General features: G+C 45.8%; 1 protein-coding gene across 1 annotated transcript; it reads left to right on the forward strand.

Moving 5' to 3' along the window:
* Positions 1-30,629: 30,629 nt before the first annotated feature.
* LOC119372171 (zinc finger protein 808-like) lies at positions 30,630-59,546 on the forward strand. The gene is made up of 3 exons (XM_049420129.1): positions 30,630-30,675; positions 31,762-31,961; positions 59,338-59,546. Exons 1-3 carry the CDS (start codon positions 30,630-30,632, stop codon positions 59,473-59,475), a joined length of 384 nt encoding a protein of 127 aa, XP_049276086.1. The 3' UTR covers positions 59,476-59,546.
* Positions 59,547-72,089: the final 12,543 nt, after the last annotated feature.

Here is a 72,089-nt window from a genome sequence, read left to right on the forward strand (position 1 = left end):
TCATGTTACTATATATCATTTATGTTCGTCGCACAATCACGTCACGCTATATCAATTTAGGTGTATGTCAAGCTAGCGAACCGGCCGCGAGCGCACCATGAGCGTGGCGTGTGTACATGACATGCATGTCATTATTTTCATGTTGCCAGCTGTCATTTATGTTGGACGTACAGTCACACTGCACAATACCAATTTTGGTGTATATGAAGCAGGCGAAGCGGTCACTAGCGCCCCCGAGACCATGTTGTCAAAATAACGCCATACATGACAAGCGTGTCATGATTTGCACGTTAGAAACTGTCGTTTATGTGCGTCATACACTCTTGTGACGCCATACCTATTTTGGTAAATATCAAGTTAACGAAACAGTCACAAGAGAACCAAGGGAGTGACGTGTAAATCATGTGGTTAATGAAATGCATAGCATGATTTTCAAGTTAAGACCCATCATTCATGTTCTTCATGCAGTCGTGTCATGCCACACGAATTTTGGCATACATCCCATTAACGAAACAACCACACGAGCTATGAGTCGTAGGCGGCTATATATATATATAGGTAGATAGATCCGTTCAAAGTCGTAGAAGTGTTTAACAAATGCTTCGCATTTAAGTCGTTAAACTCAGATAGCAATGATGTGTGATGCATGTTTTGGAACTTCTGTGAGTATCACTCATACGACCAGTCAATCGACCCAGGAGTGCGCCCTGATAAAGTTGTTTGCACGATATAATTTTCTTGCCTGCGATAAAGCATGAATGAGGCATGATGCTTTCAGGGAATATACATTAGAGCAAAAGGCCACGGTTACCACATTGTCACATGAAGGAATATGCATAAAGGACAACTTTGTTTTCGATTTATTCTTTTCTCCAACTTCATTTGTTTGTTTTAATCCTTCACCATCGTGTCAATTTGTGCACATTGACATGTGACAAGACCGTGCGCTCTCATTTTGCAGCATCTACCTTGGATGCAGTCAACTACCCTGGACATCTTTCTCCCGCCATGCAACTGTGAGAACCCACCGAAGCACAGATTGTCAGGAAGTGAAAAGACTTTTCGGCAACAATTTTGCATTGCGCACTCTGCCCGTCTCCTGAAATAGCATATTAAGGTACATAAGCACTGTACCTTCATACATATGCATCAAGGAACAGTGAAATAGCATATCAAGGTACATTAACATCATTAGCTTGGATTCATTTAGCTAGAACGAATAAATCATGTTAAAGCTATACAATGACGGCCATATCATGTGACAGACATCTGCTAATTGCAGTGTGTATTGTGAAGCACATGCGTTTTATGGTATTGAATGAATGGATAAATGTTTATTCCAGCAAAATACAGAAAATGGGCCTCAAGTGAAAAGCGACAATGGTAGCTTGAGAAGTGCACAAGGCCCAGTAGAGCAAAAACAGAGACAGAGCAGCAGAAACGTGTGCACGTTCAAAGGCAAAACATATACGCATACAAAAAGAAGCAGGAAAGACAAAGCAGAAGAAACGTGCACATTCAAAGGCAAACACCTACGCCATCTGCAAAGTGACAAAATCAAAAAGGGTAAACATTTACGCTAGTGAAAACAATGAAAATCAGAGTGAAAACAGAAAAGAAGGAACGGCCATTTAACGGCATGGAAGGAATGCAACTTCATTGGTCAGGTATCAACATTGGAATTTGCCAAGGTTACATGTGCATATTCTTAGCCATTAGGAGATGTGCAAGGCTAATTTAATCGCATTGACATAAGTCAGCTGTTGAGTCTGTTGAACCATATTGTTGAATCATCTTGTTTATTCCCTCTCATTAATTTGCTGTTTTGCATTATGTTGCCATAGTTTTCAAGGTCAATACATAGTATCATGACTGTTGACACAATTTGACAAGGTGAAAGCGCTGTTATTGTGCCCAGGCCTTAGTTTATCCTCATTAGAAGTGCGCTGTTTATTTTTGCCATGGTTCAGGGCCAAGTTGCCCAATATTCACTCCTAAACAGAGTAGGTGCAGTTAATCAAGACCTTGCTAACATTCACAACCCTTTTAAAGTGTACTTATAATGATAACTTTACTGACATCAAAAACTACCCACATAATGGTAAACATGGCAAGAGTTCACTTCTGGTGGTGTTTCGCATTTTTTTTACATCCGTTTGTTTTTCGCCCTGTGCACACGAAGTGAAACGCTCACAAGGAAATACTTAGCAGCATCTCAATTTTGTATTTATTTCATGTTTTGACAAAATGTCTGCAATAAGGATAGTCAAGTGTGAATCTTCGGTAAGACATTCATTTTTATGTATACAGAAATCTTAGTGTACTTCTTTTTTGTGTAATTTTCAGGAATACACTTCTGGCAAAGCAGCAAGTGTTGCTTGCCCACCAGTCTGTGTTCAAGACAAGTGTATTGTGGGCATGAGTGTCGGCAGGATTTTGTCTTGGGGTGCAAGGCGGCGTAACGTGTCGGCCTGGTGAGCAGGAGAGCATTGGTGTAGCTTGGGTGGGGTCAAGTGCTGATGTGTCTTGATGGCGGCAGGTGCCCTTTGTGCAAACCCCTGTCGACACCCATGATTGTGGGAACACCCTGATGTGCCTCACTTTACACTATGTCGAACAGCTCGTACATCTTACCACATTTAGGCCAACACTGGTATTGATACAGAGTGTTATGCGCAATACTGCGTGCAACCTTTCTGATATCGTGTGCATTTGAAAATTTTGCATTGTTTAAAAAGACGCTGAGTGGACCCAGTGTTATTCAGCAAACATAAGTCTTAACAGGGGCAGTTGGGCGAGTTGGTGTATATTCATAGTTAAAGAGGGTGCAAAAAAAATCACAGCACAGAGAAATGAAGGGGACAGGATGACGCGCTACTAGCAACTGAAGTTTAATCGAAACCACAGAAAGATACAAACACACAGTACGAAAAAATTACAAGACTAAACAATCACACATCCATAGAGGAATGAAGGGGGCAGACAGGACAATGCGCTACCAGTAACTGAAGTGTAATCAAAACCAGAGAAAGATATACGCACATGACTAAAAAAGCCAAGCACATGTTCAACTTCAGTTGTTAGTAGTGCGTCGTTCCGTCCCCTTTGTTGCTATGTGTTCTGATTTCGTTTTCACGTTTTCCTTACCTATGAACTGAACTCCTGACTGTTTCACAGACTGTATATATGTGTGGTCAATTTTTATTCATCCTCATGGCATATCAAGTCCTAGGATCCAATGTGCAAAACGACCAGTCACTATTTACAGGAATTTTTTAATTTAGTGCCTGTGATTGCCTAATTGCAAGTTGACGTTGCAGCCATGGTGCTTGGATTATTTTCAATGTGGTAATTATGCGTAAGCCATCAAGTGAGGAATTAAGGATGAACTTTTGAGTTACAGATGGCACTAGCTGGCATAAAAACATTGAAGCATGGCTGTACTTGTTATGCATATGAGAAGTATTGGTACGTTGCAGTCATGTGATTATGCCGACAAGTTCCCAAGCACACTTCCAGAAATTTACGATGGCTTCAAGGTGTCTGTGGGTAAATATGTACAGCAACATATGAAGGCAACCTTGTAATTTTGTGGGCATTGCTGAATGCTTTTATGCACCTTGGAAAGTGGACCTACAGTCAACACCACAGGTCTATTTTGGGCTTTTTTGTAGGAAACTCAACTCCAAAATCATGTGCGACATGTTTTGATGCCATAGGGCAAACTAATGCAATAAAAAACTGCACAACTGCCTGTCTACACGGTTTCATATTTCCCAAAAGTGATGCTAGCCTTATTGTACTAATTAGTTGCCTTCGTGTGTAGGCTGACACCAAGTTCCTTGGGTAGCTTATTTTTTTTGGATTATTCTACATACTGGCACGGTGAAGTGCACACGTTAGTGCGCATCATGATGAGATTTTACACCCTACTTTCGTGGGGTGTAAAACACATAACATAACTATACATAATTCACTGCTGTGAATTATGTATAGTGCTTAGGCTGTACTGTATATGTTGTTCCACGTGTTCAGTTTTGGGAGTAGGTTCTGTGCACGACGATGGAAATATATACCTATATCCTTACACTGACACGAGAACTGCTGCTGTTTTGATTCCAATAAAATGTTACAACCACTGGTTCTTGTATCAATTGAAGTATGACTACTTGTCGTGCATGCAAATTGAAGAAATGAATTTGTGCTTGCAAAACAAATTGCTGAAACACTGCCTGCTCAATGGAACTGCTTGTGTTTTATTACCAAACACATTGAACAGATGATTCACAGATTATGACACATTGTAGAAGATAGGCAACAGAAAGACAGAAAGTCATCACTGTGTTTTAACGTAGATTGGGTGATCTTTTATCAATAGTAGCATAATTGAAGGTTGCTGTTGTATAAATAAAGTTTAACGTAGTGTGCAGGTGGACGAGGGAGTACACATATGATAGTTTTTCCAGTTTTCTGCATATTTACTACACTCCTCGTGTTTCTGTGTTACGCTTGTGAAATTCTGAATTGCAAACAAGCCAACCTCTCTGCTGCTGTGGTGAAGTAATTCAACAGAACCATATTTTCTCAAGAACAGCTGTTCCATTGAGGAAGAGGGTAATGCTTTTTTTTTAATGGGTACTGCATCATCTGTCTGAGGGGAGGGCCAAGTACACATGGACGTTCACAAGAGTGAAGTGCAAGTACATTAACTTTATGTTTTGTGGGAGACCTGTCACTGGTAAATTGGGGAAATTGTCCTTGACCTTGGGGCACGCGTTAGGCATTCGCTTTAACGCGGTGGCGTGATGCTTACCAATAAAAGCTAATTAGTAAGAAATGTAGGTAGTATCCGAGTATGAAAGCAAATAAATACTGAATATGCGTTATAGAGAATCACTGAATGCCGTGCTAAAGCGTGCATTGCGAATAAGCGCTAATTGCGGAAATAGATAAGCGTTCAGCTGCTCAGAAGGCGCTGCTCGCGGCTGTACGGGCGCATTCAACGCACTTTATGTAGGCGCGTTACATAGTCCTTGTAACTCTGGAATTTTCTGCGTGTGTAATTTTCATATGCGAACGCAGGCGGTCCGCGCTAAAGGGTGCATTGAGAATAAGCGCTAATTGCGGAAACAGATTTTTGTTCAGCTGCTCAGAGCGCGCTGCTGCCCCTGCGTGCAGCTCGCGGCAGTACGCGCGCATTAAATGTATTAAATGCACGGCGCGTTACATTGTTCTTCTAAGTCGGGCATCTGCGTGTGTAACTTTCATATGAGAACGCAGGCGGTCTTCGAACCGCTCAGAACACGCTGCCGCATCTGGACGCGCGCAGTTCGCGGCTGCGGAAATAACGAAAATTGCTCCACAGCATACGCTAATGGAATGCACATACGTTCGCTCATCTGAAGATACCTTTGTCACGCTGGTATTCACGAATTTAGCGCGAGCGAAGAGGGCACACGTTTATAATTTTTCTAGCGGTACGACACGGTGAACCGGAGAATTCGCAGCCGAGGGTGTTTACGTCGATCGGCTCGGCCTGCATGACGCCCCACAAATTATGCATTGACCTTCCGCAAAAGCAAACACACGCCGATGGTACAAGAACGGAAGTTCGAAGTTGTGCGGACGAGTTACCAGCCGCTTTGTACATGCATTGGTGCATATATAAGCCCACGAAAAAAGCAAGCTTGCAAGTGGTGGCGCTGTGGTGTAATGGTTATAGTGCTTGCTTTGAGTGCGTGTGGTCGCGAGTTCGATTCCTGTGTCGTGCGTACTTGTATGTAAATGTCATGTTTGTGCATGAATACTTTGATGTCCATTTTCTACTATGTCCTAGCAATGAATAGTAGCGGAAATTGGCCGGTAAACGTAATATACTGCCTAAAATATACTTTTTTTTTTCATTTCGCGACCGCTCTAGGGCCTCGTATAAAAGGAGGCTTTAACAGCTCTCAAAAGAAGCAGAAAAACTCTCAATGCGCTCTGTTCAAGCCCCCAAAATGGCTTACATAAAAACAACATAAAAACACCAACATTACCTCCAAAAGGAGGCTTTAAAGCTCTCAAAAGAACCAGAAAAACTTCCAATGCGCTCCGTTCAAGCCCTCAAAATGAGTTCAATAAAAACACAAATTTACCTCCTTAGTTCCGTCTAATCACTCCCTTAAAGGATGTAAATAAAACCTCCTTTTGAACCTCTTTTTGAAGGGGGTTTTGCGTAGTACCTTTTGGATGCACGTTATGCGTCGAGCCCGAAACTCCCTAAAAGGCTCAAACCCGTTTGCAGTGTATGGCACTTAATCTACCTTTCACGATGCCTAGCGTATCAAACTTATGATGCCGAGTGGAAGGACCTAATTGGTTCAAAGTGAAATTCTTTTTGGCTAGGGTGGACAGATGTGCTTTAGTTCAAGCAGCCTATGCAATCCTAATAACTATGATAGCGTTGGTATATACATGTACATGCTTACCTTGAATCCGTGCGATAGGTGTGTAGAGGCACTTGAAACATGAAGCAGAAACGAAACAAAGCCCATTCGTGCCGTGTGAAAGGAGCGGAATGTTATTTCCGTAGAGTATGAACCGTCACGGGCGTACGAGAGCCTTTCCGACAGAACGCCAACCATTCGCGCTTAGATGTTGCTAAAACATGGTGCTTAGCAGTTTGCATATTTTCATAGTATCTTATGCTAAAACGGTGTGTTCAGTGGAGAATAAAGTGGAATATACGCGACCTCATTAAAACTTCCTTTAGGAGTAAATACTCGAAGATTGGCTTAGTACTTTGCTTGGGTACGGATTTCAAGCAAATGTAAAGAACCTGCGACTTGCTCTTAGCGGCAGCCAACAACGTGCACTTGATCTTCTCTTTCAATTGTGTATTTGCCTTGTTTTGAATTTTGTTTAACACTCAATTTTACACCTACAGAACATAAGCGGCGCTTGTGTTTTGTGAATGCGATATGAAATAAGCGGAGCTGGGAGAGGAGGCCACGATGAAATGTGTTAATCACATTAACCAACGTGTGTGTGATTACTATTGAGTAAGGAGGTGATCACTTACCTATGTGCCGGTCTCCCTGATCTCTGGGACTGTCTTGACAGGCAGAAAAGGAAAAAATGCGACGAGGATGTGGACGAGTTACTCGGTGCCAGTGAAAGATCCCCGAGATTACATTATCAGTGGGTTTGCTTTTCGTAACCTTTTCGTAGCAATCGCTCGCAGACATTGAATGTCAGACATCTTTTTTTCACTTTGCAGGAGCACCAGGGTGCATTCGGGTATGTATATTTCGCAAATAAAACGTTCCATCATGCCCCACATGAGTGGTCGCATTAGGAATCACACGACGTTTTGTTCTAAAGGGAAGGAGTTAAAGGCTGGTTCCTTTTTTAGACACGATCTAGTGAAATCAGCACGCAGTGAAGCCAATGGGGGCATAGGGAACATTACTGGCAGCTTTTACCTAGAACCTGCGAATAATATTCCCTATGCGTTCCTCTTATTCATTGTCAGTCGGTTTAACCAGGTGGTGTTTTGTTCTGTAGCTTAGCGCAGTTGCGTAGTCTTTGTCGGATTACGTGTCCTGTATTTATTTTCTAAACATCTGGCATATATCGCTTACTGTGTTAGCACTTAATCCGAATATGCCGTCGCCTCTCATTCGTCTGCAGCCCCATACATATCCCATCCCACACGGCCATAGTCAGATTTGAAAACGATGTTTCCTACAAAAAAAAATGAGACAAATTACGCAAAGGTTCCTGTATGACCCGGGCTTATTATCATCTTATTAGGTTGCGTGTTATTCTAGGTTGCACAAAACATGCGCCGTTAGATGTCGTGCAGTGTGTGTGTGAAAGGCGATCTCTTCGCATCGCGGGCGGGCTACTGATATTCTTCGTTGTCTGTGCGAGGCCTTTTTTCAAGTGTGCGAAGTATGTGATGTATTAATAAGTCGCTACCCCCTATTCGCGACCTCTCTCTCGCTGAAGCTGCTACTATGTTTTTTGCACTCTCCATAACACGCACGGAAGACCGCATTGATACCGCTTCAGGTTTCTCCGGAAACTTCTTTTATAGTGACGGTTGGTCGTTTGTGGGAGAAAAACGTCCAATGATCTGAAATTATTGTCTTGTAGAAACCTATTCTCATCATTGCAGGGAGTAAAAATGCATCAAGGAAGAGTCCTTTGGCATTCAGTATGAACTTTAATCAAGAAGCGATATTTAAACGCGCGTTTGTGCCAGACATAAAATGGTTTACATAGTAAAAAAATCACGCCTTATCCACGAAGTGAATGATGATTGAGGAGCTGGCTCGGTGATAATCGGGTAAACCGTGAATGCTCCGTACAATTGCTCTACTGTCATATAAAGACGTCACACGTTGTTATAGTAGCGATTGTGGTCAGGTTGCTGTCGAACCACAAGCGGTCGCAGACCTTGCAGCTGTGGCCGAACATGTGGTCGGGGAAATCGCGCTTGAAGCGCGCGTCGGCGCCACCAACTTCAGGTAGGGACCGCTTTCGGCGTTTGGCCACTGCATCCCGCGCCCGTACATCTTCTAGGTTCTCCTGCCGCAGCTTCCGCGCCGCTTCGGTTTCGCCGGCTTGTATCTCGGGGTCCGCACGACGCTGACGTCTCTCTGCGGCCTCGCGAGCTCTCACTGCAGGGTCTTGGCGGCGAGCCCGCGCTACTGCTGCCTTGCGAGCCCTCAGCTCCGCCGCCTTGTCTTCTTCTTTCATGTCCTCAGTATCGAAGCGCACTGCCGGAGTAAAGCGAGCGCCGCATGCTACAGTTGCCTATGCTATTCGCCGCGAGACCGACCTATAGGAGGCAGCACCGTCGCCGCGTTAGTGTGGAGAGGTGGTCGGCGGCGCCTATACAAATCCACACAGCGGCGTTTCGTTGTGAGCTGTTTGAGCCGATTGTCGGCGAATAAAATGCGTTGACTGCAGCTTACTGGTAATATATACGTTCTTCATTGTTGAATCGATGCACGAAGATCATCCAACGTTACTATTACTAGTGAGAGAAGCGCAATCTGCCGATGAAAGGGATGCTCGCCCTGGATGACAGTCTGCGCTTACGCACTGTACGACGTTTTTTGTTGTTTTCTCTGTACGTGTTTACCTTGTGTTCTGTGTACTACGCACTGCTGTAGCACGCCTGAACTACTTAAGTGCTTACTTCTTCATTTGTATACCAGCCCATATTCCTGTGCAATGAGTTCAATAGCGCTGTTCGCGCGAATACGCATACGCATGTAAGAGTGTTTAGCACAGAGTTTCATGGATTGATTACGTGCACGACAGTGATGCAACAAAGGTCCGGTTATTTTATGGAATAAGGCTTTTTTTTTCTCGAAATAATCATGTCCGCTGCCTTCCATCAATTTATAACAACTCCACACAAACGCTCAAGATAATGTAAAAAAAAGGATGAGGTTTTGCGTGACATTATACGACAAAAATGTAAAGCACGCCGTCGGAAGGAAGGAAGGAAAACGGGAGAGAAGAAAGACAGGGATGTTAACCAGTTTGGCATAACCGGTATTCTACCCTGTACAGGGGGAAGGGATGGGGGAGATTGAAAGAAGAGTAAAGAAAGAGAGAAAGAGAGGGGAACACACACGCACACACATAACGTCACAGCGCAGAGCGGCAGTCTTGTGCGGTATGCGGCATCATTAAAAACTCTACAGCCGCAACCAAGGCATTGCTCAAATTCCTAAGGACAACAGACTTACACAGGCCGTCGGGATTAATTTTAAACATCTGGGTTCTTCAAAGCGTACCTAAATCTAAGCACACGGGTGTTTCTGCATAAATTTCGCCCAAAGTTAAAATTGCGCGCGGAAACTCCGTTTTATCACTGCCGTGTCATTCCATTGTCTTTATTTTAGGGGGCAGTTTGAGTACCGAAGTGCAAGACTTCACTTGACAGAAATATTTCGCTGTAGATGGGACCACGACCGTACAATAAAAGGACATCTTAAGCACAACTACAACTCATCATGAACTGAGCCGCAGTTATACACCTAACAACAACGCGAAAGTGCATGAGCTTCGCTTTCGTTTACCACCGAGTCGCTAAAACGCGGCATTCAAACACTATTTAATGTTCCCTATGTTTGGGACTATGCCAAGCGCACTTTACGACGTGCTTGAACCAGAAAGCGGCACCAACACTGAAATGATTCTGGCGAACGAAGGGTACGACACCAATACACAGCCCCCTCGAAGGTCGCACTCCCTGATCTTATTACAATGCGCATGCAGCCGAGCAAGCCTATTTGCTTCTGTACACCATGTTAGGTATACGTACGAGCAGTTAAGCTCGTGCTAACATAACAGAACAAACCGCCCTTTGAGAACGTGCAGGACGTACGCGCACATGCAAACACGACGTGGCTAGCAGACGACGCAGGGAGCAATCCACACCAGGCGCGCTTCAGCCGGTAGCCGCCAGGTGGCGACTGTGCTCGATCTCGCGGCCAATATGTGGTTTTGCCTGCGTTATTATCATCATCAAGGATCTCGAAGAACAAGAGGAAGAAGACTTCTCTTTCGCGCGAGCTGCGCCTGTAGCGGTCGCCGCTGTAACTAAGGTTACTCTTACGGCGCGGGACTTTGCCCCAGCTTAAGAACCTGGCGAGCCAGCTCCTAAAGCGAAAGACAACGGATGTTAAAGACGATAGTGTTTCTTGGGGAACTTAAACGCAGAAATTTTGGTCTGTCTGTCTTTCTGTTTGTCGGCACGTCCCTCGATTCAGCCACTCGGCCAAAGTTGAACCACTTGCCCAAGAGCCAGCCGTCTTGAACTGGTACGGCTGTTCATACTTGTGAACGTTGTCGATCAAAAAGTAACTATCATGCATATCTGAGGTGCAACATCACTAGGTAAGTATTAGGTGGCGTGTTCCTTTAATAGAAAATGCATACATACGTAATTTTAAGGACCCTAGTTTCTTAAGCTGCGCTGAAAATGCATAAGAATGGAAGCTTGAGCGAGTTGGTATGCGTTCATCTTTGTTGAAACAGCGCTCACTAGACGACGACGAAGTAAAAGAAGGCAAAGGACAGGCAGCGCCTGTCCTGTGCCTTCTTTTACTTCGTCGTCGTCTAGTGAGCGCTGTTTCAACAAAGCTGAAAATGCGACTGCGCTGAAATTTGCCTTCCTCCGTGCCCTTCGCACGAGCTCATTGTTGTGTTTCGGTTTCGGTTCTGTTGCACTGTACGAATGCCATGGGTTGGTGTTGAAAAACTTTAGTTTTGAGAAGGCCAAGAAGGTGAAAAAAAATATTTAAAAATGAAAAAGCAGCGTTGTGGGCGGCCTTCAGGCTGCCGGTTGTGGGCGCCGCTCTGGCGTTCCTGTTTTACCCAGGCGACGTGTAAATAAAAGAGTGTGTGGAAAGTACTCGTTGAGTGCGGACGTTTCTCTGCTTCAGCGCTTCGCGCCAAACCGCGTTTTCGGGCTGGCTGGCGTCCCCGCCGGTCGCGTTGGTCACCGCCGGTCTTCGCCTGCTGCTGCGCCGGGACTACCAGCACGCAACACAGCACTCATGTTTCCCGACGTATTGCCAGATGGCGTCCATATCTCACACAGCGCCTCTTCTATCGTCTTTACACGACATTTGCAGCGAAGCACGCAGATACGCGGCCAATTTTTTTTTCTGTTTTCCTACAAGTGATTTCCTATTTCTGCAGTTCCGTATAATTTCAGAACTCTGTAACATGCACGCGTGAATGGAAATGAAACACCTCCTTCTTTGTTTTTATATGAAGTGCTTGTTAGAATTTCTTTGCCCTAAAATATATACGCATACTACTGAACACTTCTACTGAATACACGAAACATTGGTGAAATTATCTGAAACTTAACAGGCAGTGGCTTCCCGAATTTCTACAATTCAACCGCGCGTGCATATTCAACTTAGTTCACGTTAGTTTCAGGAGTACAAGATACATGTGTTGGCAAAGTGATGTCGCACAAAAGGAGTCAATGGGAGACTTATGCGTTAATGGCAGCAGCGTTAACACAGATATGTGACTACTTGCGACCAAGCTATGTGTACTTACATGCAATGTGATGGGCACTTTATTTAGAGGATGGCCCGCAACTACAGAGTCTGCCTCGAAGAAGCGACGAAACACTGCCCTTCAAAGTTTGACAACGGCCGGGAAACACTCAAGCCGATAACCGACGCAGCAGTCGATACCCTTTGTTCATCCTGGAGAAATTACCAGCCCGTACATCCGAAGTGTCGCCTTCTGCTACTGATAGGAACGAAGCACCCTCATATCTCAGGCTCCTTTGAACTACTGGGCTTACCTCAACTTCAGCTTTTCGACATTCTGAAGGGAAAAAACAGCGCTACAAATGGACGAGGACTAAGGAAGAAAACACGACACAGGCGCTGAACTCGCAACTGAACTTTATTGGAAAACACACGCACACATATATACAGCAGCTGACTCGGTCACATGACCCTCCATATCGTCTGCGCAGCAGAGCAAACCAGATCTACACAACTAACAACTCATGGCGAATCTATACATATGTAAGAACATCCGATAAAAAGAACAACAACCCATCTATATAAAAACCTACATAGGATTCCACAAAAAGTAAACGCTATTAACGCGGCAGCAGTGAATCCAGGTATCTAACTTCTTTCTCACCAAGGGCAACCGACGGTTTCCTCACGCACCCTTCCCCTTCCCTTTCAATGTAAAATGCTTCCATCACCTCCCTAGTGCACTTTTCCCGATGGCCAAACAAACACGTGGTTTCCTGCGCCATGGGTTGGCAGCCACACTCTCTACAGTGAGCCGGCAAATGTAAACCTCCGGAAGCCGTTAACGATGATAGGTGTTCCTTTAGTCTAATATTAACGCACCGCCCGGATTGTCCTATATACACCCTCCCGCATGATAATGGCAACATATAAACAACACAAGACCTACAATGAACATATCTATTCTTCTTCCTGTCCGGACAGAAAGTACATATTTTGCGCACCCTCGAAGTTCTTGCATGCAAGCGGGGACTAATGTTAGACTAAAGGAACACCTATCATCGTTAACGGCTTCCGGAGGTTTACATTTGCCGGCTCACTGTAGAGAGTGTGGCTACCAGCCCATGGCGCAGGAAACCACGTGTTTGTTTGGCCATCGGGACAAGTGCACTAGGGAGGTGATGGAAGCATTTTACATTGAAAGGGAAGGGGAAGGGTGCGTGAGGAAACCGTTGGTTGCCCTTGGTGAGAAAGAAGTTAGATACCTGGATTCAATGCTGCCGCGTTAATAGCATTTATTTTTTTACAGCGAAAGCTGTTATGAGATCTTTTCACCGGCCGTTTTTGGCGCCGTAGTTGTCCGCCGCCGCCGCCGCCGCCGCCGTCGGTGTCCGTAACCAGTATCGCTCGAAATAAGAAAAAAAAACGAAATAAGAAAAAAATTCCAGGAAGGAACGAGGATCGAACCTGGGCCCTCTGGCGTGGGAGCCCAGTATTCCACCTCTGAGCCATGCCGGTGCTTGGAACTGCTTTGCAAAAAGGTCCTATACAGGCTTCATGTCGGGAAGGAACCACATTAGCATATGCAATATAGCGTGGCAGAAGAGTAAAATAAGCACCAAGCGTCGCACAACGCGAATTCTGTAACCAGGCGTCACACAACGCGAATTGCGCAACGAGTAGGTTGTTGAATGCTTCCAACCCATTACAAAGGGCTCTGCCATAATTCTTCGTCGTCATCAGGCCCAGCATCAACAAAGTGCCCATAATTCCTTACATGCGTTTAGCAGGTACCACGGCTCTCCGTAGAATGACGGAAAATGGCACAGTGCCTGCTGCCCTACTTCACAAAAATTACAATGAATTATAGCGTAGTGGGTTCCTCGCAAGCGCACTTGTATTGGTTGCCAAGGAAGCCCATAAGCGCATGATCCATTTCCTCGGGGTCTCAGTAAAGTTCTTCGCCCCCCCCCCTCTCTCTCTCCCACGTCAACGTATGTTATACAGCATGACGGGAGAGGGAAATAGCGACCGGGTGTCACCCAATGCAAATTACATAACTGGTGGGCCGTTTAAAGCTTCCAACTCATTACAAAGGGATGAGACAAAGTCTTCATCGTCATCAGTCGTCGCGTGAACAAAGTGCACATAATGCCTTACAGACGTGTAGCTGATGCCTCACTTCTCCACAGAATGACGAATAATGGCTTAGTAGGTGCTTCCCAACTTCACAAAAATTGTGATTTATGGTGTAGATGGTACCTTTCTAGTGTACTTGTATTGTCGCCCCAAGAGAGCCTACAACGGGCTCTAGAAACGCCGCTCATCCAGCTTTCGCTGTGACTGTGCTGCGGTTTCAGCGCAGGCCTGGCGTTTTTTTTTTTTTTGTGGAATGCTATGCAGGTTTTTATATAGATGGGTTGTTCTTCTTCATATCGGATGTTCTTACAAATGTATGGATTCGCCATGAGTTGTTAGTTGTGTCGATCTGGTTTGCTCTGCTGCGCAGACGATATGAAGGGTCATGTGACCGAGTCAGCTGCTGTATATATGTGTGCGTGTGTTTTCCAATAAAGTTCTGCAATGTTAAGTGATCGTGACAAATCATGTCCATTTGTCTCTCAAACAATGCTCTCTCATCGCGGTACGCGGAGCAGTCCAGTAATATGTGCTCTACTGTCTCTATGCTGCCACGGCCCTTTTAAACAGCGACGGGTTTTACAGTCCCTGTTTAATTACTTATCAAACATTGGCCTAGTAGGAAAGCTTTAATGATTGCATGATTATTTCATACAGCAAAGGCTTCACTTACCTGACACACTCGTTGTAAATATTTCTATCATGTTCACTTGCGCATTTCATTTTCTTATATCCTTTCTTTTTATTATTATTTCCTTCCCTCTCTTCTTCAGTCTGTCAATCCCGTTCCCCATCCCTACACAGAGTAGCATGCCAGCGGTATACAGACGCCGGCAAAAATTTCTCTTTTTCTAATAAAGAGTCTCTCTCTCTCTCTCTCCCATTAAAGTTCAGTTGCGAGTTCAACGCCTGTGTCATGTTTTCTTCCTTATTCCTCGTCCATTTGTAGCGCTGTTTTTCCTTCACAATGATGAATCACCAACTAGCCCGAGTTTCTCTTCTAGTTCAGCTTTTCGAGCTGTCAACACCACGCCAACAATGTCTTTAAAACTGGAGGAAAGCACGACAGCACTTACGTACTAGTCAAACACGAACATACATCTCTAAGGCATCACGACAATGCAACACCGGTGCCTTCAAAGTTCAAAGAAGCAACGACGACTTCAAGCTCGTGCAATACGGGCACATCGAATATACCAACCACCAGTGTCTGCATAGCTCAGTGGAACTGTCCATAGCTTCTGATCTTATGAATCAACGCCTTTAATGCGGTATGCCGGTGCAGATTTTCAACACACCTATTCCATCGCGAAATTCTGAAATCTGTGTTACAGTGAGAAATACACATGCAATCAAGACGACTGATCGGTAGATAAAAGAGAATACGCAGTCTTCCTTTTTATTTTCGATTCAGTAACTTGTGCTGCCGAAATGGCACTCAGCATAGGGGTGCGCAGGGTTCCCCTTCCGCGGGGGGTAGGGGAGGCAAAGCTTCATCGCAGCGCACCCCCCCCCCCCCCCGCGAGCACGCCTATGCACTCCGTTGAGAAGGTTCATCGTCAAGAAGTCAGTTTTCTATAGTTCTTCAACGGGACTTGTTGAAGGTAATAAAGTTAATTAGCCGTCCCATATTTATCGCACTTGTTTCCAATACAAGGACAACATTTCAGTTCATTCATTCATTCATTCATTCATTCATTCATATATTCCTGAAAAGGCTCATAAAAATGCATGAAAGGGCCGTCCTGATGACCCTGTATACTGAGATTTAATGAGACGCCTTAGAACTGTTCGATTGGTAGAGTAGCTTGTACTCTGAACCATTTCCATTTTCTATCTAAAGATAGTTTAAGACGGATAACTACCAGTTTGCCCAAGTCGTAGCTTTGTCGGACCGAATAGCGTGCGCGCTTAATGCAACTGCTGGTGTGGAGCTCACACAATCACTCAGTACACCTGATGCAGAGTGATTGGCGGGCATCTAATAGTGACTGTACATTCGATACATTCCCCGATTAAGTGCGGGCAGTTGTCCCGGTGGAAGACGTGAGATGCCCTTTATGAAGATTAATGGTACCTCCTCGGGAAACGTCGCATTGCATTTCAAAAAAAAAAATACTTGCGGGACGCTTGAGCATTGCCTGCAAGAGTAGAACGCGATAGCGTAAAGCCCCGTGAGCACCGCTTTCTCAACTGCTAGCCTGGCTTCGGTTCTCGGTGAATGCCTCAACCGTGCCGTAACGAATCGAACGACTGTGCGCGTAACATGGGCCGTTTCAAGCTATCCTAGTATGCCTGCTGCAAGTACAGTTGTTAAGTGCCTACTATGCCATAATCCTTTCTCTTGCGAATCAGCGAAGGGGGGCCCATTACGCGTCCGTAAGGCAACACGCGAACCTACGCAGTTACCCACGTTGTTGATGATTTAGCAGCTGATGATGATTAAGTATGTCTGAGTGCTTCGTAATGGGTGGGCCTTTAAAACACCCACTCGTTGCGCAATTTACCTGTTTTCACGCCTGGCGCGATTCTACGCTTCTGCCACGCAATATTACATGCATTAAAGAGACTCCTTCCACTACATGACATTCATATTGTGTTTTGTTCTGAAGCAGTTCCAAGCAATAGCGTAGCTCTATGGTAGAACACCTGCTTGCCACGCAGACGGCCTGCGTTCGAGTTTTAGGGGCGAAGCTCCTTAAGGCGGCACCCGTTCGTCCCTCGTAGTCGTCGTGGTCGTAGTAGTGAGTAACAAGTCTTACGCTTTGACCTCCAAGGTGGTGCCGGTGGGAGATTTCTCCTGTGCGTTGTTGAACAATAAAAAATTCGCAGCGTGCGCGTTAACTAAAAGCCGAATTCTTCTGTCTCTCATTCCCCATTAGCAGCCATTGGCATGTTCCAGTAGGAAACGTTAGTAGAAGTAGAAGTGTAAGTGTTAGCTAAAAGCCGACTTCTTCTGTCTCTCATTGCCATTAGCAGCCATTGTTTACCTCCAAGGTAGTGCCTGGTGAGATTTCTCCTGTGCGTGATTAAACAATAAAAATTTTGTTCAAAACGCCGTTGATTGATGAAATAAACCAACGAAAGACGCCAGATGTTTTGTAAAAGCAGAACGAAAGAACGCCAGATGTTTTTCTTAAAGTGTAGTAGTAGTAGTTGCATGCAGCCACCTCGCCCGATCGTCAACGGGCGAGGTGGACCGGCAACGGCGCGAGGACCCTGCCGTACGAGAGTTAAATCACACTAAAAGACATACTTTGCGGGCGATACACTCTAGTGAGCTTTCAACTTTTCGTCTTAATGTACATGATAAAGAAATTATTTCTACGAAAAACGCAAGGCACACCTTGAGCAATATGTTTGGTTTTGGGACGCTAAATGGAACCATGAGGCGATGCGAAGCCGGAGCACTTGCACGATCGCGTTCCGTTGGCTTTCGTTGGGCATGCTACCGACCTCGCGTCGTGGAACGCGCGTCCTGTCTTCCCTCTAGCCTTGCCTTTAATTCGCACAGGGCGAGCGGGGAATGCGGTCGCTCTTGGCGCTCTTTCGCTCGGGAGCGGACTTCTTCCTTGCATTTCACCGATCACAAGTGATAATGAAGGGACCACGTAAACCAACAGTACAATAAAAGTTTGATGTTTAATATATACACGATGTTTCACACTCTTTATATTATGTACTGGGCGCATTTCACGGAAGAGTTTCACGGTTTACAGATTCCCTCCGTAGCTTCGCCCCACTCATCATCATTCACCCCGTGGATATGCTGTGATTTTTTTTATTACCTTTTTTATTTGCATCTTTCTAATTTTTCGGTCACAGACAACATGATGATTTTTTGCTTAAAACTAGGGGTGTGAGAATATCAAATTTTTCGAATACGAATTGAATACGAATATCCACCTTCGAATATCGAATCGACTATCGAATATCAAAGGAAAAATGCCTCCACAGTAACAATACCTTATTTAACATGTAGCTATTTAAAAAAAACATTAACAGCCTGACTGGCAACACAACATACACTGCTATCTCCAGAACACAATGTCCAGGCTAGCACAATGCACATCACAACACAAGCAAATATCACGGCACAATGAAAGTAATGACTACATGTTATCATGAAAAAATATGAGTTGCTCCACATGATCAGGCAGCAGGCGCTCCCTTGTAACAGAGACAACCCCCCCCCCCCTGCCACTGAAAAATTACACCATCTCCCGCTAAAGGGGACCATGAGGCGATGCGAAGCCGGAGCACTTGCACGATCGCGTTCCGTTGGCGTTCGTTGGGCATGCTACCGACCTCGCGTCGTGGAACGCGAAGAGGGACGCTACGCGCGTCGTATCTTCCGTCTAGCCTGGCCGTTAATTCTCACAGGGCGAGCGGGGAACGCGGTCGACAGGCGGGCGAGAGGGGGGCAGCGTAGGAGAGGAGAGAGAAGGGGAGGAGACGCGCATGCGCTCGAGCTCATCGCGGCGTTGCGCAGGAGAGAATTTCGGCATGTCTAGTTCGCGTTTCAGAGAAAGAGTGGAAAGGGGGAGGGGAGAGGGGGAGGGGATAGGGAAAGTGGAGAGGGGAAGTGGAGAGGGGAAGGGGGGAGGGAAAGTGGTGAGGGTAAGGGGAGAGGGTGAGTGGAGAGGAGGTTGTGGAGAGGGTATGCGCATGCGCAGTAAGGGTGGTCACGCCGCACACCACCACCACCGGATTGAGCTCCGCCTTAAGATACTTCACATCTAAAAGGCACGCTCGCTTGGAACAGAAGTGGCTGGTATAGGGAGGTACATGGGGCAAAGCTTTGCCAGATTGGGGTATCTGAAGGTGCCTACAGTCCGCCACCAGTCACGTGGGTCACTGTCTTTCTTCAGAAGTGGTCCCGCATAGTGAACAAGTGGTAGTGCGGCACGTTACGGCCGCATAATATTGAAAATGTACGGTTACATGATCGCCAACAGCGCTGCACGTCGGATATGCACCAGCAATAAATCATACGTATCGGGGCGCTCGTCGCAGGCAGATATCCTGCCTCCGTGTACTTACGATGTTTATCGCTCCTCTCGGCAACGTTTTTAGCGACACGAACTCAGCAGAAATGTGGAAGACGAGTTAATTTATACATGATAATCGAATCGCATATACGAATTTTTCGAATATTTGAAGTTATCGAATATTCGAAACTTTTCGAATACACGAATTTCGAATCGAATACGAATATTTCGAATGTAATATTCGACGAATATTCGAAACTTTCGAATATTCGCACACCTCTACTTAAAACCAACGACGCTGACACCGATGCTGACGCCGACACCGGAATTTCTGCGAAACGAGCTCTATCACTTTGAAAAGTCATATGTAGAACCTCGAACTAACCAAAGTCGAATTGACCAGAGACACCTGTGTATGTCATTAGGATTAAAGTTGGTTAAGCAGCCCCAGCTTTGGTCATGCTCTGATTCTGTAATTAGAGACCTGTAACATAACATAACCTAACTTTATTTTTCTTAAAGGGACACTAAAGAGCAAAACGATTTTTCTCATAATAGTAAAGTACTCTTTCACGATACCAAAAACACCACGCTTGCGGCGAGAAGACGCTTAGTAAGCGAGAAATCGCGCTAAAACAAAATGTGGGTGGCGACTCCACCTTGAAGTTTCCGCACCATTCGCCGTGACGTCACATGTTTTGACGGCGCCTACTAGGGACTACATAGTTCCCAATCTGTAAAAATGAAGTACATTGTCCTCTGAGGGGGGCCGTAGACTTGACATACCAACTTTGGGTTAATTTTGTTGAGCCAATGGCGCCAAAATACGATAAATACACTTTGAAATCCGTGACGTCACGCGGGGAGATTTCGGCGCGGAATTTAAAAATAAAACTTTGGAACTTGATTGTCTCCTCTACTAATAAACCTATGACGGCGAAAATAACGACATTAGAGTCCTCAGAGCACAATTTATCGATCTAAACCGATTCATTGTTTCTCTTTAGTGTCCCTTTAAAGACCCCTCGAGGGGGTAGTACATAAGGGGTGGGTTAACATATAAGATTTTTACTGCCACCACTTTTCATCTTGAAAAATGGGTTCACAATTGATCATAGAATGATGATGGGCATGCAGTGGTGACGACGTCATGGGGAAGGTCATTCCAGTCTTTTGCAGTCCGTACAAAGAAGGACATAGAAAAGGTGGTCGTCTTAATCCGTGGCCGGGCAGCTTGAAGTGACTGACTACTGCGGTGAGATGTGCGGGCCGGTGGAACGATGTAAGGACGATGAAGCGTGCTGTGAAAAAACTTATGAGAAAGACGGAGACTAGAAATGCGGCGGCGGATATCAAGGCTTGAAAGAGCAGATTCTTTTTCAAGAGATGATACACTGGTATTGTATGAGTACGAGGAATGACTGAAACTGATGGCACGGCTTTGAACTGCCTCGAGTGAGTCGATTAGATAGGCTTGGTTTGGGCTCCAGAGTGCAGATGCGTATTCCAATTTGGACCGGATAAGGGACTTGCAGGCCTGTAGCTTGACCTTTTTTGGCGCGTGCCGGAGGTGACGTTTCAGGAAACCCAGAGATTGGTTCGCAGATGCTATAACGTTAGTAATATGCGCGCGCCAGTTCTGATCATTACATATGGTGACATCAAGATACCTGTATGACTGCACGAGAATAACGCTAGCAATTTCATAAGGGAACAGAAAGGGGTTGTGGCGGCGGTGAAATGAAACGGTCTTGCATTTAAATGCTGGGATTAAGTTTCATAAGCCATTCTTTCACGTGGTTTAGCTCATCTTGGACAGGGGTTTGATCGGTGGGGTTGGCCATTGGGCGATATATTACGCAGTCGTCGGGGAAAAAACGGATACAGGAGAAGACATCTTAAGCTAAGTCGTTTATGTAAATACGGAAAAGAAGGGGCCCGAGAACGAAGCCTTGGGGGACACCTGACGCTACTGGAACGGAACTAGTGTGTCATTCATCGATGGAGACAAACTGCAAGCGGTTAGTTAGAAATTTCTCAATCCAATTTACAATGTCAGGATGTATATTTAAAAATCTAAGTTTCGTTAACAGCCACTTGTCAGGCACCGTGTCGAATGCTTTCGAGAAATCTAAAAGATATTGCGTCCGTCTGCAGGTTAGTGCCAAGATTGGCATGCAAGTTTTGAACAAAGAGAGCTAATTGGGTTTCGCAAGAGTAACCCTTACGAAACCCATGCTGTGCGGGTTGGAAGAAGTTATTGCCAACACTGCTGCTTGGGCGAGTTGTTTCATGTATAAGATAGATTTACCAGCGCAAAAAGACGAAAAACTTAAGAAGGAACACAAACACACAGCGCTGACTCCCAATTGATTTATTACTTCGAACGCAGGGCCTTGGCGCCTTTTTCTAGGCAAGCGTCGAAGCAACAGAAAGATAACATGAGCAAAAGAAGCGATGAAAACCACGTGACAACTGCTTTCCGAAAAACACAATCAACCGAAGGTAACCGCGCAGTCTAAAATTCTTACACCACAAAGTACGCCCCTATATGAAACAAGTGAAAAGTATAATTGATCCTAAAACCAACCGACAAACACGTTAAAGCCAGAGAAGCCAAGGCAGCCACACAAGAAAGATGAAAAAGATCTAAAACGTTAAAAACTAAAATTAAATGTAAGAATTGTGTAAAGCACGGGGTAAAAAACTATTGAAAAGTAGGGGTGTGCGAATATTCGAAAGTTTCGAATATTCGTCGAATATTACATTCGAAATATTCGTATTCGATTCGAAAATCGTGTATTCGAAAAGTTTCGAATATTCGATAACTTCGAAAATTCGAAAAATTCGAATATGCGATTCGATTATCATGCATATAATAACTCGTCTTCCACATTTCTGCTGCGTTCGTATCGCTAAAAACGTTGCCGAGGGGAGCGGTACACATCGTAAGTACACGGAGGCACGATATCTGCCTGCGACAAGCGCCCCAATACGTATGACTTATTGCTGGTGCAAGTTAGCGCTGTGTGTACATTTTCAATATTATGCGGCCGTAACGTGGCGCACTACCACTCGTTCACTATGCGGGACCGCTTCTGAAGAAAGGCAGTGACCCACGTGACTGGTGGCTGACTGTAGGCACTTTCAGATATCCCAGTCTGGCAAAGCTTTGCCCCATGTAACTCTTTATACCAGCCACTTCTGTTCCAAGCGAGCGTGCCTTTTCTGTGACGGGGGGGGGGGGGGGGGTTGTCTCTGTTACAAGGGAGCGCCTGCTGCCTGATCATGTGGAGAAACTCATATTTCTTCATGATAACATGTATAGTCATTACTTTCATTGTGCCGTGATATTTGCTGGTGTTGTGATGTGCATTGTGCTAGCCTGGACATTGTGTTCTGGAGATAGCCGTGTATGTTGTGTTGCCAGTCAGGCTGTTAATGTTTTTTTTTTTTCAAATAGTTACATGTTAAATAAAATATCGTTACTGTGGAGGCATTTTTCCTTTGATATTCGGTATTCAATTCGATATTCGAAGCTGGATATTCGTATTCGATTCGTATTCGAAAAATTTGATATTCGCACACCCCTATTGAAAAGGCATGCGCCGTAGGAAGCTTACTTCCTTATTTGAGAGGGAAATGGAGGGCCTGCTGAGACATCGCTCACCCACCCTCTGAATTTCGGCTGCCTCTAAAATTTCTGTAACGATTTGCTCGCCATGCCTGGCTAAGACAGTGCAACACTCGAAATGCGGGGAGCAGCCGCAGTCTCGGCAGTGCTGTGTGTGTCAGCGCTGTGTGTGCGTTCCTTCTTAATTAAGTGTTTCGTCTTTTTGCGCTGGTAAATCTTTCTTAATTAAGTTATTGCCGTCAAGAAAATGAATGATTTAGGAACAGATGACGTGTTCCATGATTTTACAGGGTACGCTTGCTAAAGAAATTTCGCGATACTTTAGAGGGCTGTCTTCGTTACCTGATTTGAAGACCGGAGTGACCCTTCCCCATATTCCAGTCGGCTGGTAAGTGGCCGGTGGGAAGTGACTGTGAAAATATCAGCGACAGAATCAGTGAAGAAATGAATTTAGTGTTTTTAAGAATTTTAGAATTATTTCCGGTCCACACCGGCCGAAGAAGACAGTTTCAATTTTTCAAGGGCAGTTTTCAATGACTTTTCAATACTCTCTGAGACAAATGTTATACGCTACACAGAAGACAGGACACAATTCGGTAACACAGGGAATGACATGGGGTTTCGTGGATAAACACAGATGAAAAAGCAGCAGTGAATAACTCAGCACTTTCAACATTACCCATATCGTCGCCCACTTCATTTTTCAGTGTAATGCTGCGCGTTTCCTGCGGATTAATTATTTTTCAAAATTTTCTGCGGTTATTAGTAAGAATCTTGGGTAGGTCTGTGTGAAGAAGCGAGTGCTTGGCACTGCATAAGGCGAGCAAATATGCCTTTTCAGCCGCATAGTGCTTATCCCAATTGTGAGCACTGTGTTTTAACTTGGCAGCCCGAAATAACCGGGTGTTTTTTTTTATTTTCTAGTCTTTTCAATGTTTTTGAGAACCATGGTTTCTGGAAAGATGTGCGAAATAAAGTTCTAGGTGCGAACTTTCTTGCTAACTCCCCTATTTTATTTTTTAAAATTGTCCAGTTGTCTTCGACCGATCTGTTCGAAAGACGAGCTTCAAAGTCTGGTAAAAATCCCTGAAGTTCATTGTTGATTGCCTCGTAGTTTCCTTTATCATACAGACTGATAGCCTTCGGTTAAAGCTGGCTGGGCAAGTGGCTGGAGTTGAAGTGGCTGAAGTTGAAAGATAAACTTTCAGGATGTGTTGTTAATATCAAATCTAGTATGTTCGCAGAACTATTTGTCACGCGGTTTGGCTCCAACACCAGCTGTGTGATATTGAACTTTAATAATAATAATAATATCTGGGGTTTAACGTCCCAAAACCACGATATGATTATGAGAGACGCCGTAGAGGAGGGCTGCGGAAATTTCGTCCACCTGGGGTTCTTTAACGTGCACCTAAATCTAAGTACACGGGCCTCAAACATTTTCGCCCCCATCGAAAATGCAGCCGCCGCGGCCGGGATTCGATCCCGCGACCTTCGGGTCAGCAGTCGAGCGCCATAACCACTAGACCACCATGGCGGGGCGATATTGAACTTTAGGCAAATATTGACAAGAGAGAGAGAATTTACTTAAAGTCAGAGAGGTCGGCCTGAGCTAGTGCGCTCTAGCCCGCTACGAATTCTTTTGCTTCCGCGCTTGTTCCGGACAAAGCTTCCTGATCTTGCCAATCGATGCCGCCATAGTTAAAGTCGCCGAAAATTAGGACGCGCGAATTCGGATATTTGAAAATGATATGGTTCAATATGTTGTTAAATATCTGTGGAAAGTCTGTGCTGCTTTGCGGGGGCCGATAGCGCACTCCGAGCAGCAGAGTTAGTGCCGTAGAACGAATGAGAAGACATAGGATTTCCAAGTCAGTCATAATGTCGACGACTGAGCACGAGAGTAGCTTACTAGTGGCGATTAGAACACCTCCGCCCACGGGGCCTTTACGATCGTTTCGAAAAACGTCGAAGTTCGGGAGATCGGTCAGGATTTCGTCGTCTGTGACGTCACCAAAAAGCCACGTTTCAGTGAGCACGACTATATTGCGGCTAGATGACGAGGCAAGACTACATATTTTCTCGCGTTTTGAAAGAAAGCTGCGCACGTTACTGTAGACTACGGAAGTAGTGATATTTCCTCGGGCGTCATTACGGGGGCGGTGTGGCAGTTGGCGATACTGCCTGGGTTGCTATGGGATTTCTTTGACTGTTTACGATACTTCATCAAAGACATACCGCTTTGAGCCAAGAAACAACGTTTTGTAAGTGCATTAAAAAGCGGTCGACTTGTTTCTAGCGAAGGCTGTAGGGTGTTTTCGTCCATTTTGGACCGAACGTGAGAAATCCTGCCTGAGTGCGTAAGTTGTACCGTTCAGTTTTTTGCCATTAGAAAGGATCACTTTAGTTTTGAAAGATGCAAATCTTGCTATGATAGGACGCTGCAGGCCAGCCTTGTAGCGGCCGAGACGATGCGCCCTTTCAATTTCCTTCGGGTCAATTTTAATGTTAAAGTGCTCACTGCAAAAGTTCATAATTAATCCCTCTGATTCCGAGAAAGTTTCAGAGTGGTTAGTATCTGGAAGTCCGTGGAATATTATATTGTTGCGTCGCGAGCGATTTTCAGCGTCCTCAAACCGGGCCTCTAAAGTTTCAATGTGACGACTGGTGGCAGCCGTACTGGTCTGTAATGTCCTTAGTTGTGATTGTACAGCTGAAAGCGTTTTGTAGTGCTCTTCCAACTGTGCTATTCTATCACTTAGGCCACGAATGGATTTTTTCCGTAGTAAGTAGTTGCACTTTTAAGTATTGCCCTTGGGGAAAGGAGGGCAGACTGCCCGGTAGCTATTTTTTTAGCTCAGCAAGAATTACAGGATCAGTAGGCCCTGAATTGATTTCTATGTCCCCTGACAGTAGCAGTAATAAACAGTGAAGGGCATCGGTACATTCAAAAACCAGGCGTACACAGTACTGCGGGCTCGGCAGCTGGACCATGCAGTAATTGCTCGATTTTTTAGGAAACATATCTTTTTTTAGAAAACAAAGACTTGACAATTTCATCAGTGCACTCATGGTTAGTGGATAATCAGGTAAATCCTCATAAAAGCATGACCTTAGAAGTTTTGACAGCGCCGCGGACGCCACGATATGTGACAACCATGCCGTAATGAAAGCCTTGAAGTCCCACCAGCACAACCAGACGTGTCTGTGCTCGTGCTGTAAGTCCAGGCGTGGCCTCCGCGACAAGCTCCGGCAGCGTGCCTGCCGGTGCTAATCGCGGAGGCCACGGTCTGACCCAGCGCGGCTTCATAAACGGGGCGCGTAGAAGACGACGCGCCCTCTATATCGCAGCACCTGCCTGGCCGTACGTGTGTCGTGTGCTGCGGAAATAAAGTAGCGCCACTTGAGGAATGCACGCCAGCGTCCATGGCGCAACGCGTAGATGCACTCGCTGCGCGGAAAACACGGACGCGCCTCGCGTATCACCTTAAACCGGAGCTGGCGCTGGTCCGTTTTTCAGACGCTGTGCATCGCCCTGCGGAGGAGGCAGCAGCTTTTGCATCCGCGACATCTTCAGCGAAGCACATCGAAGTTGGACGACACCGAGTCTTCCCAAGCACACGCTATACTAAAGGTACGCACTCCTATGTATAACTAACGTCAGTGAAGTTAGTATTGATTGGTTTAAAATACGGACCGCCACATTACGGTATGTGTGGTTCTGTGTAACTTCGGACCGGCATGGAACTCCAAAGACTTCTGGGTATCTTGAATGTTGGCCTACGAGTGCTATTCCTTCTTACCTCTAGATTCGGTGCTTGCCCTGAGTTGTGGAGTGCATCATTGGCATTTGAGCAACCTTGCGTCTAGCTTTTGTGTAAGCTACATTGATGCAATTTATTGGCATTTGGTCGTGCATTAGCTATCGGGGCCTTCGCCTGGGGCGTACCTTCTTCGTTGTAGACAATTCATAGTGCCCTAACTTGTTCAACTTTTATTCTGAACACCCAACTGTGTGTCATTCCATGTTCCAAGAATTGATGTTTTGTTCTTTTTGTTCTTTTTTTGCCGACTGCATGCGCAGCGTTGTGCGCGTTCATTATGATGCGACACCCCGACATGTGCATATTGTGCTGCATAATATCAGTACAATTGTGTCGCTGTGCTTGCGGTAAACGTGCGTACCGCAAACATTCATGGAGAGGCGTTATCACAAGGTTTCTCCGCAAGCAAATGCTAATGCGAATGTTTTATTCGTTCATTCCCTCCATTTGCGACGGTGGTAACTGATATAAACTGTTCTACGTGCAGGTGATAATAACGTTTCGTAAGTAACCTATTACGTGTACAGTTACTTCGCAAAAATATGTTATTTATAAGGGACCAACTCCTTCGCGAGGTAATACTTTCTTATTCACACAAACGTAAGCAATTTCCCCTGGGTTATTTTGCTCATAATATCTAATAACCCGTAGAAAGACAGTAAATAGAACGATATGGCCCCTCTACATTTCATCTGTCCTATACAGCCCTATACGCATCTTTATCTTTACGGACAGCAGCTCTAGAAAAGTGCAGCTTCTTATTGCTCAGGAGCGCCTGCCCTACCTACGAAATCGGGGCAAGCGCATTGGGCAAGCGAAGCTTGACGTGTGCGTGCCTGATCTACTACTTTTTTCCTTCTTTCAGTCTTCCTTTCGTTCTTTCTTTTATTCCTTTTTTCTTTCTCTCTTTCTTTTCTTCCTTCTTTATGTACCTCTTTCTTCCTTTGTTTCTTTCTTTCTTTCATTCTTCCTTTCTTTCTTTGGTAGATTTGCAGATTGTATATTGGCAGATTTGTGACGTCACCTGATGGCGCACACGTGACATCGCCGCTTGGCCAATGGTGGGCTGATCCCGGAATCAGTGCAACACCACTTGAGAAAGGTGGAGAGGGCTTCAGGAATTTGGGGGCTGAATACTACAGCAGACTAAGGAGAAAAAAAATTAAGAGAGCTTCGCGCTAGTGGTGGCAAGCCTGAAGGAACGGCGAAACTGGGCGGCCGTTTTTGTTTCTGTTTATTTTATACTTTCTTTCTCTTTCTCTTTTTTTCTATCTCCTTTTTGTCTATTTTCTTTTCTAATTCTTCCTTTATCTATCTCCTTCTGTATCTTTGTCCCTCTTTACATCTTTGCTTGTCTTTATTTCCTTTCTTTCTGTCTCTCTACCTCTCTCTCTTTCTCGCAACCTCTCTCCTTATTTCTTTCTTTCTCTTTGTGTTTTTCTTTGATTTCTTCTTTCTCTCTCTATTTCTCGCTTCCTCTTCCTTTCTATCCACCTCTCTCTCTATTTCTTTCTCTCTCTTTCTCTTTCTGCCTTTCTTCCTATTCTTTCTCTCTGTATGCCTCTTTCTTTCTATGACTTGCTTTACTCTCTACACTCCTTCCGTTCCTCCTCACCCTCACCTCATCATCCTCACGTCCCTTTCGAACCCGCTTGCTATACTATACTATAAAAGGCTATGTTACGCTCTGCTAGCGTATGTGGATAGCCGAGTGGTTACGATGCTCGCCTTCGGATCGTTGGTACGTCGGTTCGAATCCCGCCTCGTCAAGAAATTTCATTCGACAGAATTTTTTGTTTCGTTTTCTTTCTCTCTCTCTCTCTCTCTCTCTCTGCACGCGTTCTCCCACCCATCAGAGTTATCAGCAAGCGATGATATCACGCTAATGCTGCACGTCTGCATTATATCGAGAAATAAAAAGTTGTATCTTTGTTCTAATTCCATGTTTCCGCGCCTATAGTACAATATTTTATGACAGCGGGAAAGCAGGTGAGTGTAGGAACGGAATCTCCAGCGAAGCCAGTGAGCTTGCGTTCAGAAGGCGATGAAAAATGTGCTTGGATGAGAAATGTACTTCCTAAATTGTTTGTATCGTTACTTGATGTTTACTCTTTGTTATAGCATATAGGACATTTCCACATCTTTTTCTGCTTAAAAGGGCCATATATTTACTCGTAATATTTCTCCTGCGTAATCACTGTTTCTGTGTATGTATCGTAAGTGTCTTGATGCCCTCTTCTTAGCTTTGCATGCTATATGATCTAGTTCATTATCTCTGTTCCTAAATTATTCTGTGTGATGTGCTACTGCGTGCGAGTTGCTGCACCTTTACATTGTAATTTCGTTATTACTTTACAACTGACTGTAGTTCCAGTCAAACTATGTGCTGGAATCCCAGTCAGGCGTGTTTCTTTCGCCTTTAGTTCTAGCGAAATGGCAATTACGTGAGTCAATGCACTGCCAAAAAAAAAAATAATAATAATAAGTGCGTTTCATCGGTATCACACAAAAACGTAGTGTTTCTCGACTATAACCTTTAGCGAAGCAAGATGTTTCTCTTCGGTGCCCAGATGGCTCCTGTGGTAAAGAGAGAAGCCATCCAAGTATCGTCGTTGACCTCCACGGTACACCCGAGGGCAAGCCAAGAGGCGAGAGAAGTTGAGCTGCGAAAGGTCGTGCATTTCGCAAGGAAGGGCATCAAGGAGCACAGGTGGCAGAGCTGGTGGTCATGGAACAGTGAGTGTGACAACGTGGTTTCGTTAGCATGTGCTAAGCAAGTTATCGTCACATATATATTGTCATCATCTCTGAAGTTGCGCAGTGTGTAGACACTACGCGGGCCAAGGAAACAGAACACAGGGTGTTTTGTGCTGAACGTCGTGTCTTCTGTTTCCCTGGCCCACCTAGCGTCTACTTAGCGAAACTTCAATGATGAATGAACACCTTCAAGCACGCCTTTTGGGTCTACTCACTGTATACTGAATAGACCTACAAATTCTTCATGGAAATGATTCACGGAAGTGATAAAATAAGCAAACTCTAGTTTTACCTGCACTATTTCAAACGTTATCTACATGCTGAATGTTGTTGTCGCAAACAGTACATTGGCGAAACAGGACAGCCTGTTAATATTCGATTAAATGGCCATCGAGGACATGGCGAAGAAATTATGGAAAGCAGATGACACAGCATGCTTATGTGGCAGGTCACAGCTTCGATGATCATATGTTACATACTTTAGCCAAACTTCCGGTCCCCGAGAGGCAGAAAACGTAACGAGTCGTACCTTATTCACGAGTTTAATACTCTCCAGCCAATGGGTATAAAGCTCGCCAAGGTGGCTCTTGAAAATATCCGATATGGTAGATACACAACGAAAACCTGTCAGATTTAAGCATTTCTTTTTGGAATTTCTAACAGCTCTGATCACCGTTGAATTATCATTATCACTTGGTGCTTAAGTTTCACAACCGTGATTAAGCAAAATACCCATCTCCAGTTCTACACTTTTGACGCGAACCCCCCATTCCTCCCTTCCCTTTTTTCTTTACTCTCTGCTTCCTCTTTTGTTTGCTCGCTTGCTTCCGCACGCCGGACCGTCTTTCTCACCCACGCCACGTTCTCACTTGCCCTCTCCTCCTCCTTGTTTGGGTTAGAGGAGGGGGTTCGACACATGCACATACACGCACTAAGGTAGGCAGTTGCAGTCTTGAAGAAGTCAAGACGGCTTGCGAAATCAACACTTCTTGCGCAAAATTTTCTCAGACAACGGACGAGACATCGGACGAGTCTCGTCCGTTGTCTGAGAAAATTTTGCACAAGAAGTGTTCATCATGGAGTACCAACTAGCTCGAACCCACACCTTGTTAGGCTTACGAAACGTTGGCTCCAGCGACAGCCTGGGCTTAAAAAACTTTCATCTTTTCAAGCTTCCATCCTCCCCTGAACTTCTACTAGTTATATACTGTCCTTTTAGTTGGGTGGACCCGTTGAAAAGTAAGCGGGACGTAACCGCACTATGTCGCCTGTAAGTCTGGGCTGTGCTAAGTTCGCTGCTGCTGCTTGTAAGCCCAGGATATGCTTTAGCAGAAATCCACGATAGACAACTGACAACTCCCCCCCCCCCCCCCCCCACTGCACACATTTTGGTTCCTTAGCATCATATCCGTGAGATTGGACGAAGTTCCAATTTTACCGCTTGACCTTCAGGCGTGTGCAAGACGCCACCCGCAGCCGCATTTAGATAGTGTAGCAGAGTGTTCGAGGTAGATATGTCTGCTGGGGAAGCAATATACCCTATACCCATGTACTGGCTCAATACCCTAATATACTAAGACGTATAGACCCCCTTGTTCACAAGAAACGAAAACTTAGTATGTTGGAATTGCAAAAATTTGGTATTGTAGTCCCAAGGCCTTGCATTGCTGCATTCTTGAGATTGGTTTTTTTATAGAGCGAATTCTCTTTATTTGGGGGCATATTTCCTTTCCTCGTAGCGAAATACGTCGGTTATTTGTACAACACGCAATCGGGTGTCTGGACGAAAATTGCGGTGTTTGGATTGAAGAGACATTGAATTTCCAGTTAGTCTAAGTCCACGGAACACATCGTATGTAAGAGACGACGAGTGGCTATAAGGACTGGGTACATTCTTTTTCGTGGATGTGCAAGTTTCGTGCAAATTAGGGGAGGTTTCATAGAGTTTGTTGAAATTTCATTTCATTGAGCCACTCTTCCCAGGATGCAATCGTCGGATAATATATGTAAGACTAGTACTGCTCCTCGCTTCCACGACCGATTAATAATCTCTATCTGTGTATAAATGAGCCTTATTTCCTTTGTGATCTCATGCAGCCAAATCATTTTAAGAGCAAAGCAGTTAAAACTGTTTGAACAGTTATAAAGTGCGAAAGATTTCCATGTAACGTAGGCGTCCTCAGTTTGTATTAGATGGACATCGAATTGAATAAATACCGTCAAAGCCATGGTACCACTTAGCATATTATCCTTTGTAAGTACAATAAACGCACTATAATATAAAACAGGCTTAGGTGGAAAAGAACTTCTCGCTGTTTCCTAGTAAGTAATTGCCAGGGAGCCATCTTTTACAGCTCCTTAAAACATCCTTCTTATGAAACGACACGCTGCAGGTGAACGGCAGTACCTCGAGAAGGAAAAGAAGCCAAAGCCACAGCCGGCTGCTAGCGAGAGCCAGTCACACGTCAGCAAAAAGGCTACAGGCGTCAAGAACGAGAAGCCGGCCCAGACCGTGGAGGACGACTTCAAGATCTCCTACCGCTGCGAGTCGTGCGACACGTTGTTCCCGAAGAAGCACGACCTGGAGTGGCACCTGCGCGAGCACACGGGGGTGCGCCCTCTGCCATGCGGCCTGTGCCCCATGAAGTTCCTCAACGGACGTCTGCTGGCCGCCCACCACACCAGACATCACGGGCTGGGCTCCAAGTGGAAACGCTGTGGTGCCGACTGAAGGCCCACTCAAACTTGCTTTGGATTAGTGATCCAATCGCTATGACAGGCGCCATTAAACCGATACAATCCAGCGCTCTAATAAAATGTCACTAGCGTATGCTTTGTCCCTTGTTACACGTTTGTTTTGTTACCAATCCTGCCGACGGACAGTTCAACAATCGTCATAGCTACGCCTTATTTCGTTGATATTTCCGTTTCAGAGAATATTTCTGGCGCCAAAAGTAGGTATACGTTGCTGGAAAGAATTATTTTTTCTGTAGGTAATGGGCACTTCGATATCATTTCGTCCGCCCACTTATCTTTAATAAAGGAGCAAGTGTAGTGAAACCAAGCTGTGGCTGGTGTTTCTGTGAACATGCTGCTATACCAAGGTACGATAACAGGCATAACAGACTGTGGAAACGACATTTCAGTAGAATACGGTCGCACACAACAAAGATGCGGTGATTGATTGCTCAGCGACCGATTTTCGTTTAACTGACCGACGGAGCAAGCGCTTTTCTGTGTCTTATTTTCTTTCTTCCCTTTTTGTGTGCGTTGGGCGAAGTGTTAGAAGGGCTTCTTTAGGAATCGCGACGCGCTTGCTGCGATGACGCTCTGCTTGCGGGATAAGCTTTGCTGGCGAAGCACACGCGTTGTTTGAAACTTGAGATACGTTGTGTGTAAGACCTTTTGTCCGTATAATAATTCCAAAGGCTATAGGCCTAACTCTTTTTGACAGAAATGCACCCCCCACCAATTCTATTTAAATGAAACGGAACATTATAAAATCCCCGTAGTTCAGCAGGTCCCACGCATTGTGGGAATCAATTTCATGCGACGCAGTCGGTGAGTCGTATGCTGGGTTTTTTTTCCTCTTTGAGCCAAGTGCTACGAGGTGGATCGACGTCTTTGTGTAAATTGGGTACTTGTGCCCATATCGCGGTCTTACCAGACGCGCCGAGTACACTGACGTGTAAAACGTTGCTCATGGTCTGTCGTAATGTAGGCACTTTCCTTAGAGAAGAGACGTCGGCGTTATCGCCACCATGTGCATGTCACGTCGCGATGATGTGCATATCATAAGTAGCGGTGGTAGGCGTATTCGAGCAACGCTTGACTATAGCTTTCGGAGTCGTAGGTGTACATATGTAATGTTTACTGCATTCGTACAAAAGCGGATAGCCAGCAGCGGAACCTCATTTGGCGTTGTCGTAACATAATGTTTGTATTCGCAATGCCCACGAACTATAGGTGGCACGTTGCGCGATTCCAGATGGCTGCCGCATGAGGGTCCACCCGTCTGCTAGCATGGAGGCAGATACGCACGGCCCGTGCCGCTTCACCGGAGCACACAAAATGAGCTGCACTGAAATGTTTACCAGGCCCAAACACTTGCCCAACATCTTGGGAAGTGCAAAATGCTCGCCACTTCATTTATTGCCGCGGTGCGAAAGCTTATATTTCATCTCCGTGACCGCGCGTCAACGATGCGTTGTAAAATCCTCTGCATGCTACAGAAAACTACGTGAACTAGAATTGACGTACCAAATGTACGGCATCCCGAGGTACCTACCGAGCCTGCCTAACGTGTGTTTTTTTTTTTCTGAAGAGTTTTGATGCAGTGGTTTGGCTGTTGGTAAAACACCGTAGTGTCAAGCTGTAGGGCCTGAGTTCGATTTCCACTCGAACTGAGTGTTTCTTTAACACGAAAGTGTTTTATGCCGGGGTCCAGCCAGACTTTCATGACGTATTTCCGTCACGGAAATACGTCAGCAAAATGAACGCCATCAGATGGCAAAGAAAAAAAACTATCAGAAAAAGTTCCGTTGCCAGGAGTCGAACTCATGACATCTAGGTCCGCGACGATGGCCGGCGCGCGCTTAGCGCACTGAGCTACCGCCAAACACATAACGGAGGCTACATGAACGCGCCTTTTATCTTTCACAGTGCTATTGCACGGTTACATGAATTCTATGAGCTTCCTCTTTATAACAGGGCGGTGACATATGTGCCACCAGGCTCGAAAGAAAAAAAAAAGACGCGCCGTTGCTACGGCCATCCCATTCGGCGCGTTTCCAAAAAAAAAAAGTGTAATTTAGTCAACGCTTTAACACACCGGGAAGTGATGGCTTTAGCCGGAACTTCACTCATAGCATCCATCCATACCGAAAAATAGCTCTCCGACGCTCGTCTGGCTGTCGCACCGCGTTCCCCGCTCGACCTGTGAGAATTAACGGCCAGGCTTGAGGGAAGAAACGACGCGCGTAGCGTTTCTCTTCGCGTTTCACGAGGCTTTGAAGGAGTGCATATCGAGTATCACCATAGGCGTGCGCAGGGGGGGGGGGGGCAAGGGGGCGAGAAGGGGGGGGCGCAAAGTCAGCCCTATACATTGTAGGGGGGGCGGGAAGAGGGGCGCAAAGGCAGCCGCATACATTGACATAATAGGGAGGGGGGCGCTGCGACGAACCTTCGCCCCCCCCCCCTGAAGGGGAACCCTGCGCACGCTTATGAGTATCACTGTTTGTTACGTGCTTGTTGATGCTATCTTTGCGTGGGATTCACCATATGCGGTGTCCACGTATATGTTAAGAACTTGAGCTACCGCAAGGGTTAAATCATGATCATGGGCATTAGGCGTCGGTATGGAGATGTGCCACTAAGTGTCAAGGTGAGTGCGTCCACATCAAGCGGTGCTATATATGTCAAACAAGAGTACACATTGTACAAACTCTCATATATCACTACACAATAAGGACTACTTCCTGTGACGACTCGTTTCACTTTCGTGTTAAACCGACACCTATGACAGAGGGATCAGCCATCTTTTTTTGTTATTGTTTATTTTTGCATCTACCTTGGTCAATCACAACCAACGACACCTGCGCCGACACCGAAACTTCCGCGACACCGGTTGCTCTGGGTATCGCGTTAATAACTTTCGTTTTATTCTGGAAAATAAAGAGAATGAATGAATGAATGAATGAATGAATGAATGAATGAATGAATGAATGAATGTATGAACTAACTAACGATGTGCCTGGCTAACTAGCTAAATAATATGAAAATTAATACATAAACAAATAATAGGGCAAATACTCTTCTTTGTTTCCACGGCCTGTAGTCGTGCTTTTAGCCGCTTTACAAACGCGACCATGCAAAGGTAACCCGCTGTTGCGTAACCAAGCTAAAGGACATGGTCAGCGCTGAAAGTCAGCGAGCAATGTACAAGCTTAAGTAAACCCCATGATCTAGCACTTCAAGACGGGAGAAACAGAGAACTGGAAATACTAGTACCGCTTCAAAGAGCGACGCGCACCACAAGCTCTTGTGTCGCTTATTCTATTCGTTATAAAATGTATTGAGTGCGTTCATTACCCTCTGCGGTTATTGAGGTTTAATGGGACAACTGAGCCACGTCCAGTTGGTATAGCAGCTAGTGATCTCAACCTTATCTATTTTCTACCTAAAGGTCACTTATAAGATGGAGCGTTACCAAGTTTTCCCAAGCCGCAGTTATGTTGGTCAAAATAGCGTACAGTCTCAATGCAGGCGCAGGTGCCGAGCTCACGCAGTCATCCAGTGCAGCTTATGCGGAGTGATTGTCGGCGAGCTAATAGTGGCTGCGCATTCGATTGTTCACTCAAGGGCCGGCACTTGTCACGATGGCATGGTGGCCACCGTAACGATGGAAGACGTGTGACGGCCTTCACAGAGATAGATGGTACCTCGTCGGGGAACGTCGCACTCTATTTGATAAAATTCTAGCCACTTCAACGCCGCGACAATTGTTGGGTGCCCTTTCTTCAGGCATTGCATCTCGCTTCTAAGTTTGGGCGAAGTTTGCACGCAGGATTTCTTCGTTGTTTCTTTGTTCTTCAGGTTCAACCATGAGGCTCCCGCGCGGCAATGTATGCTCATTCATGGCCACGCTGGAACGCTGCGGTAGCGTTCCAGAGCGGCCGTGGCCCATTGCACCCGCCCCCTCGCCCAAATCGCGTATTCCTATCGCGGCTGCACAAAAAAGCAGGTAGTGTAATCATCATCATCATTTCGAACATCACCATCATCAATGAGCAACGTCACCATCATTTCGAGCATCGTCGTCATTATCATTCGACCTTCATCATGATCATATGGCATCATCATCATTTCGTACATCAACATCATTTCGTTTTAGTTATTTTTTTGTTCACTCCCCCTCTACTCACGTGAAGTGCGTGACGACTATAACTACTACTACTACTACTACTACTACTACTACTACTACTACTACTACTACTACTACTACTACTACTAGTAGTAGTACTAGTACTACAACCACTACTAGTACTACTACTACTACCACCATTACAATGACGACGACGGCACATAGTAGACTAAGACAGCTTCGCTGCTAAAAAAGGCAATATTTGGAACTAACCAAAGCCAAATTGACCAGATACGGCTGTGTACGTCATTGCAACAAATTTGGTGAAGCGGTAGCGGCTCAATTGCGGCTATAATTGCGTTATTAACAACCCTTAAGTAGGACCTCGTGTATCGATCATGCGTTTATGGTTATTGTATAATCAGGTAAATACTGCAGAAGCAGGACCTGAGAAGGTTTCGGCGCACACTGGGGGCCACGTTATCTTTAAACGAAGTATGCTGAAGAGCCACGCTGATCATCAGTATTCTATATGATTTGTGACAACCAGGCCGTAATGAAAGCTTTGAAGACCAGCCAGCACAACGAAACGTTGTCTGTGCTCGTACTGTAAGTCGAGGCGTGGCCTCCGCGATCAGCTCCGGCAGCGCGCCTGGGGGAGCTAATCGCGGAGGCCACGATCGTGGACAGCGCGATTTCATAAACATAAAGAGCGCGCGTTAAGATGACGCGCCTTCTGTATCGCAGCACCAGCCTCGCCGTACCTGCGCCGTTTGCTGCGGAGAACGGTAGCGCCGCCAGCGGTATGCGCGCCAGCGTCCAGGGTGTGGCGCGTCGATGCCCTCACTGCGCGGAAAACGCGGACGCGTCCCGCGCCTTCCCTCAAACCGGAGCTGGCGCTGGTTCCGTTTCCAGACGCTGTGCATTCCCCTGCGGAGGAGGCAGCAGCTTTTGTATCCCCGACATCTTCAGCGAAGCACATCTACGTTGGACGACACCGAGCCTTCTCAAGTACGCTCTCTAGTAAAGGTACGCAATCCTTTGTATAAATAACATCAGTAAACTTAGTATTTAGTTGTTTAAGATGCAGCCTCCAACATTTCGGTATGTTTAGCTCTGTGTAACGTCGGGCCGGAATGGAACTCCAAAGTGTTCTAGGCATCTTGAATGTTGGCCTATGAGCGTTATTCCTTGTTACCTCTCAGTAGAAATTTCTTTTCAATTTTGCTCTGTAGTGTTGAGTGCATCATTCCCATATGAGCAACCTTGTTCCTAGCTTTCGTATAAGCTATACGGATGCAACTTATTGACATTTGGTTGAAAAAACTTTGTGCATAATCACAATATATTCCATAGCATGGCACATTGCACTCTGAGACGTTCGTCATATTTTTTAAAGAAATGATTGATATACCGCTGGCGTTGTGTTTTAACTTTCATCAGAACCTACGTCTGGGACATTCCCTCTTCCTAGAGTAAAAATTCGTAGCACACTAACTCGTTCAACTTTTTTTTCTAAGCACTGAAGTGTGTGTCATCACCATGCAGCAGAATTTCATATTTTCATGTTTTTGTTTTGACGTCAGGTGAGAGTTTTGTGCGCGTTCATAATGACGTGACACCCGGACGTATGCGCAATTGCTTGCACAATGTCAGTACAGTGGTGTCGTTGCGCTGACAGGAAACACGCGTACAACAAAATTCAAGCACACGAGTTTGCACGAGTTCTGAAACAGTCGATTTGCACGCTACTGCTAATGCGAACATTTTATATATATATATTGCACCGGGCACCGTTCATTCCCTGGCCCACACCTTCGGAAGACAGTGGGAGCTCCGTGAAGAACGATGGGAAGTTCTGCTTGCGCCATACTATCAAGGAGGTATACCTACAGCTCCGACTCGACCCGCGTCTTTACCCTCCTCCTCATCCATCGCTCACTCTGCTAGAGGCTCGAATTCTAAGGCACATCCAAATGAATTGCCTGATCACCCCCTCTCGCCTTTTTCTTTATAAATATAGATCGGACACCTGCTGTCCCAATTCCCCACCTACATATGCAGACCTGTCACACTGCCTTTTCTACTGCCCAACTGCTCAGCAATCCAGCTCTTACCCTCCCCCTTCCCTTTCCATCACCACCTGGCTCGACTGGATCGGCGCCGAAGGGGAAGAACAGCGTCGACTGAACGTGCAGGTGGTCGAAATGCTCGGCCTATGAATTGTGCTGAATAAAAGTCTACTACTACTACTACTACTACTACTACTACTACTACTACTACTACTACTACTACTACTACTACTACTACTACTACTACTACTACTACTACTACTTCTGCTACTACTACTACTATACATTATTGTCCCCCATATCGCGACGTCGGTGCGGAATAGGAAGTGTTCCGGTTCGGGAGATTCCTAGCGTTACATAACGAGTTAATTCGTAAAAAATTTGATTATTTACAGGGAACAATTCCTCTCCGAGAAATTAATTTCCGAATTAGTGAAACTTAACGAATTTCGTCCGGATTATTTTCCTCTCAATATCTACAGTCGGTTACAACCTATAGTCGCGTATACAACTATAGAAGTCCGCGGCATTTTCTCCACAAAGACGGAGGCACACAAGCCTGTACCAATAGACTCGCACTCCAGACTGACGTCATGAGCCGGATGGCTGGTGGCCCCGCCTTCGGAGAACATTGCCGAGTGCATGACCGGCACTATTTCTTCAATCGCAAAGAGGATTGGCTGCTGCGCTTCGGTCGTCTGGGCGGAGCCTCTCTGGACTTTTTAAGTTGTATCCGACTGTAAGAATAAATATAGGCTCCGCCCCCAGAACAGCGGTGCGCCTGCCAATCATGAGTGCAAGACAGTCGTGCTCGGTGGGTTCCGTACTAACAGTAAGTAGTTTTTCGCTGCTAATGTAAACGCTGCGGAAGTGAAAAATAAAAGGTCGCGCTCCCTACTTAAAATGTTACGTTCGGGTGACCAGAATTTTCCTGAAATCACGCAGGCCGGTGAAGTTTTCGACCGAACACCATCGACGTGCACGTGGATGCGTATGGAAAAATCTCCCGCCTGAAATACGCGAAATGTGTTCGACGTCACCGAATGAGCAAACACGATTGGATATCGCATCTATGCGAATTCTTTCTGGGTGGGACAGCGACGGCCGGGGGCGGAGCTCGCGTTTACTCATAACTTCTGCAAGCGCGAAAAGACACGTAATACCACAAAGAACACAGGACAAGTGCTACTTTCGACTGAGATTTTAATGGGTGGTAACACCAAATATATAGGTGTAGCGAGCAGAAAGGAAAGGGGGGAGAACTAGACGACAAAAAGAACAATCGAAAAGAGACATACTATTACAGTGCGGCGTCTACTCGTGCTAACTCGTGTCAAGAGCGTATGCGCAAGCACATACGCTCTTGACACGTGTTTATTCTTAGGCTGTAACCGACTATCATCATCATCATCAGCCTCTGACTGCACCCGCTGCAGGGCAAAGGCCTCTCCCAGTGTTCCGCCAATCAACCCGGTCCTATGCTTGCTGTTGCCATGTTATACGCGCAAACTTCTTAATCTCATCTGCCCACCTTAACTTTCTTTCTCCCCCTCGCGCGTTTGCCTTCTCTTGGAATCCAGTCGGTTACTCTTAATGAACAACGGTTACCTTGCCAACGCGCTACGTACCCTGCCCATGTCTATTTCTTCTTCATTTCGATTAAGGTGTCCTTAACACCCGCTTAACACCCGCTCGATTAAGGTGTCCTTAACACACTCTTGATGTTGGTCCTGGAACGCGACACGTCGAAGGATCGTCGAACATGATAGTATTCCAGCAAAGTGATCTTCTACAGCAATACGCAGCAAAGTGAGGTTAAATGACCACTACTTCTGCACTCAAGAAGCCTGCTACAACGTGCACACTGCGTTTCAAGCCCTTTAAAGAAACACGCGGTGCGTGACGCGCCTTCGGTTTGATGTGCACAATTGTACACACGGTGGCTGAAGGGGATAAAGGGGTATTCAGACGGGGGCAAATAATCGGGGGTTAAAGGCGGAGCCTAGTGACGTCAGCTCGCGAGGAGAAGTCTCCACAAATGTCCCCCACTCACACGGACGAGGCTGAACGGAGGGGGAGACCAGTGTTACTAGACTACTCTGGTGGCTTGCACCACCCGTTTGACGAGCTGCTGACGACGAGCTGCAGACAACCATGCATGCTGCCGACTGGACACCCACTGCCGCTCTCTGCAGGAGCAAGTGCAACAATGTGGCCAAACAAGACCCCGAAATTCCGCCATATCCCCCACCGCTGGGGCATCGTTGTCCTGTCGGGGAAAAGGTCCCCGTCTCCTCCGAGGAGTCGTGGGGGGTCGCGCCTACTCACTAATCCATGACGACGTAGTCACGTGATCCGCAATCCTCCCGTGTCCCCCGCCGATTTCTCCCTCATGTGAATAGTTCTCGAAAAGGTGAACTGGTCATTCGTGTTGACACAGGGAAGGGCAAGTTGGTCCGATCACGTGTGCAGGTATCTATATTTGGCTGTCTGCAAGTAGGCTGCCTGAGTTTTCCGCTGAGTTTAATTATTCCCCGCAGAGAGTTAATACTGGTTTCCCTCAGTGCAGTCATTATCATTAAGGTAATATTTCCCCAAGTCGCTTTACCTCACACTGCTCACACAAGTATCCACACTATAAATGACGGAGTACTAACGAACCTGGTTCGTTAACTCATCGAAACAAACGCTACATCGTTGCGTTAAGATATGAAATATAAGGTTGGCGAAATGCTTTAGTGCGAAACTATGTACGAAAATCTGTTAAGGGGTAGGTTGTTGCGCTGTTGAGTTCGAGTACGCGGATTCCACTGCCGGTCACATCGGCCGTACTCTATGGAGGCGAATTGCGAAACACCCGATAGTTAGACCTAAGTGCACTTTGAAGTGTTCAAAATCAATCCGGCGTTTTTCACTACGGCCTGCCTCATATCTAGGTTTCGCCTGTGAAATCCTACAAACTACAGTCGGTTACAATCTAAGAGTAAATAAGCTCCGCCCCAAGTACTCCGGCAAGCCTGTCATTCATTTGTGCAAGAGAATCGTGCTAGGTGGTCTCAGTTCTAACAATAAGTACTTTTTCGCTGCTAATGTAAATAGTACGCATATTATGAATGAAAAGTTCGTCGTCCCTGGTTAAATTGTTACGCCTTTCTGAGCAGTGAATTCGGAATCTTATCTAAAGTTTCTCAGGAAGTTGAAGTTTTTGTATGACAACTAGCGCCAAAAACATGTGCCTGCATGGGAAAGTCGCCTACCCGATGTACGCGGGATGTACTACGTAAAAAAGATCACAGTTTCGCCTCAAGGGCGAAGCAATGAATGCGATAGCAAGAAATTGGAACGAAAAGAACGCACAGGTATGCACAGGACGAGCGCGAACTGTCACAGTTGTTACCTCAAGTAGCCCCTACTTTGGCTCTTATAGGTAGCAGCTCACTCCTTTCGCAAACGCGGCCGCTGCAGCGAGCGAAGTGACCTTCGTGTGGTCTATAGCTTCAATGCAAATTTTGCGGTGATAGCACAAGACGTACAAAACTCCCCCTCAAGAGATAAGCGCGCGTGCACGGCCGACCGTACCATGTATGTCTAAGGTGCACATCCCAGCTCCGGAGAAACACTCCAGTGTTTCAGAATCAGGGACCCAAGAAATTTGCGAGCCGCCAGGACGCAAGCGCAGAACGCAAGCCACTCTCAGATTCTTGCGCTCGCGTTGTCCCAAGACTCAGTAGCACCCTTCTTTGGGCGGCGAACAAAACCGGAGAGCACGCGACCTCAAGAAAAGAAAATAAAGACGGTGCTTCGCTGGATTTACTGTGACCCGGATAGAGACCAGCAAGACAGTATTTTCAAGAAAGCATGACCTGGTTTATCGAGGTAGAAAAAAACAAAAGAATGTGTTCCTTCATGGTTGGCTAGGGTCGAACCCCTGCTTATACTATGAGGAAATTTTAAATCGTAATGTTGTTCATGCAGTGGTTGACGGTAGATGTGTGCTTACATGTTTGTTGTGTCTTTTAACACAATCCTGTTCTCCACGTTTGTGTGACGTTCCCGAATGTCTAATTATCTAAGAAAGCGCGCTGCGAGCGAGGGGTCGCAGGTTCGAATCCAGGGTGGTGCGCTTCGGAAGTTTTCCTTTTGAATTATTTTTATTTGTGGCATTTATGCATATATACATACATATACATATCCGGGGCATGACCGTGACGGCGACGGCAAAAATCCGCCGAAAGTGTCCATATAATTGCTATCCCAATAATAAGCAATTGGCATTTATGCTTACTCTCGCTGGGTGGGGCAGTGACGTCTGTGACGGAGCTTGAATCTATTCTTATGCTGTAACCGACTATAGTTTTACTTCACAGCAGTTTTCGTGCGACGGCCGGCTCGCTAGGATTGAAGGAACAGCAATTATCCTTGATTCAGGTTTCCATCATATTCATCACTCAATACAAAATAATAGCTGCGTTGCTTATACTACATTAGGATAGCTGACAGCTTACATGATTGATCATTTTTAGACAGTAATCAGTAATATCTTTCTATTTAACAGTGGCCTTACCGGCTCCATGCAGGATGTCGGCTAGAAGTTGCTATGGCTGCTGCTGCCGCTCTTCAAAGCTTCAGCGGCTGCGCTTGTCACTGTGTTGCGGCTGAAACTGTGCAACACACGTCTTCTTTTAAGGAACATATTATCGCTCTCCCATATCGGAGTACACAGTGCCCTGAATCGTCGGCTTTTATTAGGGAGAAACTCTTGTATGTTTCGTGAGTCAAGAGGCTTTGCGGGATTTGGTGACACCTGACGGTACTTCACGAAACCTTACCGGCGGCGGAGTCAACACGAATGATGCAAGAAGAGCGTAGTAGTAAACGTCGGCCAAAAGTCACATCAGGCTCAAGTGGGTGACACTGCGTCCATCGTCGTGCCAAAAGTCACATGACCTCACCGCTGCATGACGTCATCAATGATGTCACTATAAGGTGTCATCATGAGGATACAAAATGCTGAAACTTGTGTCCATTCATCAAATTGCTGAAATTTTATTTCATCTAATGACATGCACGTGACATCACCGCTTAGTAAAGTAGGGCCGATCCCGCGGGTAGCGCAACACCACATGAGTAAGGCGGACAAAGATTCCGGGTGTGAAGGGAAGGGTAATCAAAACAGTAATATAAATAATTGTTGGGGTTTAATGTCCCAGAACCACGATATGATTATGAGAGACGCCGTAGTGGAGGGCTCCGGAAGTTTCGACCAGCTGGGGTTCTTTAACGTGCACATAAATCTAAGTGCACGGGCCTCCAGCATTTTCGCGTTCACCGAAGATGCGGCCGCCGCGGCCGCGATTCGATCCGGCGACCTGTGGGTCAGCAGTCGAGCACCATAACCACTAGACCATCGTGGCGGGTAATCAAAACAGTAGACTAAGAGGAAAAAGAAGAAAAATAGTTCGCTTTCGCCTTCGTGTCGTCTTCGGCAAATGCGTGAGGAACCGTGCGAGTTTTTGTAACCTTACACGGTCCTTCTTAGGTGAAAGCCGGCCTCCTAGAAGAAACCGAGTTCTCGCAGAGTGAAACTCCACGAGTGGACGGGCAGTCTATCACAAGATCGCATGGCGAAAAATGCTCGTCGCGTTGTCAGTGGTTACAGCGGCGCTTCTGGTTGTCTACTTTCGTTAAAAACAATACTTATTATTTATCATTCTTTGTTTATGTCCTGTGTTAACTATTGTTTTATAGTGGGGGTGACACAACACAAACAGACATTGAGAAGCTCACTAGACTTCACAATAGATTCCTGAAAATGATCACTAAGAAAGAACCTTATCAATCAGTTATATACATGCAACAAAAACATAAACTAATCAGTTTTCAAAATCTTCACATTTACAAAATTTGTAGGACTATAAAAAAAGAGCTGAAGCAAGAAACTCTACTATCTGACTTAGCCAACCTACAACCTTCGGAGAATGAATATGATACCCGTAAGCGTAACCTCTGGTTAATACCACGATCACGCACAAAGTATGGTGACCAAATGGTACGCAATGTTATTCCCAGAATATTGAAATATTTATGCAGCAGTGATGTATATATAGAAAACATGAACACGAAGAATATTGCATCATTGTTCTTATATGTTGTATCATGATGTAATTTACCCTTTTGTATCAGTTTGACCTCTTATGCATTTTTGTAATACATGTATACATAGCCTTTTCAAGCTTCTTATGTTTTGTCTCTCTTCATAGGAACTGCTGTATCCTGTTTACGTTTAGATTATGTAATTACGTTAATTTACATTACCATATATCTGTATAGTATGCTTTTGTTATCTTATTTGTATGCCACTGCTTCCGACTCATTTATTTTAGATAGCGGGAGCTAGTCAAGCTGTTTTGGTGCAGCTTTTACTCCCGCCATCCTTCATGTTGTACCAAACATGAAAATAAAGAATCAATTCAATTCAAATTCGTGGCAATTACAGGAGAGCGCGTTCAACCTGCGAGCGTGGTCAGCGCGAGCGATGCCATCACTGCCACGTTCACTTGTCGAGGTCGTAAAGCGACGCTAACACGCTCGTGCTGCACGTCTGCACTGTAACGAGAAAGAAAAAAGTTGTTGCTTTGTTCTCATTACCAGCTTCTGTGCTGATAGTACGCACATTGTGACCGTGTGAAAGAGAGTGAGGAACGCGATCTTCGGCTAAGTCATTGGACAATCTACATCTCTACTTGCGTTTAGAATACATTAAAAATATACTTCCTAAATTGTTTGTATCTTTACTTGCTGCTTATTCTTTGTTAAAGCATAAACCACGTTCCTGAGTTCTTATTCTGCTTATAAACTCACATACTTTTTTTGTAATATTTTTCCGGTGCAATGTCTATTTTTCAATATTTTTCGTTGTTGGCTTCATATCATCTGAGTTTCACGAGTTCTGCGAAGATCTCGCTCATTATCTCTGTTCATAAGTTACTGTGTTTGATGTGATATTGTATGCAAGTTGCTCTATTCCGTTCTCCTTATGTTGTAATTACCTTATGGCCTCTTTACCTCTGGCGGTAGTTCCAGTGCGACTAAGCGATGTGTACTTGCATGCAATGTGATGGGCACTTTATTCAGAGGATGGCCCGCAACTACAGCGTGTGCCTCGAAGAAGTGACGAAAGACTGCCCTTCAAAGTTTGACAACGGCCAGGAAGCACTGAAGGCGATAGCCGACGGAGCAGTCCACATCCTTTGTTCATCGTGGACAAGTTTTCCAGTTGATGTTATCCGCAGTGCCACCTTCTGCTACTGACAGGAACGAAGCATCCTCATATCTCAGTATCTCTTCAACAACTGTGCTTGCCTCAACTACAGCTTTTCGAGCTGTCAACACCACGCCAACGATGTTTTTCAAACTGGAGGAAAGCACGAGAGTACTTACGTACCTAGACAAACACGAACAGACATCTGTAAGGCATCACGACAATGCAACACCGGCGCCTTCAAATTCAAAGAAGCAGCAACGACTTCAAGCTCGTCTGTAACGCCTGAAACTTCCATAGGTTGTTCAACTTCTTTGGGACGCCTCTTTATGCTTGGGTGCAGCGGAATGCTTTGGCAACCAGTGCAATAAATCTAACGTAGAGGAGCGATCTCATATTGTGCCGTCATCAAGCGCGACTCGTGTGTTGACCATCGCTTGCATAGGTTAGGCATTCGTTTCCATATGTTCGTGGCTGGCTCTTTGAACATATCAGTCAGTTTACGGGCATCTTTGCTGCCCTCATTCGTGCTTGTGCACTACGGGCACATAGAATATACCAACTAGTGTTTGCATAGCTCAGTGAAACAATGTCCATAGCTTCTGGTCTTATGAATCAACGCCTTTAATGCGGTATGGCGTTACTAGATTTCCAACACACTTATTCCATCGCGAAATTCTGAAAGCAGTGTTACAGTGAGAAATGCACTGCAGTCAAGACGATTGATCGTTAGCTAAAAGAGCATATGTGCAGTCTTCTTTTATTTTTTATTTGGTAACTTCTGCTGCCGAAATGGCACTCAGCATAGGTGTTCGCAGGGTTCCCGTTACGCGGGGGGGGGGGGGGTGGACAAAGGTTCATCGCAGCCCCCCCGCTATTAAGTCAGAGTGTAAGGCAAGCTTTGCGCCCCCTCCCCCCCCCCCCCCCCCCCCCGCGCGTACGCCTATGCACTCCGTTCAGAAGGCTCAAAACGTCGTCAAGAAGTCAGTTTTCTATAGTTCTTCATCGGGACTAGTTGAAGGTAATAAAGGCATTTAGTAGTCCCATATTTATCGCATTTGTTTCCAATACAAGGACAACATTTCAGTTCATTCATATTCATTCATATATTCCTGAAAATGCTCATAAAAATGCATGAAAGGGTCATCCTGATGCCCCTGTGTGTAGGGCTTCAATGAGGCGACTTAGCACTGTCCAAATGGTAGCTTGTACTCTGAACCATTTCCACTTTCTATCTAAAGAGAGTTTAAGACGGAGAACTACCAGTTTGTCCAAGTCGCAGTTTTGCCGGGCCGAATAGCGTCCGCGCTTAATGCGACTGCTGGTGCGGAGCTCACACAATTATTCAGAACACCTGATGCAGAGTGATTGGCGGGCAGCTAATAGTGACTGTACATTCGATAGATTCCCCGATTAAGTGCGGGCAGTTGTCCCGATGGAGGACGTGAGATGCCCTTTATGAAGGTTAATGGTACCTCCTCGGGAAACGTCGCATTGCATTTCCAAAAAAAAAAATACTTGCAGGACGTTTGACCTGACGTTTGAGCTGAGAACACCTGCTTGCCACGCAGACGGCCTGGGTTCCAGTTTTTTATTACTAATTTTATTTGCATCTTTCTCAATTTTTCGGTCAAGGACAACATGATGATTTTTTGCTTACACCCAACGATGCCGACACCTATGCCGGCGCTGACACCGGAATTTCTGCGAAACGAGCTCTATCACGTTAAAAAGTCGTAAGTAGAAGTTCGAACAAACCAAAGTCGAATTGACCAGACACCTATGTATGTCATTAGGATTAAGGTTGGTTAAGCAGCACCAGCTTTGGTCATGCTCTTATAAATAACGAGGACCCGTAGTCATAGACGTCTTTACTGTGCAAGGGCTAGCTCCAAAACCCCTTCGTTCTCTTCCCGCCTTTTTGTCTCTCGCGCCTCTCCCCGAGCCCATGCCCCACTACTTTATTTTCAACACTCTGATCCAGTAATTAAAGACCTTTAACATAACATAACTTTATTTTCCTTAAAGACCCCTCGAGGGGGATTACATAAGGGGCGGGCTAACATATAAGATGTTTATTGCCACAAGACTTGAAAAATGGGTGCGCAATTGATCAAAAAATGATCATGGCCATGCTGTGGTCACGACGTCATGGGGAAGGTCATTCCAGTCTTTTGCAGTCCGTACAAAGAAGGACATAGAAAAGGTGGTCGCCCTAATCAGTGGCCGGGCAGCTTGAAGTGAATGACTAGTGCGGTGAGATATGCGGGCCGGTGGAACGATGTAAGGATGACGAAGCGTGCTGTGAAAAAACTTATGGAAATAACTTTATTTATACGTCCTGTACAGGGTGTTGCCACCTGCCTGGCTAATCCCACGTCGGGACTGGGAGGTCAAGCCTCCCAGCCCTGTCATGGGCGTACTGGACAGCCAGGACTTCGGAAATATGGTCGTGAGACTTTATCATCCCTGTAAACCGTTCCCGGGAAATGCCAGGGCCAAGCGACCCACACTCCCATGGCATATGTTCAAGCGTGCATACTTCTTTCTTGCATGCCTTGCAAACAGCATCCATATCTTTTATATCGTACCATGCTTTTGCCTGTGCTGGTGAGTAATAAGACTGTGTCTGTAATTGTCTAAGTGTGCTTATGAAAAAGGCAGAGACTAGAAATGCGTCGGCGGATGTCAAGGCTTGAAAGAGCAGATTCTTTTTTGAGAGATGATACACTGGCATTGTATGAGTACGAATAATCAATGAACCTGATGGCACGGCTTTGAACTGCCTCGAGTGAGTCGATTAGATAGGCTTGGTGTGGGCTCCAGACTGCAGATGCGTATTCCAATTTGGGCCGCATAAGGGACTTGTAGGCCTGTAGCTTGACCTTTTTTGGTGCGTGCCGGAGGTCACGCTTCAGGAAACACAGTGATTTCTTCGCAGATGCTATCATGTTAGTAATATGCGCGCGCCAGTTCAGGTCATTACATATGGTGACACCGAGATACTTGTGTGACTGCACGTGCTCGAGGGTAACGCTAGCAATTACATAAGGTAGAAAGGGTTTGTGGCGGCGGTAAAATGAAACGGTCTTGCATTTGCTGGGATTAAGTTTCATAAGCCATTCTTTCACGTGGTTTAGCTCATCTTGGACAGGGGTTTGATCGGTGGGGTCGGTGCTTGGGCGATATATTACGCAGTCCTCGGCGAACAAACGGATACAGGAGGAGACATGCGAAGCTAGGTCATTTATGTAAATCAGGAAGAGAAGGGGCCCGAGAACGGAGCCTTGGCGGACACCTGACGCTCCTGGAACGGGACTAGAGTATACTTCATCGATGGAGACAAACTGCGAGCGGTCAGTTAGAAATTCCTCAATCCAATTTACTATGTCAAGATGTATATTTAAAGATCTAAGTTTCGTTAACAGCCGCTTGTGAGGCACCGTGTCGAACGCTTTCGAGAAAATCTAAAAAATATTGGGTCCGTCTGCGGATTAGTGTCAAAATTGGCATGCAAGTTCTGAACAAATAGCGCTAATTGGGTTTCGCAAGAGTAACCCTTACGAAACCCATGCTGTGCGGGGTGGAAGAAGTTATTGCCAAAACTGCTGCTTGGGCGAGTTAGTTCATGATTAAGATAGATTTACCAGCGCAAAAAGACGAAACACTTATGAAGGAACAGACACACATACAGCGCTGACTGACAACTGATTTATTACTTCGAACGCAGGGCCTTTTTCTAGGCAAGCAACAGAAAGATAACATGAGGAAAAGAAGCGATGAAAATCACGTGACAATTGCTTGCCGAAAAAGACAATCAACCGAAGGTATCTGCGCAGTCGAAAATTGTTACACCACAAAGTACGCCCCCGATATGAAAGAAGTGAAAAGTGTAATTGATCCTAAAACCAATCGGCAAACACGTTAAAGCCAGGGAAGCCAAAGCAGTCACACAAGAAAGATAAAAAAGATCTAAAACGTTAAAAACTAAAATGAAATATAAGAAATGTGTAAAGCACGGGGTAAAAAACTATTGAAAAGACATGCGCCGTAGGTAGCTTACTTCCTTGTTTTAGAGGGAAATGGAGGGCCTGCTGACACATCTGTCACCCAGCCTTTGAATTTCAGCTGCCTCCAAAATCGGCTTCCTCTAACAAGTGGCTCGCCATGCCTGGCTAAGACAGTGCAACCCTCGAAATGCGCGGAGCAGCCGAGGTCTCGGCAGTGCAGTGTGTGTCAGCGCTTTGTGCGTGTGTTCCTAATTAAGTGTTTCGTCTTTTTGCGCTGGTAAATCTATCTTAATTAAGTTATTGCCGTCAAGAAAATTAATGATTTGGGAATAGATGACGTGTTCCATGATTTTACAGGGTACGCTTGTTAAAGAAATGGGGCGATAGTTTAGAGAGCTGTCTTTGTTACCTGATTTGAAGACCGGAGTGACCTTCCCCATTTTCCAGTCGGCTGGTAAGTGGCCGGTGTGAAGTGACTGTGAGAATATCAGCGACAGAATTACTGAAGAAATTAATTTACTGTCTTTAAGAATTTTAGAATGAATTCTGTCCACACCTGCCGAAGAAAAGACAGTTTCAATTTTTAAATGACAGACATTATACCCTCTGGGACAAATTTTATACGCGACATAGAAGACAGGACACAATTCGGTAACACGGAGAATGGCATAGGGGTTTCGTGGGTAAACACAGATGAAAAAGCACCATTGAATAGCTCAGCGCTTTCAACATTACCCATATCGTCGCCCACTTCATTTTTCAGTGTACTGCTGCGCGTTTCCTGCGGATTAATTATTTTCCAAAATTTCCTGGGGTTATTAGTAAAAATCTTGGGTAGGTGTGTGTGAAAAAACGAGTGCTTCGCACTGCGTAAGGCGAGCAAATATGCTTTTTCAGCCGCACAGTATTTATCCCAATTGCGAGCACCGCGTTTTAACTTGGCAGCCCCCAATAATCGTTTTCTCTTATTTTCTAGTCTTTTCAACGTTTTTGTGAACCATGGTTTCTGGGAAGATGTGCGAAATGAAGTTGTGGGTATGAACTTCCTTGCTGACTCCCCTATTTTATTTTTGAAAATTGTCCAGTTGTCTTCGACCGATCTGTTTGAAAGACGAGCTTCAAAGTCTGGTAAAAAGCCTTGAAGTTCGTTGTTGATTGCCGCGTAGTTCCTTTTATCATACAGACTGATAGTCTTCTGCTGAAGCTGGCTGGGCAAGTGGCTGAAGTTGAAGACTGAGTGTATAAACTTATGATCGTCGATTTCGCGTAGATATGTAAGCGAATATGAACTTTCAGGATGTGTTGTTAATATCAAGTCTAGTATGTTCGCTGACTTATTTGTCACGCGGGTTGACACCAACACCAGCTTTGTGAGATTGAAGTTTAGGCAGATACTGACGAATTCTTTTGCTTCCGCGCTTGTTCCGGACAAAGCTTCCTGATCTTGCCAATCGATGCCGCCATAGTTAAAGTCGCCGAAAATTAGGACGCGCGAATTCGGATATTTGAAAATGATATGGTTCAATATGTTGTTAAATATCTGTGGAAAGTCTGTGCTGCTTTGCGGGGGCCGAGAACACACTCCGAGCAGCAGAGTTAGTGGCGTAGAACGAATGAGAAGCCATAGGATTTCCAAGTCAGTCATAATGTCGACGACTGGGCACGAGAGTAGCTTACTAGTGGCGATTAGAACACCTCCGCCCACGGGGCCTTTACGATCGTTTCGAAAAACGTCGAAGTTCGGGAGATCGGTCAGGATTTCGTCGTCTGTGACGTCACCAAAAAGCCACGTTTCAGTGAGCACGACTATATTGCTGCTAGATGACGAACAAGACTACATATTTTTTCGCATTTTGAAAGAAAGCTGCGCACGTTAGTGTAGACCACGGAAGTAGTGACATTTGCTCGGGCGTCATTACGGGGGCGGTGTGGCAGTTGGCGATACTGCCGGGGTTGCTATGGGATTTCTTTGACTGTTTACGATACTTCATCAAAGACATACCGCTTTGAGCCAAGAAACAACGTTTTGTAAGTGCATTAAAAAGCGGTCGACTTTTTCTTTTCAGCGCCCGTCCTGTCATGTACCTTTCTTCTTGTCCTCGTCTAATATAGCGCTACAATTTTTAAATAAGAATGTATCGCCAACTATCCCCGCAGCTTGTTTTGTTAAGCGGTCGACTTGTTTCTAGCGAAGGCTATAAGGTGTTTTCGTGCATTTTGGACCGAACGTGAGAAATCCTGCCTGATTGCGTAAGTTGTACCTTTCAGTTTTTTGCCGTTAGAAAGGATCACTTCTTTAGTTTTGAAAGATGTAAATCTTACTATGATAGGACGCTGCAGGCCGGCCTTGTAGCGGCCGAGCCAATGCGTCCTTTCAATTTCCTTCGGGTTAATTTTAATGTTAAAGTGCTCACTGCAAAGGTTCATAATTCTACCTCTGATTCCGAGAAAGTTTCAGAGTGGTTAGTATCTGGAAGTCCGTGGAATTAGATTGTTGCGTCGCGAGCGATTTTTGGCGTCCTCAAACCGGGCCTCTAAAGTTTCAATGTGACGACTGGTGGCAGCCGTACTGGTCTGTAATGTCCTTAGTTGTGATTGTACAGCTGAAAGCGTTTTGTAGTGCTCTTCCAACTGTGCTATTCTATCACTTAGGCCACGAATGGATTTTTTCCGTAGTAAGTAGTTGCACTTTTAAGTATTGCCCTTGGGGAAAGGAGGGCAGACTGCCCGGTAGCTATTTTTTTAGCTCAGCAAGAATTACAGGATCAGTAGGCTCTGAATTGGTGTCTATGTCCCCAGACAGTAGCAGTAATAAACAGTGAATGGCATCGATATATTCAAAAACCAGGCATACACAGTACTGCGGGCTCGGCAGCCGGACCAGATAGTAATTACTTGATTTCTTAGAAAACAAAGACCGTTTTTGGAAAAGAAAGACCTAACAGTTTCATGGGTCCACTGATGGTTACTGGATAATCAGGTAAATCCTGATAAAAGCATGACTTTAGAAGTTTTGACAGCGCCGCGGGCGCCACATTTTCTCTAAAGGTGTATGCTGAAAAGTCACACTGATTGTCAGTCTTTCTGTGATTTGTGACAACCATGCCGTAATGAAAGCTTTGAAGTGCCGCCAGCACAACCAGACGTGTCTGTGCTCGTGCTGTAAGTCGAGGCATGGCCTCCGCGACGAGCTCCGGCAGCGCGCCTGCCGGTGTTAATCGCGGAGGCCACGGTCTGGGACAGCGCGGCTTCATAAACGGGGCGCGTAGAAGACGACGCGCCCTCTATATCGGACCACCTGCCTGGCCGGACATGTGCCGTTTGCTGCGGAAAACAATAGCACCACTTGAGGAACGCACGCCAGCGTCCATGGCGCAACGCGTCGATGCACTCGCTGCGCGGAAAACACGGACGCGCCTCGCGTATCACCTTAAACCGGAGCTGGCGCTGGTCCGTTTTTCAGACGCTGTGCATCGCCCTGCGGAGGAGGCAGCAGCTTTTGCATCCGCGACATCTTCAGCGAAGCACATCGAAGTTGGACGACACCGAGTCTTCCCAAGCACACGCTATACTAAAGGTACGCACTCCTATGTATAACTAACATCAGTGAAGTTAGTATTGATTGGTTTAAAATACGGACCGCCACATTACGGTATGTGTGGTTCTGTGTAACTTCGGACCGGCATGGAACTCCAAAGACTTCTGGGTATCTTGAATGTTCGCCCACTAGTGCTATTCCTTCTTACCTCTAAGTTTGGCACCTGCTCTGTATTGTGGAGTGCATCATTGGCATTTGAGCAAACTTGCCTCTAGCTTTTGTGTAAGCTACATTGATGCAATTTATTAGCATTCGGTCGGGCGTTAGCTATCGGGGCCTTCGCCTGGGGCATACCTTCTTGGTCGTAGAGAATTCGTAGTGCCCTAACTCGTTGAGCTTTTTATTCTGAACACCCGAGTGTGTGTCATTCCGTGCTCCAAAAATTGATGTTTTGTTTCTTTTGTTCTTTTTTTTTTTGCCGACTGGCATGCGACAGCGTTGTGCGCGATCATTATGATGTGACACGCCGACGTGTGCATAATTTTCTGCATAATATCAGTACACTTGTGTCGTTGTGCTCGCGGTAAACATGCGTACCGCAAAAATTCATGGAGAGGCGTTATCACAAGGTTTCTTCGCAAGCTAATGCTAATGCAAATATTTTATTCGTTCATTTCCTCCATTCGCGACGGTAGTAACTGATAGAAACTGTTCGAGGTACAGGTGATAATAACGTTTCGTAAGTAACCAATTACGTGTACAGTTACTTCGCAAAAATATGTTATTTATAAGGGACCAACTCCTTCGCGAGGTAGTACTTTCTTATTCACACAAACGTAAGCAATTTCCCCTGGGTTATTTTGCTCATAATATCTAAAAACCCGTAGAAAGACAGTAAATAGAACGGTATGGCCCCTCTACATTTCCTCTGTCCTATACAGCCCTATACGCATCTTTATCTTTACGGACAGCAGCTCTAGAAAAGTGCAGCTTCTTATTGCCCAGGAGCGCCTGCCCTACCTACGAAATCGGGGCAAGCGCATTGGGCAAGCGAAGCTTGACGTGTGCGTGCCTGATCTACTACTTTTTTTCTTTCTTTCATTCTTCCTTTCGTTCTTTCTTTCATTCCTTCTTTGTTTCTCTCTTTCTTTTCTTCCTTCTTAATGTACCTCTTTCTTCCTTTGTTTCTTTCTTTCTTTCATTCTTCCTTTCTATCTTTCTTTCTTTCTTTCTTTCTTTCTTTGGTAGATTTGCAGATTGTAGATTGGCAGATTTGTGACGTCATCTGATGGCGCACACGTGACATCGCCGCTTGGCCAATGGCGGGCTAATCATGGAGTCAGTGCAACACCACTTGAGGAAGGTGGAGAGGGCTTCAGAAATTTGGGGGGCTCAATACTACAGCAGACTAAGGAGAAAAAAAAATTGAGAGAGCTTCCCGCTAGTGGTGCCAAGCCTGAAGGAACAGCGAAACTGGGCGGCCGTTTTTTTTTTGTTTATTTTTCTCTTTCTTTCGCTTTATCTTTTTTCGATCTCCTTTTTTCTATTTTCCTTGCTAATTCTTCTTTTATCTATTTCCTTGTTTACCTTTGTCCCTCTTTACATCTTTGCTTGTCTTTATTTCCTTTCTATCTGTCTCTCTACCTCTCTCCTTATTTCTTCCTTTCTCTTTGTGTTTTTCTTTCCTTTCTTCTCTCTCTCTCTATTTCTTTCTCTCTCTTCCTTTATCTTTCAACCTTTCTTCCCATTCTTTCTCTCTATTCGTCTCTTTCTTTCTATGACATGCTTTACTCTCTCCACTCCTTTCCTTCCTCCTCACCCTCACCTCATCAACCTCACTTCCCTTTCCAACGCGCTTGCTATACTATACTATACTAGCGTATGTGGATAGCCGAGTGGTTACGATGCCTGCCTTCGGATCGTGGGTACGCGGGTTCGAATCCCGCCTTGTCAAGAAACTTCATTCGCCAAAAATTATTCTCTTTCGTTTTCTTTCTTCCTTCATCTTTCTTTTTTCTCTGTCTGCACGCGTTCTCCCACCTATCAGAGTTATCAGTAAGCGATGATGGCACGCTCGTGCTGCACGTCTGCATTCTGTCGAGAAATAAAAAGTTGTACCTTTCTTTGTGCTAATTCCATGTTTCCGCGCCCATTGGTTGGTAACAACTTTATTCATAGTCCTGCAGAGCTTTCGCCCATAGTACAATATTTTATGACAGCGGGAAAGCGGGTGAGTATAGGAACGGAATCCCCAGCGAAGCCAGTGAGCTAACTGCATATCTTCTTGCGTTCACAGGGCGATGAAAAATGTACTTCGATGAGAAATGTACTTCCTAAATTGTTTGTATCATTACTTGCTGTTTACTCTTTGTTATAGCATATAGGACATTGGACATCTTATTCTGCTTGAAGTGCCATATATTTACTCGTAATATTCCTCCTGTGTAATCACTGTTTCTGTGTATGTATCGTAATTGCCTTGATGCCCTCTTCTTAGATTACATGCTGTATAAAGATCTAGTTCATTATCTCTGTTCTTAAATTATCGGTGTGATGCGCTATTGCGTGCGAGTTGCTGTACCTTTACATTGTAATTTCGTTATTACTTTACAACTGACTGTAGTTCCCGTCAAACTATGCGCTGGAATCCCAGTCAGGCGTGTTTTTTCGCCTTTAGTTGTAGCGAAATGGCAATTACGTGAGTCAATGCACTGCCAAAAAAATAAAAAAATAATAATAATAAGTGCGTTTCATCGGTACCACACAATAACGTAGTGTTTCTCGACTATAACCTTTAGCGAAGCAAGATGTTTCTCTTCGGTGCCCAGATGGCTCCTGTGATCAAGAGAGAAGCCATCCAAGCATCGTCGTTGACCTCCACGGTAGACCAAAGGGCGAGCCAAGAGGCAAGAGAAGTTGAGCTCCGAAAGGTCGTGAATTTCGCAAGAAAGGGCATCAAGGAGCACAAGTGGCAGAGCTGGTGGTCATGGAACAGTGAGTGTAACAATGTGGCTTCTTTAGCATGTGCTAAGCAAATCATCCTTACAGATATGCTGTCATCATCTCTTATGTTGCGCTGTGTGTAGACACCACGCAGACCAAGGAAACAGAACACGGGACGTTTCGTGCTGAACGTCGTGTCTTCTGTTTCCCTGGTCCGTCTAGTGTCTACTTAGCGAAACTTTAATCATGAACGAACACCAACTAGCACGCCTTGAGGGTCTACTCACTATATACTGACATACAAATGATTCACGAAGTGATTACGCCCATCATATGAAATCTAGTTTTGCCTGCACTAGTTGAAACGTTATCTACATGCTGAATGTTGTTGTCGCAAGCTGTACATTGGTGAAGCAGGACAGCCTGTTAATGTTTGATTAAATAGGCATTCCGCAGACACGGCGAAGGAAATTATGGAAAGCAATGACACAGCGTGTTAATGGCGCAGGTCACAGTTTCGATGACCATACGTCACATACTTTAGTGCAAACTTCCGGTCTCCGAGAGGCAGAAAACGTAAAGAGTCGTACCTTATTCACGAGTTTAATGCACTCCAGCCAATGGGTATAAAGCTCGCCAAGGTGGCTCTTGAAAACATCCGATATGGTAGATACACAACGAAAAACCTATCAGATTTAAGCCTTTCTTTTGGAATTTCGAACAGTTCTGATCACCGTTCACTTATCATTATCACTTGGCGCTTACGTTTGAAAATCATGATTCAGCGAAATACCCATCTCCAGTTCTACACTTTGGACGCGAACCCCCCATTCCTCCCTTCCCTCTTTCCTTTGCTCCCTGCTTCCTCTTTTGTTTTGCTCACTTGCTTCGGCACACCAGGACCCTCTTTCTCGCCCACCCCACTTTCTCACTTGCCCTTTCCCTCCTCCTTGTTTGGGTTGGAGGAGAGGGTACGACACATGCACATACACGCGCTAAGGTAGGCAGTCGCAGTCTTGAAGAAGTCAAGACTGCTTGCGAAACATTGGCTCCAGCGACAGCCTGTGCTTAAAAAATTTTCATCTCTTCAAGCTTCCATCCTGCCCCTGAACTTCTACTCGTTATATACTGCCCTTTTACTTGGGTGGACCCGTCGAAATGTAAGCGGGACGTAACCGCACTATGTCGCCTGTAAGTCTAGGCTGTGCTAAGTTCAGCTGCTGCTTGTAAGCCCAGGATATGCTTTAGCAGAAATCCACGATAGACAACTGACAACCCCTCCCCCCACGCATGCATACACTTTCTCCTTCCATTTTGGTTCCTTAGCGTCATATCCGTGAGATATGCGACGAAGTTCCAATCTTACATGTCGACCTAGAGGCGTGTGCAAGACGCCACCCGCAGCCGCATTTACATAGTGTAGCACAGTGTTCGACATCGATCTGTCTGCTGGGAAGGCATATACCCATACACGACATGTACTGGCTCAATAAAATAGAACTTTAATATACTGAGATGTATGGGTCCCCTTGTTCACAAGAAACGAGAAATTATAAAATGTTGGAATTGCAATACAGTGAACTTTGGTATCGTAGTCGCAAGGCCTCGCATTGCTGCACGCTTAAGATTGGCTCTTTATAGAGCGAATTCTCTTTATTTGGGGCATATTTGTGTTTACTCATAGGGAAAAAAATTGGGGGACCCTTAAGCTTCGCCTTTAAGAGTTGAACGCGATAGCGAAATCCGGCCCCTAGTGCGCACTTCAACCACTAAGTGCATACTTATTAATGTGTATTGTTACAAACACACACGCACGCACGCGCGCGAATTTTACAGGCTTTCGATCTAAAGCAAGAGTCGCATGGCCTCCAAGATATACGCCGCGCGCCGGCCCTCTCGGATGCCATGAAAAGTCGAGACATATTTCTCACAATGCCTCACAGATGGCAGCACATTATCTAGCGTTTGCTGCGTTGGCTTGATATGTTTTCCTCTAGATGGACATAGTTGTCCATTTTTAGAGCTGTTTGAAAGTTCGTGTGTGTATTTAGCGGCGATGGCTGCACTATCGCGGCGTTTTTCGACGTAGTTTGATGGCCTCGCGAATGCGCCTACCGTATGGGCTCGTTTTCGTCGTGACACCTGCCGAACAAAATGCGTCGAGACTCCTTTCACTACATGACATTTATGTAGTGTTTTTGTCCGAAGCAGCTGCAAGTAACATCGTGGCTTTGTGGTAAGACACCTGCTTGCCACGCGAACGGCCCGGGTTCGATCCTCATTGGGACCGAAGATTTTATCGTTTATTTTATTTGCTACTTTCTCGATTTTTCGCTCACGGATGATTTTTCGCTCACAACCAACGGTGCCGACGCCGACAGCGGAATTTCTGCGACACGAGCTCTCTAACGCTACCGCGTTAATACGTCGGTTATTTGTACAACGCGCAATTCGTATCAGGACAAAATTACGATGTTTCAAATGAAGGGACATTGAATTCCCAGTTAGTCTAGGTCCACGGAACCCATCGTATGTAAGAGACGAGTGGCTATTAGGACTGGGTACATTCATTTTTGGGGATGTACAAGTTTCGTGCGACTGAAGGGAAGTTTCATGGAGTCTGCTGAATTTTAATTTCATTGAGCAACTTTTCCCAAAGTGCAATCGTCGGCTAATATATGTAAAATTGGTACGGCTCCTGGCTTTCACGACCAATTAGTTATCCGTCTGTGTGTATAAATGAGCCTTATTTCGCTTGTGAGATCATGGAGACAAATTGTTTGAGGGGCGAAGTAGTTAAAACTGTTTCAACAGTTTCAAAGTGTGGGAGGTATTTACATGTAACGTATGCATCCTCGGTTTTGAATTCGATGGATATCGAATTAATAAACGCCGTCGAAGTCATAGTACAACTTAGCCTATTATCATTTGTAAGTACAATGAGCATTTTTAATTTAAAAACAGCTTTCATGAAAGAAAAGCAAGATACAAAAGAACTTGTCGCTGTTTCCTAATATGTAATAACCAGGGAGCCATCTTTTACGGCTCCTTAAAGCATATTTTTTATGGAACGACACGCTGCAGGTGAACGGCAGTACCTCGAGAACGAAAAGAAGCCAAAGCCACAGCCGTCGGCCAGCGAGAGCCAGTCACCCGTCGGCCAAAAGCCATCAGGCATCAAGAACGGAAAGCCAGACCAGGCCGTGGACGACGAGTTCAAGATCTCTTACCGCTGCGAGTCGTGCGACAAGTTGTTCCCGAAGAAGCACGACCTGGAGTACACCTGCGCGAGCACACGGGCGTGCGCCCTCTGCCGTGCGGCCTGTGCCCCATGAAGTTCCTCAACGGACGACTGCTGGCAGCCCACCACACCAGACACCACGGGCTGGGCTCCAAGTGGAAACGCTGCGGCTGCGACTGAGCACACACTCAGACTTGGTTTCGATTAGTGCTCCGATTTTTATGACAGACGCCATTAAACCGATAAAAGCCAGCGCTTCCCATAACATGTATAACTATCGTATGCTTTGTCCCGTGTTACACGTTTGTTTTGTCACCTATCCTGCCGACGGATAGTTCAACAAGCCTCATATAGCTACGCCTTGTTTCGCTGATATTTCCGTTTCTGAGAATACTTCTGGCGCCAAAAGTAGATATACGTTGCTGGAAAGAATTCTTCATTCTGTATGTACTGGGTACTCTATGTCATTTCGTCCGCCCACTTATCTTTAATAAGGTCGCAAATGCAGTGAAACCAATCTGTGGCTGGTGTTTCTGTGAACATGCTGCTATATCAAATAAACACGATAACAGGCTACAACAGACTATAGAAACGATATTCCAGTGGAATACGGTTGCACACAGCAGAGATTGGATCGTAGATTGCTCAAAGACCAATTTTCGGTTAACCGACCAACGGAGCAAGCGCTTTGCTGAGTCTGATTTTCTGTCTTTCTTTTTTTGTGTGCGTTGGGCGATGTGCTCGAAGGGCTTGTTTAGGAATCGCGACGCGCTTCCTGCGATGTCGTTCTGCTTGCGGGACAAGCTTTGCTGGCGAAGAACATGCGTTGTTTGAAACTTGAGATACGTTGGGTGTAGGGGGGGGGGGGCTTTGGTCCGTAAAATAATTCCAAAGGCTATAGGCTTACCTCTTATGACAGAAATGCATCCTCCACCTATTCTATTTAAACGAAACGGAACATTATAAAATTAAAAAAAAAATCCGCCAGGTCCCACGCATTGCGGGAATCAATCTCATGCGAAGCAGTCGGTGAGTCCTATGCCGCATCTTTTCCTTTCGATCCAAGGGTTATGAGATGGATCGAAGTCTTTGTGTAAATTGTGTAGTTTTGCCCATATCGCTGGCTTACCAGGCGCACCGAGTACCCTGACGTGTGAAAGGTTGCTCATAGTCTGACGTAATGTAGGCACTTTTTTTAGAGAAGAGACGTCGGCATTATTACCGCCATGTGCATATCACGTCGCGATGTTGTGCATGTCATAAGTAGCGATCGTAGGCAGTGCGTAATCGAGCAACGTTTGACTATAGCTTTATAAGTCGTAGGTGTACATATGTAATGTGAATTGCATTGATACAAAAGCGGATAGCCAGCACTGGAACCACATTTGGCGTTGTCCTGACATGATGTCTGTATTCGCAATGCCCACGAACTATAGGTGGCGCGCTGTGCGATTCCAGATGGCTGCCGGAGGAGGACCAACCCGTCTGCTAGCATGGAGGCAGATAGGCACGGCCCGTGCCGCTTCACCGGAGCACACAAAATGAGCTGCACTGAAATGTTTACCAGGCCCAAACACTTGCCCAACATCTTGGGAAGTGCAAAATGCTCGCCACTTCATTTATTGCCGCGGTGCGAAAGCTTATATTTCATCTCCGTGACCGCGCATCAATGATGCGTTGTGAAATCCTAGGCATGCTAAAGAAAACTAGTGAACTAGAATTGACGTATCAAAGGAATGGCATTCCGAGGTACCTACCGAGCCTGCCTAACGTATGTCTTTTTTGTGAAGCGTTTTGATGCAGTGGCTTGGCTGTTGTTAAAACACCGTAGTGTCACGCTGTAGGCCTGACTTCGATTTCCACTCGAGCCGAGTGTTTTTTTAACACAAAAGTGTTTTGTGCCGGGGTCCACCCAGAGTTTCATGACGTATTTCCGTCACGGAAATACGTCAGCAAAATGAATGCCATCAGATGGCAAAGAAAAAAACTATCAGAAAAAGTTCCGTTGCCAGGAGTCGAACTCATGACCTCTAGGTCCACGAAGATGGCTGGCGTGTATTTAGCCCACTGAGCTACCGCCAAACATAACGAGGGGGGGGGGGTCTACATGAACGCGCCTTTTATCTTTCACAGTGCTCCTGGATGGATAGATGGATTCTATGAGCGTCCCCTTTATAACGGGGCGGTGACATGTGTGCCACCAGGCTCGGAAGAAAAAGATAAAGACGCACTGTTGCTACGACCGTCCCATTCGGCGCGTTTCCAAAAAAAGTGTAATTTCGTCAACGCTTTAACACACCGAGATGTGATGGCTTTAGCCCAAACCTCACTCATAGCATCCATCCGTACCGAAAAATAGCTCTCCGATGCTCGCCTGGCTGTCGCACCGCGTTCCCCATAGAGTTTCCTAAAATTAACTAGAGGGGACTCTGGCGCTGCGATCGTTCAGCTACCATAGAAATGATGGGTAGTACACAAATTTACCTAGTCTTCGTGCTTGCGGCTTCGAACGTACTTGTGGCTTTGTTTATTGCTGTGTTTTGGCGTTCGTTTCGGATAAAAGAATAGACCGTTGTGAACTTCGTGACCAGATTTGAACAGGTGAGCCTAAAAAAGTTAAAGTGGTTAAGTAGAACTGTTGACTTTTGCTGAGCTTTGTTTTGCGACAAAGCGGATGCAGCCGACGCGGAGCCAAACGGAGCCGAAAGAACGAAGTTTAGACAAATTTGTGTACTACCCATCACTCCCATGCTGGCTGAAGCGTCATGCGTTGCAGCTCCCATAGACACTAGCGCCAGAGTTCCCTCTAGTAAGTATTGTAGGAAACTCTATGGCGTTCCCCGCTCGCCCTGTGAGAATGAACGGCCAGTCTAGAGGGAAGACACGACGCGCGTAGCGTTCCCCTTACAGTTTCACGACGCTTTGAAGGAGTGCATATCGAGTATCAGTGTTTATTATGCGCTTGTTGGAGCCATGTTGGCGTGGGATACACCATAGAGTTTCCTAAAATGACCTAGAGGGAACTCTGGCGCTGCGATCGTTCAGCCACCATGGGAATGATGGGTAGTACACGGATTTGCCTAGTCTTCGTGCTTGTGGGCTACGAACGCACTTGTGGCTTTGTTTATTGCTATGGTTTGGTTTTCTTTCGGATAAAAGAATGGATCGTTGTGAACTTCGTGACCAGATTTGAATCGGTGAGCCTAAAGAAGTTAAAGTGGTGAAGTGAAACTGCTGATTTTTGCTGAACTTCGTTTTGCGACAAAGCGGATGCAGGCGACGCGGAGCCAAACGGAGCCGAAAGAACGAAGTTTAGACAAATCCGTGTACTACCCATGATTTCCATGCTGGCTGAAGCGCGATGCATTGCAGCTCCCATAGACACTAGCGCCAGAGTTCCCTCTAGTAAGTATTGTAGGAAACTCTATGGGATACACCGTATACGGTGTCCACGTATATGTTAAGAACTTGAGCTACCGCAAGGGTTAAATCATGATCATGGGCATTAGGCGTCGGTACGGAGATGTGCACTACACAATGAGGACTACGTCTGTGACGACACGTTTCATTTTCGTGTTAAACCGATTCCTATGACAGAGGGATCAGGCATCTTTTTTTTATTATTGTTTGTTTTTGCGTCTCTCTTGCCCAATCACAACCAAAGACACCTGCGCCGACACCGGAACTTCCGCGACACCGGTTGCTCTGGGTATCGCGTTAATAATTAACTAACGATGTGCCTGGCTAACTAGGTAAGTAATATGAAAATGAATAAACAAAAAGTATGGCAAATACTTCTCTTTGTTTCCGCGGCCCGTATTCGTTTTGGTCGTGCTTTTAGCCGCTTTACAAACGCGACCATGCAAAGGTAACACGCTGTTGCGTAACCAAGCTAAAGGACATGGTCAGCGCTGAAAGCCAGTGAGCAGTGTACAAGCTTAAGTAAACCCCATGATCTAGCACTTCAAGACGGGAGAAACAGAGAACAGGAAATACTAATACCGCTTCAAAGAGCGACGCGCACCACAAGCTCTTGTGTCGCTCATTCTATGCGTTATAAAATGTATCACTTGAATGCATTTATTACTCCCTGTGGTTATTGAGGTTTAATGAGACAACTTAGCCACGTCCACTTGGTATAGTAGCTTGTGCTGTCAACTTTATCTACTTTCTACCTAAAGGTCGCTTGAGATGGAGCGCTTCTAATTTTCCCAAGCCGCAGTTATGTTGGTCAAAATCGCGTACAGTCTCAATGCAGTCGCAGGTGCCGAGCTCACGCAGTCATCCAGTGCAGCTTATGCGGAGTGATTGTCGGCGAGCTAATAGTGGCTGCGCATTCGATATGCTCACTCAAGGGCCGGCACTTCTCACGATGGCATGGTGGCCACCGTATCGATGGAAGACGTGAGACGGCCTTCATAAAGATGGTACGTCGTAGGGGGAACGTCGCGCTCTATTTAATGAAATTCTAGCCAGTTCAACGCCGAAAAAATCATCGGATAGCGAAGTTGTCGCCCCTTTCTTCAGGCATTACATCGTGCTCCTGAGTTTCGGCAAGTTTTCACGCAAAATTTTTTCGTTGTGCCTTTGTTCTTCAGGTTTAACCATGTAGATCCCACGCGGCGATATGTGCTCATTCACGGCCATGCTTCAAGACTACGGTAGTGTTCCAGAGCGGTCGCGGCCCATTCCGCCCGCCCCCTCGCCCAAATCGCGTATTGCTATCGCGGCTGCACGAAAAAGGAGGTAGCGTAATCATCACCATCATTTCGAACATCACCATCATCAATGAGCAACGTCACCATCATTTCGAGCATCGTCGTCATTATCATTCTACCTTCATCATGATCATTTGGCATCATCATCATTTCGTACATCAACATCATTTCGTTTTAGTTATTTTTTGTTCACTCCCCTCTAGTCACGTTAAGTGCGTGAGGACTCCTTCTACTACTACCACTACTTCTACTACTACTACTACTACTACTGCTACTACTAATATTACTACTACTACTACTACTACTACTACTACTACTACTACTGCTACTACTACTACTACTACTACTACTACTACTACTACTACTACTACTACTACTACTACTACTACTATTACAATGACGACGATGGCACAGGCTAGACTAAGACAGCTTCGCGGTCAAAAAGAGGCTAAATTTTGAACTAACGAACGCCGAACCGGCCAGATATGGCTGTGTACGTCATTGTAGCAAATTTGGTAAAGCGGCAGTGGCTCTATTGCTGCTATAATTGCGTTATTAACAACCCTTAAGTAGGACGTCGTGTATCGATCACGCGTTTTGTGGTTATTGTATAATCAGGTAAATCCTGCAGAAGCAGGACCTGAGAAGTTTTCGGCGCACAGTGGGCGCCACGTTATCTTTACCGGAGTATGCTGAAGAGTCGCGCTGATTCTCAGTATTCCGTACGATTTGTGACAACCATGCCGGAATGAAATCTTTGAAGCCCCGCCAGCACAACAAGACGTTGTATGTGCTCGTACTGTAGGTCGAGGCGTGGCCTCCGCGGTCAGCTCCGGCAGCACGCCTGGGGGAGCTCATCCCGGAGGCCACGATTGGGCACAGCGCGACTTCATAAACATGAAGAGCGCGCGTTAAGATGAAGCGCCTTCTGTATCGCAGCTCCAGCCTGGCCGTAGCTGCGCCGTTTGCTGCGGAGAACGGTAGCAGCCGCTAGCGATACGCGCGCCAGCGTCCAGGGTGCGACGCGTCGATGCCCTCACTGCGCGGAAAACGCGGACGCGTCTCGCGTCTTACCTCAAATCTGAGCTTGCGCTGATGAACGAACTTTATTTAATTAGCAGAAAGATCCCCCTCCCCTTTCAGAAGGGGGGACCCAACCTAGACGTCGGCCATGATCCCGTGGGCCCTGGCAGAGTCTTCGGCCTGCCGCACTAAGCGTGCTTGCAATTGTGAGTCTGAGCTGAGGAGCGCGGCCTTCCACCCACGCCCATCTGGGAATTCGTCCCTCATGGGAGCCTCCGGGCACGCCCAGAGCATGTGGCTCAAGTCCGCCCTATTATTGCAAAATTTACACTTGTCCGAATAAAGTTCCGGCGCGCAGTGGTTCATCGTTACCGGACTAGGGAACGTGTGTGTCTGAAGTAGGCGCCACGCCACCGCCTGTCCTTTGTTCAATGACGCGTGTGCTGGAGGATAAATTTTCCTGCTGAGCCGATAATGCTGCGTGATTTCTCTGTAAGTGGTCATCCTTTCAAATCGTTCATCTTCCTCCCAGCTCGAACTCAGCATTCCAGAGGCTCGGTCTGTGAGTCCTCGAGCTGTCTGGTGTGCAGCCTCATTGCCGGGCAAGGAGGAGTGAGCTGGCGCCCAGATAATATCGATTGTTCGCTGGTCTTTGTGTTCAGCCAATATTCTTAGTGCGATTTTTGATATCCGCCCTCGTGCAAAGTTTCTCACCGCCGTCTGCGAATCGCTGATGACTACTGTAGTTGAGGTGGCTGCTATGGCCAGCGCAATGGCTGCTTCCTCCGCCTCTTCTGCGAAGCTCGTTCTTACCGAACCGCTGACCTTATGATGTCCTTTGTAGTCCACTACCGCTATAGTCATGTTGTCATTTCGTTTGTATTTGGCCGCGTCGACGTACGTTGTTTCCGGGAAATCATTTAAGTTGTTATGTATATTTTTCGCTCTTTCTGCTCTCCTTGCCTGATGATGGTCGGGATGCATGTTTTTTGGTATTGGTAAGATTACTAAGCATTTCCTTATCTCGTAAGGGATATCCTTTTTGAAGCCAAATTGATTTGTGTAGTTTATGCCCAGTTCCATGTAGTATATTTCTGCCTGTTTTACTTTGCGTTAGTCTTTCGTATTGTGCGATTCTCTGAGCTTCTATAAGCTCTTCTGACGTGTTGTGGAGCCCTAATTCAAGTAATTTCTCATTATGGGTAGTTATCGGAAGTCCAATCGCCTGTTTGAAAACTCGTCTAATGATTCTTTCGATCTTTTCTCTCTTGGCCACTTGCAGTCTGAGGTACGGAATCACATATGCAATACGACTGATGACAAAAGCCTGTACCAGTCTTATCATATTATTTTCCTTCATACCATAGTGCCGGTTTGCAATCCTTTTAATTAGGCGCATAATTTGCTGCGCACTAGATTCAAGTAACCTTATCGTTTCTCCGTTATGCCCGTTCGAGCTGATTCGGAGCCCCAAAATTCTGATGCTTCCGACCGTAGGTATTTCCTTGTCTCCAATATAGATTTTAATATTAGGTTTATCCTTGTTGCTTTTCCGACCTCTACATGTCGGGTTGTAGAAAAGGAGTTCGGATTTTTCTGGTGAGCATTCTAATCCCTTATGAGCGACATATTCTTTTACAATGTTTACTGCTGTTTGTAAAGTTTCCTCTATGTGTCCGTCACTACCTCCTGCTATCCATAAGGTAATGTCATCCGCGTAGAGGCTATGGTGGAGTCCAGTAATTTCCTTCAGTCTTGTAGGCTTCCGTTTTTCAGACGCTCTGCATTACCCTGCGGAGGAGGCAGTAGATTTTGCATCCCCGACACCTTCAGCGAAGCACATCTATGTTGGACGACACCGAGCCTTCTCAAGTACGCTCTCTACTAAAGGTACGCACTCCTTTGTAAACTAACGTCGGTAAGCTTAGTATTCAGCTGTTTAAGATGTGGCCTCCAGCATTACGGTATGTTTGGTTCTGTGTAACGTCGGGCCGGAATGGAACTTCAAAGTGTTCTGGACATCTTGAATGTTGGCCTATGAGCGTTATTCCTTGTTACCTCTAACTTGAAATTTTTAGGGGCGAAGCTCCTTAAGGCGGCACCCGTTCGTCCCTCGTAGTTGTCGTAGTCGTAGTGCGTAACCAGTCGTAACGCTAGTACCAGATCTTGACCTCCAAGGTGGTGCCGGTGGGAGATTTTTCCTGTGCGTTGTTGAACAATAAAAAATTCGCAGCGTGCGCGTTAGCTAAAAGCCGAATTCTTCTGTCTCTCATTCCCCATTAGCAGCCATTGGCATGTTCCAGTAGGAAACGTTAGTAGAAGTAGAAGTGTAAGTGTTAGCTAAAAGCCGACTTCTTCTGTCTCTCATTCCCATTAGCAGCCATTGTTTACCTCCAAGGTAGTGCCTGGTGAGATTTCTCCTGTGCGTGATTAAACAATAAAAATTTTGTTCAAAACGCCGTTGATTGATGAAATAAACCAACGAAAGACGCCAGATGTTTTCTAAAAGCAAAACGAAAGAACGCCAGATGTTTCTAAAGCAAAACGAAAAGACGCCAGCTGCTTAACGAAAGACGCCAGATGTTTTCTAAAGCAATGGTTTCCTAAACAATGAAAATTCACAGCGTACATGTAAAATTAAAGTGAGCTGCAAGTCGTCATAACTCATCGAACCTTTAGTATAAACGCGCCCGATCTCACGTTGGTGATGATGTACTGGGCAGAATTCACGGAAGATTCACGGTTTACCGATGAACCTCCGCAGCTTCGCCCACTCATCATCATTCACTCCGTGCATATGCTGTGATTTTAGATGTGAAGCATCTTATAGCGGAGTTCAATCCGGTGGTGGTGGTGGTGGTGTGCGGCGTGACCACCCTTACTGCGCATGCGCATACCCTCTCCACACACCTCCTCTCCACTCCTCTCCACTCATCCTCTCTCATTTCCCCCTCACCACTTTCCCTCTCCACTCCTCCTCTCCCCACCTCCTCTCCACTTCCCCTCTCCCGTTTACCCTCTCCCCTTCCCCTCTCCAATCTCTGAAACGCAGGCTAGACATGCCGAAATTCTCTCCTGCGCAACGCCGCGATGAGCACCAGGGCATGTGCGTACCCTCCCCCTCTCTCTCCTCTTCTACGCTGCCGCCCTCTCGCGCGTCTGTCGACCGCGTTCCCCGCTCGCCCTGTGAGAATTAACGGCCAGGCTAGAGAGAAGACAAGACGCGCGTAGCGTTCCTCTTCGCGTTGCAAGACGCGAGGTCGGTAGCATGCCCAGCGAACGCCAACGGAACGCGATCGTGCATGTGCTCCGGCTTCGCATCGCCTCATGGTCCCCGTTAGCGGGAAATGGTGCAATTTTTTTTATTTTTGCTCTGTAGTGTTGAGTGCATCATTGCTATTGGCCGCGAGATCGAGCAGAGTCGCCGCCTGGCAGCTACTGGCTGAAGCGCGCCTAGTGTGGATTCCTCCCTGCGTCGTCTGCTAGCCACGTCGTGTTTGCATGTGCGCGTACGTCATGCACGTTCTCAAAGGGCGGTTTGTTCTGTTATGTTAGCGCGAGTTTAACTGCTTGTACGTATACCTAACATGGTGTACAGAAGCAAATGGGCTTGCTAGCTTGCATACGTATTTTAATAAGATCAGTGAGCGCGACTTTTGAAAGAGCGGTGTACTGGTGTCGTACCCTTCGTTCGCCAGAATAATTTCAGTGTTGGGGCCGCTTTCTGGTTCAAGCACGTCGTAAAGTGCGCTTGGCGTAGTCCCAACATGAGGAGCATTAAATAATGTGTGAACGCAGCGTTTTACCGATTCGGTGGTAAACAAAAACGAGGCTCTAGGCCATGCACTTTCGCGTTGTTGTTAGATGTATAACTGCGGCGCTGTAGTTCATCGGTTATGCGTTGAGCTTTATCTGTGCTTAAGATGTCCTTTTATTGTGCGGTCGTGGTCCCACTACAGCGAAATATTCCTATCAAGTGAAGTCTGACACTTCGGTACTCAAACTATCCCCTAAAAAAAACAGACAATGGAACGACACGGCAGTGATAAAACGAAGTTGCCGCGCGCAATTTTGACTTGGGGCGAAATATATGCAGAACCACCCGTGTGCTTAGATATAAGTGCGCTTTGACGAACCCAGATGTTCGTAATTGCGACGGCGTGCCTTACATTTATGTCGTATAATTTCACGCAAAACCTCATCCTTTTTTTTACATTATCTTAAGCGTTTGTGTGGAGTTGGTATAAATTGATGGAAGGCAGCGGACATTATTAGTTTGAAAAAAAAAACACTTATTGCATAATTTAACCGAACCTTTGTTGCATCACTGTCGTGCACGTTATCAATGGATGAAAGCTGCGTGCTAAAATTCTTACCTTTTTATTTTGTTACTTGAGCAAGAACAAGTGCGTGCGCGTTGAACGCCTCCGTGGCGCTAAAGCGCTGTCAACCACGTAGCTTTCCTGACTAAACTTATCAACTGTCCTAGATTTCATGGAGAACTGAACAATAAAAAAAAATGCGCAGGCGTATTCGCGCGAACAGTGCTGTTGAACTCAGCGCGCAGGAATATTGGCCGGTATACAAATGAACAAGTAAATACTTGAGTAGTTCAGTCGTGCTACCACAGTGCGTACTACACAGAACACAAGCTAAACACGTGCACAGAAAACAACCAAAAACGTCATATAGTGCGTAAACGCAGACTGTTATCCAGGGCGAGCATCCTTTTCATCGGCAGATTCCGCTTCTCTCACTAGTAATAGTAACGTTGGATGATCTTCGTGCACGAATTCAACAATGAAGAGCGTATATATTACCAGTAAGCTGCAGTCAACACGTTTTATTTGCCGATAATCGGCTCAAATCACTCACAACGAAGCGCCGCTGTGTGCATTTGTATACGCGGCCCCGACCGCCTATCCACACTAACGCGGCGACGGTGCTGCCACCTATAGGTCGATCTCGCGGCCAATATGAGCAACCATGTTCCTAGCTTTCGTATAAGCTATACGGATGCAATTTATAATCATTTCGTTGAAAAAACTTTACTTTGTGCATAATCACAAGATATTCCATAGCACAGCACATTACACTCTGAGGCATTCATCATATTTTTTGAAGAAATTATTGATATACCGCTGGCGTTGTGTTTTAACTTTCATCAGAACCTACGTCTGGGGCATTCCATCTTCCTAGAGTAAAATTCGTAGTAGACTAACTCGTTGAACTTTTTTTTTCTAAGCACTGAAGTGTGTGTCATCACCATACAACATAATTTCATATTTTCGTGTTTTTGTTTTGACGTCAGGTGAGAGTTTTGTGCGCGTTCATAATGACGTGACACCCGGACGTGTGCGCAATTGCCTCCACAATGTCAGTACAGTGGTGTCGTTCCGCTGACAGGAAACATGCGTACAACATAATTCAAGCAGACGAGTTCAGACGAGTTCTCAAACAGTCGATTCGCACGCTAATGCTAATGGGAACATTTTATATATATTGCACCGGGCACCGTTCATTCCCTGGCCCACACCTTGGGAAGAGAATGGGAGCTCCGTGAAGAACGATGGGAAGATCTCCCTGCGCCATACTATCAAGGAGGTACAGCTACAGCTCCGACTCGACAAGCGTCTCTACCCTCCTCCTCATCCATCGCTCACTCTGCTAGAGGCTCGAATTCTACGGCACATCCAAATGAAATGCCTGATCACCCCCTCTCGCCTTTTTCTTTATAAATATAGATCGGACCCCTGCTGTCCCTGTTGCCCCTCTCGATATGCTGACCTGTCACACTGCCTTTTCTACTGCCCAGCTGCCCAGCAATCCAGCTCTTATCCTCCCCCTTTCCTTTCCATCACCACCTAGGCTCGACTGGATCCGCGCCGAACGGGAAGAACAGCGTCGACTGATCGTGTATGCGGTCGAAATGCTCGGCCTATGAATTTGGCTGAATAAAAGTCTATTACTACTACTACTACTACTACTACTACTACTACTACTACTACTACTACACGTTATTGTCCCCCATATCGCGACGCCGGTGCAGAAAAGAAAGTGTTCCGGTTCGGGAGATTCCTAGCGTTACATAACGAATCACTTCGTAAAAATGTGATCATTTACAGGGTACAATTCCTCTCCAAGAAATTAATTTCCGAATTAGTGAAATTTAACGAATTTCGTCCGGATTATTTTCCTCTGAATATCTACAGTCGGTTACAACCTATAGTCGCGTACAACTATAGAAGTCCGCGGCATTTTCTCCTCAAAGACGGATGCACACAAGCCTGTACCAATAGACTCGCACTCCAGACTGACGTCATGAGTCGGGACGGCTGGTGGCCCCGCCTTCGGAGAACATTGCCGAGTGCATGAGCGGGACTATTCCTTCAGTCGCAGAGGGAATCGGCTGCTGCCTTCGGTCGTCTGGGCGGGGCCTCTCCGGACTTCTTAAGTTGTATCCGACTATAAGGATAAATATAGGCTCCGCCCCCTGAGCAGCGGTGCGCCTGCCAATCATAACTGCAAGACAGTCGTGCTCGGTGGTTTCCGTACTAACAGTAAGTAATTTTTCGCTGCTAATGCAAAAGCTACGGAAATGAACACTAAAAGTTCGTCGTCCCTACTTAAAATATTACTTTCTTACTTTCGGGTGAGCAGAATTTTCCTGAATTCACGCAGGCCGGTGAAGTTCTCGACCGAACACCATTGACGTGGACATGGATGCGTATGGAAAAAATCTCCCGCCTGAAATACGCGTGTTCGACGTCACCGAATGAGCAAACACGATTGGATCGCGCATCTATGCGAATTCTTTCTGGGTGGGACCGCGACGGCTGGGGGTGGAGCTCGCGTTTACTCCTAACTTCTGCAAGCGCAAAAGACACGTAATACCGCAAAGAACACAGGACAAGCGCTACTTTCAGCTGAGATGTTAATGGGTGGTAACACCAAATATATAGGTGTAGCCAACAGAAAAGAACGGAAGAAAAACTAGACGACAAAAAAGAACAATACTACCACACTGCGGCGTCTACTCGTGCTGACATGTGT

Source organism: Rhipicephalus sanguineus, chromosome 10 (assembly GCF_013339695.2).
Source record: "Rhipicephalus sanguineus isolate Rsan-2018 chromosome 10, BIME_Rsan_1.4, whole genome shotgun sequence".
NCBI classification, from domain to species: domain Eukaryota; kingdom Metazoa; phylum Arthropoda; class Arachnida; order Ixodida; family Ixodidae; genus Rhipicephalus; species Rhipicephalus sanguineus.

Bases quoted from the DNA above. Each gene is read 5' to 3' on its own strand.
- LOC119372171 (XM_049420129.1), top strand. From the start codon at position 30,630: ATGTCGCCTGTAAGTCTGGGCTGTGCTAAGTTCGCTGCTGCTGCTT. The intron at 30,676-31,761 runs GTAAGCCCAGGA...GACACGCTGCAG, and splicing joins TAAGTTCGCTGCTGCTGCTT to GTGAACGGCAGTACCTCGAG. The intron at 31,962-59,337 runs CTGCGCGAGCAC...CCTGGAGTACAC, and splicing joins AGCACGACCTGGAGTGGCAC to CTGCGCGAGCACACGGGCGT.